The 51,403-nt window shown below is 47.0% G+C and overlaps 1 protein-coding gene across 2 annotated transcripts; it reads left to right on the top strand.

The window, feature by feature from the left end:
* Nucleotides 1-21,225: 21,225 nt before the first annotated feature.
* On the top strand, nucleotides 21,226-50,712 carry SLC14A1 (solute carrier family 14 member 1 (Kidd blood group)). Of its 2 annotated transcripts, none has more exons than XM_044243063.1 (10): nucleotides 21,226-21,511; nucleotides 22,167-22,230; nucleotides 34,571-34,727; nucleotides 35,449-35,638; nucleotides 37,071-37,199; nucleotides 39,213-39,405; nucleotides 41,375-41,522; nucleotides 41,713-41,847; nucleotides 47,524-47,573; nucleotides 48,645-50,712. In XM_044243063.1, exons 3-10 carry the CDS (start codon nucleotides 34,592-34,594, stop codon nucleotides 48,819-48,821), a joined length of 1,158 nt encoding a protein of 385 aa, XP_044098998.1. In that variant the 5' UTR covers nucleotides 21,226-21,511; nucleotides 22,167-22,230; nucleotides 34,571-34,591; the 3' UTR covers nucleotides 48,822-50,712. The 2 variants fall into 2 exon arrangements, with proteins under 2 accessions (XP_044098998.1, XP_044098997.1); XM_044243062.1 differs by lacking the exons at nucleotides 21,226-21,511; nucleotides 22,167-22,230 and adding exons at nucleotides 24,224-24,370; nucleotides 26,461-26,577.
* The last annotated feature ends 691 nt before the right edge of the window (nucleotides 50,713-51,403 follow it).

Here is a 51,403-nt window from a genome sequence, read left to right as displayed (position 1 = left end):
AAAAATAAATAAATGAATTTGTTAAAAAAAAAAAAAAAGCAGGTTCATAGAGACAGATAACAAATTGGTGGTTGCCAGAGGGGCAAGAGTACATACACGGGACAAGAGTCCATAATTATCACAAACACATACATTACATAAACAATCAGTCTCTAATACATCAAGCAACAGTTGGCTAACTTTGGGGAGAAATAAACAAATCAATAATTGTAGCTTTTACCAAAACCTCAGAAACTGATACATCAAGAGAACAAAAAGGGAACAGAGATATCAGAGATACAAACAATAGAATTAGTAAGTGTGAGCTATTATTTACACACAGGATTCCAAACCCTCCCACACAACATCCCCCCTCCTCAAAAACCAAGCAGGGAACACACACTTTTCTCAAGCACCCCTAGAATATCAATAACATAGACCATGTATCATCATCACACTACAAAGCAAGTTTGGGACCATCACAAAATGCTGGTTGGAAGTTGGCTGGGGCAGCCACTTGGAGAGCAGGTCCTCGGTATTCAGTCATGTTATGTGTACACACCCTCTGTGACCTAGAAATTCCCCTCCCAAGTGCGCCCGGTGCTCAGGGAAAGTATGTCTTGCTTCCATGGTGGGCCACCAGGAAGGCTCTTTGTCCCAGCATTCACCATGGCAGGAGAGCCTGAGAAGGCAGAGGCAAAGGGGGATGGGACGTGCCCTGCAGCCCCCGCAGCAAGTGGGTGCCCAGGACCACAGAGCAGTGTGGACAGATCTTGACAACCTAGTGCTGGGCTAAAAATCAGAATGTGACATTTACGATCAATATCATTTACTTTAAGAATGCATGCCCACCAAGGGGCGCCTGGGTGGCTCAGTGGGTTAAGCCGCTGCCTTCGGCTCAGGTCATGATCTCGGTGTCCTGGAATCGAGTCCCGCATCGGGCTCTCTGCTCAGCAGGGAGCCTGCTTCCCTCTCTCTCTGCCTGCCTCTCTGTCTACTGTGATCTCTCTCTGTCAAATAAATAAATAAAATCTTTTTTTAAAAAATGCATGCCCACCAAACAAAATGTGCAGTTTGCAATTAATCATACAAACGAAAAAGAGAAAAGACCATGGAGTATAAAAAGGAAAAGACACACACACGTTCATATTCACGTGAATATGCCTTTCCTGGGCCAATGAAGATGATGTGCAAAGACGAAGCCCCGCAGGTAACTCAGCTCTGCCAGAAAAAAATTCTTAAGCAGGTGGGGCTTAGTGTCTGTTCTGCTCAGCCGGTCAGAGCCTCTGGCTGACTGCGTCCCAGTGGCCCCAGACTTGGGGCGGGGTCCGACTGCAAAGCCCCCTAGTGCTCCATTCTGCCCAGGCCAACATTTAAAAGCATTCTGGCCACACCATAACATTTAAAATATGTATTTTTATGTATTAAATATGATTTGTATGTATTCAAATAGTCCTGTGCTTCACCTCCAGATTAGATGAACATTGCAATCCCCAGAGTAACCACAGTAATGTGCATGTTACATATTTCTGCTTTTCGAATGTTTTAGAATCTCAGATAAAATGTGGAAAGAAAGGGAAATTGTGTTGTAGAGAATGAAAGCAGCGGAGTTGAGACTATCAGCTGGATTCATGAAGAGTGGGGAGCTTAGAGATAATAAAGTCACACAACCCACGCACCCCCAGTCATCAAACCTAATTGCTGAGTCCACCAGGTTAGGTGTGGAAAGGTCCCAGCTCTGAAGTCATACAGACCCGCTTGAACGCAGCCCTTCTCTGCTCCTTACTGGCTGGGGTCGCTCCCTCACCGGCAGCTCATCACCCATCAAATGAGCACGATGCCTGCCTAAGTGCAGTGTTGATGATGCACGAAGAACCCCTGAAATGTAACTGGTCCATCGCAGGATCAGTGCGTGGCGCTGGCAGGGAGCAAGGGGCTCACACTCTTACCCCCAGATTCCAGGCAGTCCCAGTGTCCAGAAATGCCCGGGACAGCCTGGACATCATCTTGTAGGTTTTCTTTAAAATGTGAGTGTTCAGGCCAGAGGGGCCAGATCAGAACCTCTTCTTGTCATTAAGATGCTAAGGAGAAGACTGGCTGGACACAGGACATAGCTCAGGTGTGACCCAAGTGCAGGTGCACCAAGACATCCCCTCATTCCACCATGTGGACTGTCCTCCTTCCTTCCTCTCCTACCTCACGTGTTTTAGGAAAACTTCCTCAAGACGAACTGCCCAGAGGCCCCATTTCCTTAATCCCTTAAGGTCACTACTATGGAGTGTAGGACACAGTTGGCCTCCACCTCAATTATATGGGTCTTTTCTCCAGTTAGATTGCAAGTCCTACGAGGATAGTGGTTGTAATATACAGACCCACACATCTCTCTCTCTCACACACACACACACACTTATGCACATGCACACATACATGCACACACATATTCACACATAGATACCTGCACATACAGGCTCTCACCGGAGTACGTACACATATGCACGCACACAGAGATGAACCCCCCTGTGTATCCACACACATGTATGCATTCATACAGAAATCACACATACATATGTATCCACATATAAGCACACCTACACACATACACACAGTTGTTGTGTGTATCTTTTCTGAGAACTAGCCACTGATGGGCACCTAGAGGCCCCGGGGAAGTAATTGATTGAGGAAAGGCAACACCTCCTCTCCCCACTCAGTCTCTCTGCAAGCCCATTCACTCGTGCCGGCCGGATCTTGTGATCTGTTTCCGACATATAACCTCCTGCACATGTAATGAGCCCACAGAATCTCAGGCAGGCCTGCTGCCTGGATCTTGCCTCCAAAACTTCCCAACATAGACTTTCTGAATTGTGTTTGGGGAAGGAGCTCTTCAGAACAGACCCATCATCCAACCCTAAGCATGGCATCATTTGATGGGTTACAACTTCGAGCCTCTACAAATGTCCTTTGCCACCATCCTTTTCTTACAGAGCGTCCGTGGATTGGACCCAGATCGTGTAATGGTCTTAGGTCAGGCAGGTGGGTGGTAGACCAGCAGCCCTCCAACGTGGACACAGACACACACACACACACACACACACACAAAATCAGAATCACCTATACCATTCTATAAACAGAATGTTGCCATTCTGTAAACAGTATGTTGCTGGCCCCAACCCCCAGATTCTGATTCAGTAGGTCTAACGCCAGGCCTGAGAATTTGCATTTCTAACAAGTACCAGCATGATGGGGACCCGGGACCACACTTTGAAAACCGCTGGTATAAACTCAGAAATAGGATGCTGCCTCCAGTCACCCCTCCCCTTTGCTCTGCCGGTTTTAGTGCTCTGGTGTGCGAACTTGTGCATATAAGCATCATGGGCAGTACTTATTAAAACCCAGACTCCTGGCCCCCACCCCCAAATACTTTGATTTAGTAGATTTGGGTGGCACCAGGATCTGAACTTCTAGCAAACTCCCAGATCTCACGGATGCTGCTGGGTCAAGGTCCAGACTCTGAGGTCATTGCTGGATTAGAATCACATGACTCCCAATCACCTACGTCAGCAAAGGCCTGGGACCAGGTAGTTTTATTTATTTTTTATTTTTTTTCCGTTGTGCATTTTTTTTGAATCTGATATGCTTTTATTTTGTTTATAATTTTTTTAAATTAACATATAATGTATTATTAACCCCAAGGGTACAGGTGTGTGAATCGCCAGGTTTAAACACTTCACAGCACTCACCATAGCACTAAACAGGAAACATCTGGCCCAGGAGGCTGAGCAGACAAGCAAGGTTTCGCATTGGCCCCGGAAACCTGCAGGGCACCGAGCCTGGGGCCTAGAAAGGAAGACACGAGAGCAGCGGGGTCGGCGGCTGCACCTCCGCTCACACCGGGCCTCTTAGGCCGGGGTCTTCCTGGCCCGGTGGCAGGGGTCGCGCCCTCGCGCCCGCCGGCGGAGGGGCGTGGTGAGAAGCTGCAGGGGTGCTGTGAGAGCAGGTACGGATCCTCCGTGGGGATGGCAAGCACTGGGGGTGGGGAGGCGGGGGCAGCAGCCGCTGCAGCTGCAGGTGGACAGACGGGCCGGCAGGTGGTAGGGTAGGAAAGGCGCTCCATCGGCCAGATAGGTGTTGGACGGGAGAGCTGAAGACTGAGAAAAGCAGAACACAGAGAAACGTGCGAGAGCAGGTGCGGGAAGGCCAGGCGGTGTCATAACAGGAAGAGGGCCGACAACAGGCGGATTTCAGTGGTGGCATGAGGCTCCTCCCCTCTGTGAACTGCCTAGTGGGGCCAGGAAGGGACAGGGACAGGGACGGGGGTAGTGCTCACTCCTTGCCCCGCACTCGCTTCTTGCGGAGTCAGTGTGAGTCGGGAGGACCCACCAGAACGTTGCAAAGTGTCATGTCTAGTGTGGCCTGAGCAGATGCGACAAAGGAGCTTCGTGGGGGTGGGAGGTAAGCTGATCGGGCAGCGGAGCATTTCAGAATCCTGGTAGCCAGCCCCGCTCCCTGAGAATCCTGGGGTGGGGATTGGCAGGAGCCGTTTTCACAGCCCCCAAAGGATGCAGCCAAGGATGGATGTCCCCGCAGTGGAAGGCGTGGGAGGCCGCGGACCAGAGCCCTTGAAGCTAATAAGAATGAGGGAACTGCAGCAGAAGTTGCTGTAAGGAGGTATTAGGTGGGAAGCACCCCCAGGCAACATTATTTTGTCAAAGGAGGGTGTCCCGGTCCCCAGGGTCAGAGCTGGTCTGTTTCCATGCAATTCTTAACCTCTGGAGCTGGGCAAATTTCAGCTGTGCTCCCAGCCCCACGAAAGACTGTGAGACCATATTCAGCCCATCCAGTTGCTGAACAGAGAGAGACACTGGCAGAGCCCCGCAGAGAACCCAGGACCCATGACTGAGGTGAGGAATTGGGGGGCAGGAAGGGGAGCCTGGGGCCCGGCCCAGAGGACATAGCACCATTCCTGGCCACCAGCTTACCATTCTCCTGTGTCCCCACCTTGGCTCCTTGGTGTCAGCCCCAGGACCTCAACAGGAAGAGACTGAGCCCCTTGTGGAGAGGGGCAGGGGTCCCCAGCTCCTGCCCCCCCCCATCCCCACGCAGTGATAGAGTGACAGGCACAGGCAGTTACACTAGAGTAGATCCCCTAGCATGTCCAGAAAGGCGCCGGGCTCCCACCTCCACTGTCTTCTATCCTCCAGTTCTACCTCCTTCCCTCTTAGCACCGTACTTTCTCTTCCATCCCACGAGTATGGACATTCAGGACCTGTTAGGTGCCTAACACTGTGCTAAGTGACGTGGTTGGAGAACAGACCCTTAGAATTTAGGGGGGGAGCACCAGCTGCTGTGTATATAATGGAGGGAGGGGAGATGGAGGGGGAAGGGCTTATGGAAAATGCAGATTTCAGATTTCCTACCACAGGAGATTTTTTTCATCCCCAAGAGATTTTGACTTCTAAGTCTAGATTTTTCAAAAGGAGCCCCAGCTTTTTCTGACCCTTATACAGGGTAACCCAGGACCACACTCTGACAAAGAGACACCACAAAAACTCATGGGAAGGTAACCAGCTGCCCAGCTGTGTGCTCCAAAGAGCTTTTGGAAGGGGAAGAGCTTGCTGCCAGCGGGCGATCCAAGCAGACTAGCTCGGATCCGGATCCGAAACCGGCCGGAACGGACTCAGCCCGAAGCCCAGCCCTTTCGGCGACAGCCCAGTCACATCTCGCCAGCGCCACACGGTTGAACGTTCTCATTCCCATTTCACAGGTCAAAGGCCCAGGGATCTAGTAAGCTGAGCGGCATCCTCGCAGATACCCTGCGGGTCGAGCTCACAGCCGGAACGCACACCCAAACCCCCCGGGGCGGCCCTAGGAGCTTCCTGAGCAGGGGCGGGGCTCGAGGGCCGTGGTCGTTCGCTCATTCGCGGATGTTGGTTTGCTTGGGCGGGCCAGGCGGAGCGGAAGCCAATGAGAGCGACCCGCCCGGCGGGGGCTCTCAGGCCGAGGAAATTGAACAAAGGAGGCTCCGGGCTTTGACCACCGTGAAGCGGTGGGAGACCCGCAGGGGGCGCGGGCAATCGTGACAATGGAAGGAAGCCACAGTGGTGTAAACAGAGCTTCGGACGGACGTGCAAGGCCAGAGGTCTCAGTCCCTGTCCCTTTTCTTTCTAACTGTGACCCTGAGCCAGATATTTCGTGTCCTTGAGGCTGTGTTCTCCCCAGTAAAACAGAGACGATAATCCCTGGCTTGCCTGCCTCAGGGGTTGCTGTAAAGGTCACCCGGGTTTACGTGTTCTGGAAACTGTAAGGTGGGGCACCCTCAATACCCTCGATGTACTGGGCGTGTTAATAGACTGAGTCCAAGGAGAACAGTTTCCCTGTATTTTCTCCAGAAATATATTTGCAAAAACTGTATGTCCTTAGCACCATTTCAGCTCAGGCAGCTAACAACTCTTCTTTTAGAGTGAAGACTCAACTTAAAAATGAAGATTTCTTCTCATACACAATTTTTGCAATTCCCCCACGCCGCCTACCCCGGTCTCTATGGAGGAAGGAATCTATAGACATTTTTCTATGAACACCTGTACAGAAAGAACATTCCCAAACTCTACAGTTCACCCACTTGAAGGAAACAGTGCCAGACAATTGGCAAACACCACCACCATCAATTTGAGAACATTGGCGTTGTCCCCTAAAGAAACCTTGCACCCATTAGCATCACTTTGCATTTCCCCCAACCCCTCCAGCCCTAGGTAAACATTCATCTACGTCTAATATTAATATTAAACTGGGATTTTTTGGAAGTGTGATGCATGAACCACCTGCATCAGAATCACCTGGATGGGGGTTAAAAATGCAGATTACCGGGGCCCCTTCCGACCTCTGGGTAAGAAACTCTGCCTCTGAAGTCCAGAAGCTGCGCTCCCAGCCCTGGGGTGAATCTTGGGCACACCAAAGCATCCTGAGAACGCGGCTTGTCCTTGGATTGAAGGACAGAGCCAAGCTGTGTGTGGAGAGATAGGGGCAGAGGCTGACAGGTACTTGGGACCGAGATGGCTGTTCCTGTCCCTTCTTCCTTTCTCGTTCCTATCTTCACTGCCCACCTCCGTGCCCTTCAACACGTAGACACATCTCCGGAATGGGATCACAGAACTTAAGCTCGCCGTGCTCCCTGGCCTGTGATACCTCCAGGTTGTCACCAGAGGGCGCCAGAACATCTCCAAAGCCAAGCCGATCTCCCCTTCCTTGGCAGGCTCTCCACTGAGGGCAGTTTCCCAATCTCAGGCCTGTCTCCCCCCACCCCCACCCCGCCAGGGCCCCTCACAGATTCTCAGAAAAATGTTGAGGGATCAGGGTTGCTAAAAAGCAAAAAGCACTTTTTACATGTGAGCTCTGGGGAGTTTGTCTAATGCCCCTGAGCCCAAGCTTCTCACCCCAACAAGGAAAAATACGAACTTTTCATTGTCCTGCTTTTAACAATTAAAGGGGATCCTAGAGGTAACGCTCCTGTTATTCTGCCAGAGACGGTGATTTGCACTGCTAGGAAACCAGAGAGCTTGAATGGCAATATATGTATTTAAGTTTCGTATGCATCAGAAGCATTAACTTAATAGAGCCGCACAAGGAACAGGTGTGGCCTGTCCTCTCCCGGCCCATGTGAGCACCCGGACTTGATGTTCGGGTCCACACACCCCCCTTCAGAGGCCCTGGTGAGCTAGGACTCCTCAGAAGGATGGATGCAGGAGCTTTACCTCAGAATTAGGTACACTCTGATTGTGTTTTACAAAAACTGTTATTTGTAAAACCAGGTTAAGTTGTTGTAGATGTGTAAGTGACCCCAAAAAGGAACTTTATAAAATGTGGGTGAACGTATGTATTTTATTATTATTTGTAGTTAATTTCATTATGAACAAATCTAAGTTCAGCTTTGACGGCACTGGTGGGCAGTGAAGATGGGGACGAGAAAGGAAGAAGGGGCAGGAACAGACATCTTGGTCCGAGGCACCTGTCAGCCTCTGTCCCCATCTCTCCAGACAGTCAAGACAAAGGGCTTCACGGGCCGTGGAGGGAAACTTTACTTCTGTAGCTGCACATACACACTCCCTAAACTCTCTCACATTAGGAAGCCTTCTGAGCTTCAGACACAACGTGGCTTATTTTGCTCTGTCTCTGTTCATCCTACTGTGGTCATCCTTTCCTTCCCTGTTCCACCAGAAACACTCCCGTTCGGTCTTCGATACCCAGTCCGAACGCCAGTAGCATCTGTTGTGGAGTTCTTTGATTCTTAAGGCAAAGCTAAGTATCCTTCCTCAACAGTTCGATGCTGCTCTGTGCACACCTCAACTCCAACATTTTCGATTTATCCTATAACAGGCTGATGGAGTCTCCTTGCCCCCCCCAGAGGTGGCCTTAAAATTGACCCCTCCAAGGATCTTGGGCTCTGACCCAATGACCTCCTGCCAAACCAGCAGTCACTCCACTCCAGGCTGCAATGCCTACTGTGAGCTTGAGTGGCAAAGCTCTGGCAGCCTACAATAAATCCGTTTTTTAACATAGATCCAGAAAAGTGAAAAATCACAAGTGAATACATCATGAATGAATGTCGTGTGATCAAGAAAAAGAATATTAGCAACATCCAGAAGGCCCTCCATGACTGTATCTAAAAATGCATTTCTAACTACTTAAATTAATCATTTTAAAAGTGAGCTATCCAGTCCCAAACATGTGAGTAGTTGCTAGCTTTTCAAAGACATCTGTAGAAGGTACAGAAGACAAATGCCCCTCAGGAAGCCACTCCAAGGATCTGGAGACATTGTGTTCCTTTCCAGAGCAAGCATGGGGTGCTCAGCTAACCTGAACCCCACAGTAGGCACTCCTGAGCCTTGGAGATGAGCCAGGATCCCGGGAGGCTGGTTCACCATCCATTGGAGTGAAACCACTAGTGACGTTTGAAGAACAAGGTCACGCCAACGATAAAGACATTCCAGGTATAGGTTAATGGAAGTGGGAAGTGGCTCTCTGCCAACTCTATACTGGTCTCTGCTAGGGACTTTCCATATACTACCCCAGTAATACCATTAAGAGGCCTAGGCCTGTCCCCATCTGAAAGAAGAGGGAGCTGAAGAGAACAGGACTTGTAACACATCTTCAACTTATCATACCTAGAAGCCCCAGAACCGCAAATTCAATCCGTCTGAAAAGTACTGGCTCTGTGATTGACCTGTCGCTTCGGCCCCCAACATCACAGAGGTTTGGGACAGCTCCCCGACCTGCTGACCTGACATGCTTACGGGAAAAGCACAGGCCCAGCTGCCCACGAGAGGCAGTGGGACAACATGTCTGTGTGACTGTGCTGTATGTGCACAGATTCCAGAACATTCCTCTGATGTTGAGAGGTCCCTGTATTCTAGGGAGGAGTGCTGGATGGCAGGTTGCCCACCACCCCCTCAGGCTGACCCTCAAAGCTCTTCTGTGGGGCTTCTCCACCTGCCCGGTGGCTGGATGCCCTCGCTCATGGCAGCGACAGTGTCAAAGGCATCACGTGCCCTCTAGGGGGGACGGCCTGGCTGGTGCCTGGCTCTGCCCCTCACCAGCCCTGAGCAGCTCACCTCACCATCCCTCTGTTTCTTTAGCGTTTAGTCTTCTGATGAAGGGCTCTGCTCCCTCCTCATTCTCCTTCTGCCTTCTCACAGGGCCGGATGCTCGCTGTCACTGCCCCGGCTGTCTCAGAAGAAAACCCAGGCTCTCACCTTCCCCATCACTCCTGGGTTAATAGTCCCCACATTGTACCTCTCCAGCCCTAAACTCCTGCCCAGACCAGAGTATTGCGTGTCCCATGGCCTGCTGGGTGTTTCCACCTGCCCATCTAGACATCTCAAACTCCATGTCACACAATGGGCCTTAACTGCCTTTCCTCTGCCTCATTCTGTCACTTCAAAGCTGTTATTAGAGAGGAACAGTCTTTTTTTTTTTTTTTAAGATTTTATTTATTTATTTGACAGACAGAGATCACAAGTAGGCAGAGAGGCAGGCAGAGAGAGAGGGGAGAAAGCAGGCTCCCTGCTGAGCAGAGAGCCTGATGCAGGGCTCCATCCCAGAACCCTGGGATCATGACCTGAGCCGAAGGCAGAGGCTTTAACCACTGAGCCACCCAGGCGCCCCTAGAGAGGAACAGTCTTACATCAAAGTGCACGCATCAGACATACATACACAGCTCGATGAATGTTCACCAACACAGCCCAGTAACCAGCGCCCAAATCAAGACCCAGATCACTCTCAGCACCCCAGAAGTCTTCCTCGGGCCCCCTTGCAGCCGAGGTTGGCCTGCACACTGCTCTCAAGTTAGCCTGGTCTTTGACCCTCGTGAATGTGGGATGAATGATACGACGTGCGCTCCTCTGGACGCGGCTTCTTTGGCTCAACGTTGCGAGATGCATCGAGCCACTGCCTGGAGCTGTAGGCGCCCGTTTTCGTGCTGTGCAGACAAGTCGTTATTTGTCCACTGTGCTGCTGGTGAGCAACTGGGTTGCTCCCCTCTTGGGGCTGTTATGAGTCGTGCCAAGTTGAACTTGGTGGCGTGTGTCTTGTGGTGTGAAGGACGCACGTATTTCGTCTGTGCATCTTGCCGGGAAGGATTGCTGGGCTGTAGGGTGTGAAGCTACTCGCTCTGGGAGAGCGCCAGGCAGTTCTCTAAAGTGGTTCTAGGTCCCTCTGCCAGCAGTGGATGTGAGTTCCGGTGGCTCCGCTCCCTCACCAACACTTAATGCCATTTTTTATGCACTCAACCTTCTCCGTGCCTATCCTGGCCCCTTCCTTCTCCCAAACTTTCTCATATGTTCAGCCCTCTCCTTTTGGCCCTGCCTGCTACAGGCACTGTGGTCTGCTGCCGGCCTTCAGGCTCCGTGAACCACTCCCAGCAAATCTCCCCAAATGCTGCTTTAATCATCACACTGTTCCAGCCGCAGAACCTTCCGTGGCTCCTGCCCTCCTCTTACTTAGAAAGCTACACCTGTTCATCTGTCTGGCTTGTGACACCACCTGCAAACGCAGTCAATGATCAGGCAGACCCCCGTCTTTCCCTCAGGCCTCAGTGTTGCCTTCATAAATGCCCCCGCCGAGGGGTGACTTCCACTTCAGTCGCTCTCCCTGTAAGTCTGGGACATCCGTTGGTCTGGCAGGAAAACTGTCTTCTTTGTTAGCGGTATTGTAAGAAACCCCCAAGCAGAAGGGGGTTTGTGCTGGCAAAGCCTTAGAGAGCCTGTTCCAACACCCCATTTCCAGAGAAGGTCCAAGTTGCAAAGAATTTTTTTTTTAATCCTAATAACCTGGCAGGTGTTTCTGAGACCTTCTTAAAGGGACAGCTATCACTTCTCATTTGCTGGTAGCTTTGATTTGATCTGAAAGCAGGCAGAGCTTGGGATATGAGCTGGATGGGGAGAAGAGGGGCAGCAGACAGAAATTCCAAGTCAGGGGGTGCCTGGGTGGCTAAGTGGGTTAAGGCCTCTGCCCTCTGCTCAGGTCATGGTCCCAGGGTCCTGGGATAGAGCCCAACATCGGGCTCTCTGCTCAGCAGGGAGCCTGCTTCCTCCTCTCTCTCTCTCTCTGCCTGCCTCTCTGCCTACTTGTGATCTCTATCAAATAAATAAATAAAATCTTAAAAAAAAAAAAAAGAAATCCCAAGTCAGCTCTGCTTTTAAAACCACTTCTCAGCGAGAGAAACAACCTCACGGGGGATAGTTCTCAAGCAGACACCACATTTAAGGAGGCTTCTGATGGATAGAAAACTTTTGAAACCTTCTATCATTACAGAGAATCGTAGATAAATGCAGGGGAAACAGGAAGAGGCAGATTTTTCTCCTACATTTTAAAACTCCTTCCACATTTTAAAAAGGCAAATCCAACTGTGTGTTTTTGTTTGCTTACAGTTTCTTGTAGTTATTACTTGTATTCTTTGCACAAGGGATCCCTCATATACACTAGTTTGAATTGTCAGTATTAGAGCTTAGAGCATAATTTTGCTATTTTAAATGGCCAGAGAGGTTCATAAGCCCATCTTTTCTTTGATAATGTAGTATTTTTCTCACATGTAGTTCCTCTGATGCAGAGTCCGTGGACATCCTTTGGATAGACTAACTCAATGGCTGGTTAGTACAGTCCATCACAGGGATGCAAAGGTCAGAGGGCACGGCTAGCCCTGATGCCTTGCGTGAGCATGAGGGAGCTCTGCCTTCCTTGTGCATCCAAGTGGGGGCTGACCTCACGGGCTGGGACCCACAGCACACACCCCCCCATGGCACTGTGAGGCTTCTCGCAGCCCACAAACGTGCCATGTTCCTCATGGTGGATGCTCAGCTTTCTTCCTGAAAGGCTGCTCTGTCTTTTCTTTTCTTTCTTTTTCTTTTTCTTTTTTTTAAAAGATTTTATTTATCTATTTGACAGACAGAGATCACAAGTAGACAGAGAAGCAGGCAGAGAGAGGAAGGGAAGCAGGCTACGTGGGGCTCGATCCGAGGACCCTGGGACCATGACCTGAGCTGAAGGCAGAGGCCTTAACCCACTGAGCGACCCAGGCGCCCCTGCTCTGTCTTTTCTTACCTTCACGAAAGTGCTACTCTGAAGTCAGGGGCCTTACAAGGTCTGTGTCTTCAGTGACGCCCCCTCTGCCTGCTCCTGATACGGCCGGTAGTATCCAGACTCTTCTAGCCCCAAACTGTGTCTGCTTACAACTTAGCAGCCCACTGCACACCATCTTGGTTGATGTAAGAGGGCCCTGAAATCTGCCGGTTCTTGGTTAAACCTGACAGGCGTCCTGTCCCTCCCCGGACGACCGCATGACGGGGTTCCTTGTGGGCCAGTGATTTTACACATCCTTTCTGTGCTGAGGAAAGAGCGCCTTTCTGCCCGTAGCAGGACCTGTGATCACATACAGCCTAGAATCCGACACTAATGTTCCCATGTGTCTTACGGCTGCACCAGATCCGAGAACCGTCTTGGATTTTGTGCCACCCGCTAGGGTCCGGAGCACTTACACGCCTCCACACTGAGGCGGGGAGCTGGGGGGAGTGAATGGCCGGCAGCTGACCGCCCCAGAGCATGGCGGAGAGCCCGGGAGATGATGCCGAGTCTCCGGTCAGCAGGAAGGGGTCATGAGTTTACAGCCTAAGGTCTGGGGTGTAGAGAAGGGAGGAGTCGGCCCTACCCACCCCCCCAACCCAGCCCCAGTGTTTGAAAAGCCCAGGCCTCCCAGGTTTGTGCTGAGCCCCGATTGAGCGCTAGGGTGGGCGTGTCCAGTATCCGCTGAGCTGTAAGCTTTTTTTTTTTTTTTAAGATTTATTTATTTATTTATTTGACAGACAGAGATCACAAGTAGGCAGAGAGGCAGGCGGGGGTGGGTGGGTGGGAGGAAGCAGGCTCCCTGCTGAGCAGAGAGCCCGATGTGGGCCTCGATCCCAGGACCTGGGATCATGACCAGAGCTGAAGGCAGAGGCTTTAACCCACTGAGCCACCCAGGTATGCTTCTTCCTGCTCACCCACCCTCAGGAAGACCCCGAACCCCCAGGGACTGGCCAGCCTGCACGCCCAGCCTGCACGCCTCAGCCCTCCCCAGGTGTAGGACCGACCACTTCAGAGGCAAGCCAGAGCTCCTGACCCCAAAGGCTGGCCCGTAAGCTCGAGTGCTGGCTGCTTGGAGACTGTGATTGATTGACCCGGGACAGGAGCAGACGAACAAGGGCCGACCCTGTGTGTCCAGATGAAGCCCTGCCCACCCTGGACCACAGGTCCCAGTCACAGTGTTGCGCCCTGCTCTGAGGGCTGTATTTGGTGGGAATCCACCCCCCAGCCCCTTCACACCAAAGACTCACACGCGTACCCTGCGAGAAGTCACCCAAAGCCTCCCAGTCCCCATAGTGACGGAGCCTTTCCCCATTTATCTAACCACGTGCTCCACGAAGAGCTACTGAGGATCCCCGTGAGCCAGACACTGAACCTGGACCTGGGGCTAACAGCAAACAAGCTCTGCGCAGGCCGTGCCCCCTGCCCTGCAGCTCACAGTCCCAGGGGCAGACTCAGTGAACCCAGTGCTCACTCCCGATGTAATGACAAATAGTGCTCAAGGCGTGAGTGAGCAGAGAAGCACACTCAGGGACGTGGGCCAACGCTTGCAGTCAGGGCCTACAGACTTGCCTTCTGGCAAAAACGGGCTTCACGGGGGGGGGGGGGGGGCAGTTTAGCCACCTTGCCCCAGGGTAGGAAGGACAGCGGAAGGGAAGGCAAGTGTAGCTTGTAACGTGCAGTCAGCCGTCCACTGTATTCTACAAAGCACAGTCCAACACAGGTGCTTTTGCCTTTTAGCCAAAGGATCTGTATGGCAAGGTGGGGTGAGGGGTTTACTGCAGGGGCCTCATGGATAAAAAGGCCAAGGAACCCCAGAGGGAGAACCAAGTGCAGGGAACCCCCAAGGAAGAGGCTCAGGGAAGATCCCAAGCCCCAGGGAGTAGGGGGTACACCTGCACCATGGGGGCGTTTGTCCTGTGGGCAGGCAGAATGCAGAGGCTTCTGGTGGGACCCCAGGTGCCACTGCGGGGTTCCCGCCCCTGTGCGTGCAAACACCTCCTTCTCGTGACCAGGGATCCTCTGTCGTGGTGACTGAGGGCTGGAGGGCGCTCGGCAAGCCTATGTGATGTCATCAGCTCCAGGCACAGGGTGGGACCGGCGGCGGGAGTGCTGCCGGAGTCTAATGGGATGATGAGGCTTCCTTCCTCCGGCTGGTCCAGCATGTGACAGCACGCCCCAGGCCGCCGGCCGGAACGCCCCAATGACTCACTTGGGCTCTCCATGGAGTCTCCAACCAACACATTGGAATTTGTAGACTGTTGCTGCTCCGGGGCTTGGAATCCATCCCTTCTTACCCAGGACAGGGATGCTAGGGAGGGTGCTGCCAAAACTTTACTAGGCAGGCAAGTTTCCCAGGGGTCGGGTTAAAACGCAGATTTGGATTCCCGAAGTCCGAGCAGGCTTCATTTCCAAAAAGCTCCCGCGGATGTCAAGGTCGCTGGTTTGCGGACACCTTAAAGACCTGACAACACACACAAGAGTGAATGGAATGAAACCCTCCCCTATCCTTCCTAAGTGTGCAGGGTCAGCTTTGCAACCCATTCCCCACTGGGCAAGCGTCAGCTGAGCTTCAGAGCCGAGGTGAAGACTGGCAGAAAGAAGGAAGCTGGATGTAGGAACTAATGACAAAGATCACCTTTGTCTGAAAGCCTATCACGTGCTATGATGTCTGATCTTTGGATTTGGCAAGGGAGGTGTTATTAATCTCCATTCACTTCCTAATGGACCTAGGGTTTGGGAAAGCATCTTCTCCAGGCAGAGATCGCTGCTGGACTTTGAATCCTTGTCAAAATCCAGCTGATCTCACTAGGACCCACGTCCTTGTTTTGGAGGGTAAGGAAGTAGAATTAGATTTAGCCCAGTGGTTTTCAACCTCGCCGGCATGTTAGAATCAGCAAGAGGAAAGGCGGCCGGTTAGCTCAGTTGGTTAGAGCGTGGTGCTGATAGAATCAGCAAGAGGAGTTTTATTTTCTTTTAAAGATTTTATTTATTTATTTGAGAGAGAGAGAGAGCATGAGAAGGGGGAGGGTCAGAGGGAAAAGCAGACTCCCTGCCGAGCAGGGAGCCCAAAGCGGGACTCGATCCCAGGACTCCAGGATCATGACCTGAGCTGAAGGCAGTTGCTTAACTAACTGAGTGCCCAGCAAGAGGAGTTTTAAAGCTCCCACACCCCAAGCCAATTACCTCAGACTCTCCACTATCAGTATTTTGTAAACCGCCCTCCCCCCCAATCCCCGCCCAGTAATTCCAACATGCAGTCAAGACTGGGAGTCCCAGAGTCAGGCCAGCTCCCCTCCTAATGCACTGGGGCGATTGAGTAGCTGATGGATGAAGTCTAATGTGTCTAATCTCATCACAATGAGTACCTCGCAGTTCCTGTTCCAGGACTCCATCCAAGAAACCAGCTAAACAAAAATCTGTGTAGTCAGGTGAAGCAGGATGGGACAGGGCATGGGATGGAGGTGTTTGCCAGGGAAAATATGTAAGAAAAGAGCAGAAAATGTCAGGTAATGCTAGAGGCACCACACATTTAGGAGCTGAGGGGAGATTTAGAAAGAAAAAAACTTACGACACTGAAGTCCTTAAAATGAGAACATCTTATTCAACTCTGAGTCAGCCCAGCGTATGTTAGATGATGGATAGATGAGTGAATGGACGGATCAAGGAAGATGGGGTGGGTCCCCTGGACAAGGAAATCTGGAAAGCAAGTTGAAGAGAAAAATGAGACTCATACTGGGGTTGAGGGTAGAGATAATGATAGGAGAAAGGAGTACAAAACTACCAGTTCTAAAAGAGTGGTCCATTAGGAAACCATGTTTTGGGACTTTGTTTTTAGAATTGGGTTTTTTTTTTTTAAAGATTTTATTTATTGATTGATTTGAGAGAAAGAGAGGGAGAACATAGAGGGAGAGGGAGAAGCAGGTTCCCAGCTGAGCAGAGAGCCCAATATGGGGCTCAATCCCAGGACTCTGAGATCGTGACCTGAGCCAAAGGCAGATGCTTAACCAACTGAGCCACCCAGGTGCCCTGGGGTTATTTTTTATAACAGGATAGAACACCCCAAATGGAAAAATAGATGGAACAATCTGTTTGAAGCAAAGAAAAAGCTTGAACTGCTTCTAGACACACGGTGCATCCTGTCTTGCCACAATCAAGATGAAAGACTTAGGCTGCCCACCAGCCCTGCCAAAAGAAATCAGATTCTCAACCAAGCAAAGCTCTTGGTCCTCAGCCGTAAATCCCAGATCCTGCAAAAACATGAGTTGGGAGGAGCCGAAACTCTGGGTCATGTGGGACAGTATGAGTCCCCAGGGGGATGTTGTTCTGCTCAACATGGGTCAGGGTGTTATCTGAAATTTCTTACTGGATTTTTTTCTCTCACTCAACAGTGTTGAATTCATTCATCATCGGTATCTTGCGTGGGTTTAACGATGAACCCGCAGACCCTCATCTTCGAAGATAACATTGCCTAAGCCATGTCTTAGGTGTTCCTCTGCAAGCAGGAAGGACTTTTCTACAACTATCTACGCTCTCCTGGTCCACTTTGTGACCTTGGCTACCCTGGGTACAGCTGGCCAGGGTCCAGTCGGTCATGCATTTGGGAGCTAGACAGCGAACCAACCTATTCAGGAATCAGCTCAATGACTTCACTCATATCTGCACATCCCAGCCAGCAAAAGCTGCACGATACAATCAAATACTAGTCCTCTAATCAAAGATGCCCCTTGACCCAGGTATTGGGAGAAAATAAACAATATGACTGAGAGGGGCAAGGTAGACAAAGTGGATAAGGCAACAAAAATCTAACCTTCCCTGTCTATGCTCTACCTCTTCCCATGTTTTAATCCTGAAGAAACAAAACATCAGCAGGACCATTGTTAGCCAGTATGGCCCCTTTCCTCAGGATAGTTTAGTGCCATCTGCAAGAGTTTTGTTGCCATAAACATGTAAATGTCTAGGAGGCTAAGGTATCACTTTAGGCATAGTGCATTTGTGCAGTGCACAACCTGCACATCCTTAGGCACTGCCTGTGGAGACCAGAGACTTACATGATGGACCTTCACCTGGCCTGAGTTTAACTTAAAAAAATGGAAAGAAGGGGGGCACCTGGGTGGCACAGTCTGTTAAGCAACTGACTCGGTTTCAGCTCAGGTCATGATCTCAGGTTCATGAGACTGAGTACCCTCCCCCCAACACACACACACTCAGGCTCTGCCCTGAGTGCCAAATCTGCTTCAGATTCTTTCTTCATCTCCCTCTGCTCTTCGCTCTGCTTGTGCATGCACTCTTGCTCTAAAATAAACAAATATTTTTTTAAAAATAATTTATTATGTAATGTTAGTCACTATATAGTACATCATTAGTTTTTGATATAGTGTTCCATGATTCATTGTTTGCCTGTAACACCCAGTGCCCCATGCAATACATGCCCTCCTTAATACCCATCACAGACCTCACCGGTCTCCCCACCCCTCTCCCCTCTGAAACTCTCAGTTTGTTTCCCAGAGTCCATAGTCACTTGTGGTTCATCTCCCACTCTAATTCCCTCTTTCATTTTCCCTTCCTTCTCCTAATGTCCTCCAGGCTATTCCTTACGTTCTACAAATAAGGGAAATCATATGATAATTGACTCTCTCTGCTTGACTTATTTCACCAGGATAATCTCCTTCAGTCCCATCCATGTTGATGCAAAAGTTGGGTATTCATCCTTTCTGATGGCTGCATAATATTCCATTGTGTATACAAACCACATCTTCATCCATACATCTGTTGAAGGGCATCTCAGTTCCTTCCATAGTTTGGCTATTATGGACATTGCTGCTATGAGCATTAGTGTGCTAATGTGCCCCTTCTTCTCCTTACATCTGTATCTTTGGGATAAATGTCCAGTAGTGCAATTGCTGGGTCATAGGGTAGCTCTATTAAATAAACAAATAAATCTTTGCGGAAAAAAAGTTGGCAGTAAGGTGATGCATGGAAAGGAGAATCTGATAGAATTCATAGCTGGGGATGGAGGCTCTCTCATTCTTCTGCTGTGTGCAGGAGGAACAACCAGCTAGTAAATGGAGCTGAAGAATTGCATGAGTGCCCTGGAGATCTAGAAATGTAGGCGCCTCATAGGCTCCAGCCACCATCCAGCCCCCAGCTCCCCTGGCAAGGGCAGAGGCACTTTGCTGGGTGCCAGCCAGCTTCTTGGCTCTACATCCAGGGACAGTCTACCGCAAAGGGTGCCCCCAAGAGGCTCTGGGGTCACTGGGAGTTTGGGCTCTCATTGGGGCCTTTTGTCTGACTATTTACCAAACAAAAACGCTGTGGGCTCAGAGCACAGCGCCGAGGGACGTTGTGTCCCCGACTTGCCATCTTTGCTTCTCTCTTTGTGGGGGGGTCAGGAGGAGAGGAAGGAAAGAATGAGAACAACTTTCTTCCCCGTGCTCTCTTCCACTTAGAAAACCTCAGCTCAGGATGCAGGAGACAATCAGGGCAGTCCTCGCCTGCACACTTACTGACACCTGCTGAGTGTGGGCACTCTGTTCGCCTGGATGCATGTTGTGTGTAAAGCTAAGCTGCCTGTAGACAAGCGGAGAGCAAGCAGCCGTCCAAATGAAATAGTGCTGGAAGAATTTCTGAGTCAAATAACACATACTTAGAAACACCTACGAATGCAGTCGTAGGAAAAAAAATACTGAAATTCTGACATGACACATCACTTTGTTCTCTTCTTCACCATGACCTTCAGCTAGCTCATATCTCTAGCCTTTCAGGAAAGAGATCTGTTGTGAATAAAGACAACCGTTAGATCCTAACCTTATTGTCTAGTATCTCCCAGCCCACGTGGGATGGTGCGGCATAAAATACGTTTTTAATAAAAGCCGCTACCAAGCTGTGGGAGAGCCGGGGTGGACGGTTTCCTGTCTAGGGAGGAACAGGGACCTAAGTTGCTGTCAGTTCCCCGGAGTGCGGCCTGGACAGCAGTCTGCTGGGAAAGTGGAGGAACAAAAGCCCAGTGTGAGCATGTGGCCAGAGTGGGTAGAGAGGGGGAGAGAGAACTTTCCCGGGGCCAAGATTCTATGGAGAAACGCAGAGGAGGGAAAATTCTGCACACGTTCCGTTGTGATGGAGCCAGATGGAGGGTTGAAGAAGTTCAGAGAGCCAGCCGGGGACAGGGGCCCTGGGCGCTGGGGGGCACTCTAACAACGTGTGGATGGCCGAGTTGATTAAATTAATCAGTGAATTGATGAAAGGCAAACAAGGATCAGACGCTGGAAATATTGAACAGTGCTGAAGGACATCAAAGTACAAACTTTGGTGTTAGACTTTGGACAAGTTATTTAAACTCTGTGAGCCTCAGTTTCCTTATCTGCAAAATGGGGATAATGGCATTTACCCTCATAGGACTTTTGCAATGGTTGAATGACCACCGGGAATAACTTGGTTTGCACAGTGCTCAGCACATACAGTAAGCCCTCAACCGCTCTTGCCATTCTTATCATGATCATCCCTATTGCTATGACGGATGGTGGCCCATTTGCATAAGGAACTCCTGGAAGCTGGTGTGCTTCCTTTCATTCCCATACCAGGCCCTATGTCCTCCTGGGATTCATTTTCTTTCAGGGTGAACTAGGAGCTTACTTTAGGCTTATTTTACCAGGACAAAATGTTGGAGGGAGATTTCCCTGAAGTTCAGAACTGTAATTATGAACCCCAACCTCTGGTCTCCCTCCTAGGTCCCTGACATGCACAGCCTGAGCGGCAGGAAGCAGGAGCAGGGGCTCCCCAGGCTTGGGAACTCTGTGGTTTGGCGGATGTCCAGTAGGGGGAGCCAGCGAGTCGTGGTTGCCTTGGGGACCTCTGACCAGGGCCATCAGCAATTCCAGGACAGGGGAGGTCCAGGTGAAAGACCAGAACATCAGCACAGCTCTCTGGGTTGTTTGGTTTTTGCTTTAGTTTTAGATTTAGTTTTTGTTTTAGTTTTAATTGTGCGCTCCAGGAAGTGCACCTGAGTTAGAGTCCCACCATCACAGAGCAAGCCACAAATACTGAATTTTAAGAAGAATGAGAGAAGAAATGGACTTTTCACTTGAATTTTAGATTCCTCTGCTATGGAATGTTTGCCTCCTGTCCAGTAAAAGGCAGCAGGCTTTGTCCTGGGATCCTCGCCTGGAAAGAAGGACATTTCAGGGAAGCATTTATATGTTTGTTTCCTCCTCACTAGGAAAAAGGGCAGGTCGGTTTCCAGAAAATGAACTGCATACCCCTTGCCCTCCCCACCCTCACACCACACCCCTCAGGGCTTTGCTGGATTCTTACACTGGTGCAGAAGCTGTGTGGAGTCTAAGAGAAGGAGAAAATTCCACCCTGGAAGCAGTCCCTTTGCTCTCTGAGTCTACAGTGTAGCAACTTCACCGTCAGTTTTTAGTTTTAAGTGGTACCATGTTGGTCTTTTTTAGTTAGAAATATTCACCAAAGTATTTCAGGGTGAGGGTGGGAGCTAGAACAGGAGGGGAAGAAAAAGACGAACTTGCAGGATTGTCCCTGGGTACAGACCTTGGAACGCCGCAGGAAAATGGCAAAGCTGCTGGCACCAAATCAAGAACAGAGTGGGGTGGGGGGGAGAGGGAGAAGGAGAGGAGAGAAACATCAGCAGAGAGAGACAGAGAGAGAGAGACTGATCGAGGAAGAGAAAGAGACAGACAGACAGATACCAGGTGTAGGACAGGGGACTGGTCCTTGGTAATGCTTTGGCCGGGGCTCCTGAAGTGGGAGGAGAAAGCAGAGGGCACGGATATGCCGAGCGGGGTTCTGAGTATGAAACTGCCAGGTGCCTCCTCCCAGCACTATCTGCTCCCGAGCACCCTCCCTCTGACTAGAGCCTAACCGCCCTTTATCAGCCAGAGCCTTCTGCCCCCGGGAAGCCAGCCGGCGCGTGAGTACCCTCCTCATTTCTCTTCATTTCCAACTGTCCCATTACCAGCTTGTCTGCTTACTCCTAACTGTTGCTCCTGCACCCTTTTCTTTTTTTAATGGAGAAATATGCCACAGATGGTTGCAATTGAGTGGAAGCAGCACAGTCAGAATCCTGGAAGGCTGGAGAGCAATTTACCAAAGCCACGGGCTTCTTGCTAAAGCCTGCAAGCCATGTCCTTTGCTCATGATTTCTAAAACAGGGTGCAAGCCCCACCTGAGCTCCGTGTGCAAGAGGGGTTCGAGCAAGGGGTCCACTTTACGTGCCAAATGACTCTGGGTTCACCCAGGCTGGACAGGAGTTTCAAACCGTGTTCGTGAAATAGGTGAGTGAAGTTAGAGACGTATCAACATGACTCCAAAAAAAAAATGGGGTACAGGGAATGGCCCTTTCCGAATGTGGCTCTGCGCCCCTCCCTGAGTGTGCCGCTGAAGGGCGCGTGCTTGCTACCCACCGGGACAACCTGGGGTCCAGCCCCGGCAGCTTCTTTGCAGCTGCATTTTCTGGTGTGGAATTCAGACCCCAGGGCTTCTGGGAGTGGTGCCTTCTGAGGACAGAAGCGTTTTCAGCAGGAGACAGGAGTACCTGACAGCATTGTCTTTGTTTCTGCTTACAGCTTTAAAGAAAACTGAGCACCTCCCACCACTTCGAACCCAAAACTACCTACAATAAAGACTATTGTAAGTACCAAATAAATGTCAATACTGAAATTCTCTTTATGAGAGAGCAGGAACATTTAAATGTTTTCTTCTATGTTTATATCCAAAACTTTGTTTTATTTTCTAAAGTGATGCTTGAGCCACAGAAAATTGTAGACTTTCAGGTCTCTCCAATTGCACAGATTTCTAATGTATGCTGTTTCATTGCATGTAAGCAAATAGGAAATGTTGGTTGAATTGAAATCCTGATATTGACTCGCATTAGAATAAGTACTGCTTTGTTTCACTAATGACTTGGGTTATGAAAGGTGATTTGTGACTCCTGCTGGAAAGCTCAGCAGGTGCTGCTTCCAGAACATTCCTGGGATGTTCACTTCAGCACCTATGGGCTTGTTGTGGATATGTCAGTGGCACAAAAGAATGAGGCTCACTTTGAGGTACATGTCTGTTTGTCAGAAGAGTTCCTGCTTCCAGCAAGGGCATAGGGTGAAAGTAGGGGTGGCAGGGTCCTTGGCTATTGTTCGCCTCCACCCCAGAGTTATTTCAAGGCAGCCATGAAGACAAGCCTGTGAGCATTATATCACAAAGCCCTGGAGCGCACTGCAGACCCCGTCACTCGGGAGCTGCTCCTTCACTGTTTACTTGAATAGAATCTTGGGAGGCAGTAATGTGCCTGGCGCCAAGAAGACAAGGATTCCCTGTTGCATAAAGCTGACTCTGCCCAGGAGACTTGGATAGTCTCCACTCTGAACCTCAGTTTCCTCTTCTATAAAGTGAAGGCTTGAGCTATGTACTCTTTACAAGCTCACCTGGATTCCAAATATTTCTCTCTGGGCTCTAAGAAAATACGATGCTAAGGTCAAGGATATTGTCTTCCTAGATGTGTGTCATTTTGGTGATGGGGGGAAATGGGAGTTTGCAGAGACCAAAGGGGGTAAACACCTACATGGAGGGAACGTGACAGTCCTTGTTCGTCGCTTTCTTTTTTCCTTTTTTTAAAAAAACTGCATATAAAATGAGAGTCTTACCACTGGTTTTCCTTAATGCTCTTCTTTATCAAACAAACAAACAAAAATACGTAATGCAACCCACAGACATTTCTGTTGTACTTAACTAGCCAGCTAGTTTAACCATGAATAAACACATACACGCACCATTTTTTTCCCCTAAGACATGTCAATAATATTTTCCACAGTTGTGGATTTTTCAAGGCAAGCCAGTAAAAGAAAGTAAAAATTAAATAAAGGAGGGACAAAAAAGAAAAAAAACAAAAACAAAAAAACACCACGCACACACAACTTTTCCGGAACTTGTGAAGGAAGAATGATATCTTCGAATGCAAGGGAGGATTTTTGTTTTTTGCTGTTTTTTTTTCTTTTTTAATAAAACTTACAAAAAGTTGCCACACTTGTTGACTTCAACTAAGAATTGTTTATCATTAACAAGGTGATATCCAGTATTTAACAATTCTTGTTCTGATACAAGAAAAAATGTCACTTAGCAGCCTTTCAGACTGGGCTCCTGCTGTGCATGAAGACAGTGGCTTGTATCTTACTACAGAAAATAGAGCCCACCCCACGCCTTTATAAAGAACAAGGCTGCGGGAAATTGTTGCATTGGTGTTGGCCCCTTAACAGTCTGCCTGCAGCAGGTCAGAGCCTGAAGCCCACCCCTCCCCGCGGCCAGGCTTCAGCTCTGCTAGCCTCCCTCTGGTAGAGAAACACGGCAGAGCGAAATCTATGCATTGGTTTCTGTGCGCAAGGTTTACTATCTTTCTTCTTTTTTCTTAATTTAAGTAAAGTAAAATGCACATCCCATGTCTGTAGTGAACTCACTGTCCCTCCTTGTTGCTGGAGAAGGCTGCCTTGTCCGTTGGCCATCTCCATCTGGGGTCACGGCTGGGCTCCCAGGACCCCTTGGGGGCACTCCTGCCTCCCTCCATCCTGCATTTCCCAGGCTCATCCTGCTAATTCACGTCTTTTTGCCCTTTGTCAAGTATGGAGAGAAAGGAAGGATGAATGGACAGTCTTTGATTGGCGCCGCTGGGGACGCCCCTCGTGGTCCTCTTTGGAAGGACCCTTGTGGAGATGAGGCTGGTGAGGCCGGGCTCCGAGGCTTCGCTTGGCTCGGCGTGGTCCGGGCACACGGGCCCCCGGATCAGGTAGGCTCTGTCCGTGCGGCCTTTGTCTCGGGGATGGCGGGCGCCTGCGCTCCAAGCTCTGGTGTGGCTTTTCCGAACGGAGCCTGGGAAGTGGGGTCCTCGTGCTCTGCTGAGGGGCGCGGCTGGGGAGCACGCTGGGGAGTCTTGGTCCCGAAAGTCACGCAGCACTCAACTGGGGTTAGACGGGAGACCATTGACCTACTGCGTTTTGGTAACAGTGGAAAGGCTAGGAAAAGGTCGTCTGGAGTTTTCCTCTTACCCTGCTGCTACTTATTTAGAGCTTCTTCCCCTTATTTTCTTCTTTTTAGTTAAATTTAATGGCCTAGATTTGAGAAATCAGAGCATCCGTAGAAGTCCCCCGGCTGCATTGTCCTCCTGATCAGAATCCTTTTATTTTTTTTTTTAAGATTTTATTTATTTATTTGACACAGAGAGAGAGATAGCGAGAGAGGGAACAGAAGCAAGGGCAGTGGGTAGAGGGAGAAGCAGGCTTCCTGCTGAGTAGTGAGCCCCATGCAGGGTTTGATCCCAGAACTGTGGGATCATGATCTGAGCCAAAGGCAGACGCTTAATGGCTGAGCCATCCAGGCATCCCTTGATCAGAATTTCCAAAGTTCTCCAAAGAACTGCAAAAGTCACGCGTGTTAAAATTCTAGGGTGAACTACAACCTTGAAGTTACTGGTTTCTTGTAACCACTTCTCGTGCCTGAGTTCTGGAGCAAGTCTTCAGGATCTGAAGGGCTCCGGAAGCTTCAGTAATTCAGAATAAATGGTTGGTGGGTGGGGTCTGCCACAGCACCAACAGTCTGCTTAACCTGGGAGAGGAGCCCTCTCTCTGGGCCATGATACCCCAACAAACCATCCCAACGTGTGGGTGCTAGAGAGACAAATCACAATAAGCCTTCTATATGCTGGACTGTGGAATCAGACAAAAATAACTCAGTCTTTCACTTTGGGAGGCTCCCCGAGGAGCTCAGGCCATGCAGGTTCAGAATCACGTCTGACCAGTTACAGTATCAGGTTTGGCATCTGTATCTCCAAAATCTCTGAGCTGATGGTGTATTTAAAACCCTCTAAAATCAATAAATATATGCCGGAAATTTTGAGAACATGAGTTCATTCACCCTGAAATAACCTATATACCTTATTGTTTCTGTGGTTGATGGAAAAATGGGAGTGTTTTAGTTCGATGCTGCCTCTGTAGGAAGGGATCCACTTAGTTGTAGAAAAACCCAAAGCAATTGTGTCTGAGCTTCTATCCTGGGAAGAAACCTGATGCCTCTCAGGAATGGGTCCTGCTTTGCCAATGAGTCAGTCACTGGAGCTGAGGAAGGAGCTTCCTGAGCAATGTTGTCAGTTATGAGATTTAAGAGGAAGATATATGAAAATAAATGATAGCCATCACTTGGATTATGAAATAAAAGGTAGTTTTTCATAATTATTAAAATTCAGATCGTTTGCCATGTTTCACTATAGGGCCAGCTGAGTTCTCCATAGACTTTTTGGCTCCTGACCTCCAGCAGTTTTCAATTGAAGAATTTCTTAATGCCAGACCACCTGGGTGGCTCAGCTAGTTAAGCGTCTGCCTTCGGTTCAGGTTATGATCCTAGAGTCCTGGGATTGAGCCCTGCGTTGGGATCCCAGCTCAGCCAAGAATCTGCTTGTCCCTCTGCCCCTCCCCCAGCTCAAGTTCACACTTGCGCTCCCTGTCTCCCCATCCCCGCCAAATAATAAACTAGAAATGAAATCTTAAAAAAAAATAAATAAAAATTTCTTTATGCCAAGGTTCATGGACAATCTCACAAGTGCTAGAGTCTAACACCACTTTGCCAAGACGAAAGGAGCGTGGTCTAGAATTCATTGCATAAATAGCTTCTGCTTTGTGTAATGATTAGTGGTTGGCCATTGTTTAAAAGCAGGACCCTTAGTCGGGTAGTGAAATAATGCAATTGAAGTGTGTGGCTACTCAATAAAAAAAAAATCAGTTACTCACACTGATTTTTTACTGGGATTAATAGAAACCCAAACTAGAGTCAGGATTGCAAAAACTAAAGATTTTGAAAAAGCATAACTTTATTATCTTTTAATAGGTGCTTGTTGGCTATGATAAATGCAACAAGGATGGGGCCAAAACTAGCCATGAGAACCCCTTATTCACAGCCTGGCCACAGGGAGAAGATGAGCTGGTTTATCTGGATAGATTTGGGGTATTACCTTGGTCGTGTCTCCAATGCATGCCTGTGGCTTCAACTCTCTATTGGTGCCTTCTGGAGTCTGATAGTTCTGATGTTTCCCTACTCCACACTTACCTGGCTGTGCTCTCAGACTTTCTTGCACGCTCAAGGTGGTTTGCCAACATCTTTCTCCCTTTTCCTCCCTCTGGGATTACGTCATTGATATTCTTCTTTGGTGTCTACCATCGGCACTGTGAAAACATCTTTGTTGTCTAGAGGGTCCCATTCTGGTGATGTTGGTGCTTTCCTATCACACAGTTATCATGAGAAGTAAAGAGTCTTGTAGTGAATGCAAGTCACGGTTATATCAGTATTTTCCTGAGGCAAGCTTGCTGTAATCATGCCTTGTATATTCTTATCTTGTCCAATTCTTGGATTACAATTTTTTTGTTTTTCAATAGCTTGGTTCACTTTTACCTTTTCCAGTTTCTATACCTTGTTGAATATTATACTTGACTGTTTTTAAACATTTAAATAATAAATTCCAAAAATAAAGAACATCTGGGGCAGTTGCCCGATGTGGGGACATAGTCAAGCAATCTTTGACTTGGAAAGTGTCTATGAGGGGCTTTACTTAGGCTGTGTCAACACACAGAGACTGTTTTGTAAGTAATTCTGCCTTGTCAAACCCTTACAAACAAAACCTTTTTTGTAAGATAGAAACTTAATTTTAAAAGGCTTCTAGAGACTTCTGGGGAAGATGGCGGAGTAGTAGGAGGACCCTAAGCTCAACTCCTCCCATGGATGTGACTAGATAACACTCGCGTACATGTAAATAACCCAGAAAAGGATCCAGGGGGCAGTAGAACAAACTCCACAACTAAATGTAGAGAAGAGGCCACACTGACGAGGGTAGAAAGGGCGAAGACGTGGTCAGGAACCAGCAGACCCACAGGTTGGTCCCCATCAGGAGGGAGCCTTTCACATGGAGACAGAAGGAAAACAGACCCCCACACCAGGGAACCCACACTGGGAGGCTGAATCCCCATACTACTTGGCTTTGAAAAACCAGAGGGGCTGAATTTCATGAGTTCTCACAACCAGGAGGGCTTAAAACCTGAAATTTTAAAAATCAGTGGGCTTGGCCCTAGGAGAGCAGAGCGGGAGAGAGGACACTGACAGCCCCAGGCTCACTTAAAGAGATAGCACAACAAACAGCCCCATGGAGACCTAGCATAAAAGCAGCAGTTTGAAAAATGCCTGGGGCATACAGGAGGGAGAGTTATTTACTCATCTCAGAGCATGTCCTGGAGGGACAAAGATCACTGGGGGCCTCCTCCAGGAAGAAAGGAGTGGCAGGCACCATTTCTCTCCCATGCCCCCTCCCAGCATAAACACACAGCCACCTTCAGAAACCAGCCCAATGCTGACACTCTCTATGGAACTTGCTAATTCTGCGTTGCCACTGCTCCACACCCTCCAGACCAACCTGCCTCTGTCCCAGCACTGCAGGACCCCTTTTGGTCAGAGCCCATTCAGGGCAGGGCCACAGGCTTGGCAGGGTTCAAGCAGCCCCAGTTGGGAGGAGCACCACTCCAAAGTGACTCCTGCCCCGGGGGAGACAACCACACACAGCAGTCAGACTGCAGCCCCAGCAGTGGGCTTGGGGAAGAGATCTTGGGCCTGACTGCAGGCCCTGCCCACCAACAAAAGCTTCTCAGAAGACAACACAGGGAGAGCAGGCTGCCGTTCTGTGCTACTGCCTCTCTGGGAAATGCCTGGCTTGACTCAACTCAAACCCAAGGCATCAAAGACTGGCCCACTGTTAATACAAAGAGCAAACCCTGCCCACCACAGGCAAAGAAAGTCACTGCAGACAACTGGACTGAAGGAAAAGGCAGCTCAGTCCCCACAGCTGAGTGTGCACAACACACATAGAGGACAGCCCTGGAGCACCAGGTTCTGGGGAACACTGCAGGGCTCTGCAAAAACTCTTCTTCATAAGGCCATTACTTTCCAGTGCAGGAGACAGAGCTGACGTTCCTGACACAGAGAAACAGATTTAGAGACAGAATGAGGAGACAGAGGAATATGTCCCGAATGAAAGAACAGGACAGATCACAGCAAGAGATATAAATGAAATGGAGATAAATAATGTGCCTGACAGAGAATTTAAAAGAAATGATCATAAAGATACTCGCTGAGGAAAGAATGGAGGACATTGATGAGACCCTTAATGATGAGACAAAAAAAAAAAAAAGAACTAATCAGAATTATGAGAACATAATAAATGAAATTTAAAATACACTAGATGGGGTAAATAGCAAACTAGAGGAAGTAGAAGAATGAATCAGTGACCTAGAGGACAGAGTAAAGGAAAGCAATCAAGCTAAGCAGGTTGAAGGGGAAAACAACATGCAAAATTAGAACAGACTTAGAGAACTCAGTAATACCAGCAAGCATAATAACATTCACATTATGGGATCCAGAAGAAGAAGAGAAAGAAAGGGGGGCAGAAATGTCTTTTGAAGAAATAAAGCTGAAAATTTCCCATATCTAGAGAAGCAAACAGAAATCCAGATCCAGGAGGACAGAGAGCCCCAACAAAATCAAACCAAGGAAGTGTCCACCATGGCATATAGTAATTAAAATGGCCAAAAGCAGTGATGAAGAGAGAATTTTAAAAGGAGCAGGGGAAAAGAAACCACTTATGTACAAGGGAAGCTTCATAAGGCTATCAGCTGATTTTTTCCAACAGAAACTTTGTGGGCCAGAAGAGAGTGGTATGATGTATTCAAAGTGCTGAAAGGGCCCTGAAGCAAATAATACATTATATGTTAATTTTTTTAAAAGTTCTGAAAGGGAAAAAAAATCTGCAAGCAAGAATACTCTATCCAGCAAGGCTATCATGCAGAAAAGAAGAGATAAAGACCTTCTGAGACAAACAAAAGATAAGAAGTTCATGACCACTGAACCAGCCCTAAAAGAAATATTAAAGGAGACTCTTCAAGTGAAAAGGAAGGACCATAAGCAAGAGGAAGGAATGTAGGAAGCACAAAAGCAGTAAAAATAAGAATGTCTGTAAAAATCAGCCAAAGGACTCACAAAATGAAAGGATATAACATATAACACCATATACTTAAAATATGGGGGCAAGTAGAGTAAAGAAGGGTTCAAATTTAAGTGACCATGAAATCAATACATACAGACTGCTATATACAGATGTTATATACAAACTGAATGGTCACCACAAATCCCAGTAATAGACATGCAAAAATTAAAGAGAAAGAATTCCAAATATATCACTAAAGAAAACCAACTAATCATAAGAGAAGAAAATAACGGAGGAGAACTACAACAACAACCATAAAACAAGGAACAAAATGGCAATAAATACTTACCTATCAATAATTACTTTGAATGTAAATGGACTAAATGCTCCAATCAAAAGACATAGGGTGGCAGAATGGAGAAGAAGAAGAAGAAGAAGAAGAAGGAGAAGGAGAAGGAGGGGAAGGGGAAGGGGAAGGGGAAAGAGAAGGAGAAGGAGAAGAAGAAGAAGGAGGAGGAGGAGGAGAAGGAGAAAAAGAAGAGAAGGAGGAAGAGGAGGAAGATGAGAAGGGGGGAGGTATGAGAGAGGGGAGGGGGAGGAGAAGACACATCCGTACGCAGCCTATAAGGGACTCACCTCAGAACTAAACACATTTATAGATTGAAAGTGAAGGGATGGAGAAGCATTTATCATGCAAACGGATGTGAAAAGAAAGCTGGAGTAGCAATACTTAATATCAGACAAAATAAACTTTAAAACAAAGATGATAACAAGAGACAAAAAAAAGAACACTATATAGTAATAAAGGGAAGAATCTAGCAAGAAGGTATAACAATTGTAAATATTTATGCATCCAAATTGGAGCACCCAAATACTTTAAACAGTTAGTAACAAACATAAAGGAAATAATTGATTGTAATACGGTAAGAGTAGGGCACGTTAACACCCCACTTAGCATCAATGGAGAGATCATCCAAAGAGAAAACCAACAAGGAAACAGTGGCTTTGAATGTCACATTGGATCGGATGGATTTTAATAGAATGAGTCAGAACATTCCATCCTAAAACAACAGAATACACATTCTTTTAAAGTGCACATGGAACATTCTCCAGTATAGATTACATATTATGCCACAAAACAAGTCTCAACAAATTCAAAAAGACTGAAATCATACCATGCATTTTTTTTCTGACCACAACACTATGAAACTAGAAATCAGTTACAAGAAAAAATCTGGGAAGAGCACAAATACATGGAGGTTAAATAACATGCTATTAAGCAATGAAGAAATCAAAGAGTAAATTCAAAAATACACGGAGACAAATGAAAATGAAAACACAAGGGTCCAAAATCTTTGGGATGCAAAAGCATTTCTAAGAAGGAAGTTCTTGGCAACACAGGTCAACTCAAGAAGCAAGAAAAATCTCAAATAAGGAACCTAATGTTACACCTAAAGGTGGTAGAAAAAGAACAAACAAAATCCTAATCAATAGAAGGAAGGAAATAATAAAGATCAGAGTAAAAATAAATGATATAGAGATTTTAAAAGCAATAGAACAGATTGATGAAACCAGGAGCTGGTTCTTTGAAAAGATAAAAAAAAATTGATAAACCTTTAGCCAGAGTCATCAAGAAAAAAGAGAGGATTCAAATAAACAAAATCAAAAACAACCGACACCACAGAGATTTAAAAAATTGTAAGAGAATATTGTGAAAAACTAGAGGCCAACAAAATGGACAAACTAGAAGAAACAGATAAATTCCTAGAAACATATAACCTCCAAAAACTGTATCAGGAAGAAATAGAAAATACGAACAAGCTGATCATTAGAAATTGAATCAATGATGAAAAACTCCCAACAAACAAAAGTTCAGGACCGGATGGCTTCACAGGTGAATTCTGACAAACATTTAAAGAAGAGTTAATACTTATTCTTCTCAAACTCTTCCAAAAAATAGAAGAGGAAGGAAAACTTGCAAATTCATTCTAGGAGGCCCATATTACCCTGATACCAAAACCAGAGATACCAAAAAAAGAGAACTATAGGCCAATATCTCTGATGAATATAGATGCAAAAGTCCTCAACAAAATATTAGCAAAACAAATCCAACAACATGTTAAAAAAATCATTTACCACAATCAAGTGGGATTTATTCCTGCAATGCAAGTGTGGTTCAATAGTCAAAAATAAATCAACATGATACCTCACATCAATAAGAGAAAGGTTAAAAATATATATGATCATTTCAATAGACGCAGAAAAAAATTTGACAAAGGGCAACATCCATTCATGATAAAAACTCAACAAAGTAGGTTTAGAGAGAACATACCTCAATATAATAAAGGCCACATATGAAAAACCCACAGCTAACATCTTCTTGATGGTGAAAAATTGAGAGCTTTCCCCCTAAGATCAGAAATAAGACATGGATGTCCACCCTCATCACTTTCCACAACATAGTAGTGGAAGTCCTAGCCACAACAATCAGTCAACAAAAATAAATAAAAACCATCCAAATTCGTAAGGAAGAAGTAAAACTTTCACTATATGCAGATGATATGATGCTATATATAGAAAACCTGGAAGATCCCACCAAAAAACTGCTAAAACTGATAAGTGAATTTAGTGAGATCCCAGGATACAAAATCAATATACAGAAATCTGTTGCATTTCTATACACCAATAATGAAGCAAGAGAAGTAGAAATTAAGAAAGTAATCCCATTTACAATTGCACCAAAATAATAAAATACCTAGAAATAAGCTTAACCAAGAAGGTGGAAAGCCTACACTGAAAACTATAAAATATTGATGAAAGAAATGAAAGATGATACAAACAAATGGAAAGATATTCCATGCTCATGGATTGGAAGAACAAATATTGTTAAAATGTCCATACTGCCCAAAGTAATCTACAGATTTAATGCAATCAATAACAAAATACCAAGAGCATTTTTTACAGAAATAGAACAAATAATATTAAAATTTGTGTGGAACCACCGAAGACCCAGAATAGCCAGAAAAATCTTGAAAAAGAAAAACAAAACTGAAGGTGTCACAATTTCAGATTTCAAATTATACTACAAAGCTGTAGTAATCAAAATAGTATGGTACTGGCACAAAAACAGACACATTAATCAATGGAACAGGATAGAAAGCCTAGAAACAAACCCACAATTATATGGTCAGTTAATCTTCAACGAAAGAGGCAAGAACATGTCATGGGAAAAAAGAGTCTCTTCAACAAATGGTATTGGGAAAACTGGTCAGCTACATGCAAAAGAATGAAACTGAAACACTTGCTTACACTGTAACAAAAATAAACTCGAAATGGATTAAAGACCTGGATGTGAGACTTGTAACCATAAATATCCTAGAAGAGGCAGGAATTTCTCTGACATTGGCATTTCTAGATCTGTTTCCTGAGGTAAGGGAAATAAGAGCAAAAATAAGCTATTGGGACTACATCCAAAAAAAAGTTACTGCCCAGTGAAGGAATCAACAAAACTAAAAGACAACCTACTGAATAGAAGATATTTGCAAATGATATAATGGGTAAAGGTTAGTATCCAAAATGTATAGAGAACTTCTATGATTCAACACCCATCCCCAAATAATCCAATTAAAAATTATGGACAGAAGATGTGAACAAACATTTCTCCAAAGAAGACATCCAGATGGCCAACAGACACATGAAAAGAGGATCCACATCACTCATCATCAGGGAAATGCAAATCAAAACCACCTCACACCTTTCAGAATGGCCACAACCAAAAACAGAAAAAACAGCAAGTGTTGGTGAGGATGTGGAGGAAAAGGAACCCTCATGCACTATTGGTGGGAAGGCAAACGGATGCAACCACTGTGGAAAACAGTATGGAGGTTCCTCAACAAGTTAAAAATAGAACTTCTCTATAATCCAGTAATTGCACTACTTGGTATTTACCCAAAGAATACAAAAACACCAATTTGAAAGAACATATGACCCCCCCTAGGTTTATTGCAGCATTATTTACAATAACCAAATTATGGAAGGAGCCCAAGTGTCCACGAATGAATGGATAAAGAAGATATGGGGCACATACAATGGAATATTGTTCAGCCTTAAAAAGGAATGAAATCTTGCTATTTGCAACAACATAGAGCTAGAGAATATAACACTGAGTGAAATAAGTCAGTCAGAGAAAGACAAATACCGTATGATTTCACTCACATGTAGAATTTAAGAAACAAAACAAACAAACAAAGGAAAGAAAAAGACACAAACCAAAAGCAGACTCTTAACTGTAGAGAACAAAGTGATGGTTGCCAAAGGGCAGGTGGGTGGAGGATGGGTGACACAGGTGAAGGGGATTAAGGGTTCACTTATCATGATGAGCAGTGAGTAAGGTATAGATTTGTTGAATCACTATATTGTGTACCTAAAACTAACATAACACTATATGCTAGTTATATTGGAATTACAGTTAAAAACTTAATTAAAAAAAAAAAGTCTACTTGTCTTGGGAAGTAGCTGTTTGGTCTGCATGAGTGAGCGCCATTTTGTAACCTAACATCCGGCTCCTTTAACTTGGTCTTAGCTCTTCCTGTATTATTATTTCAGTCAGTATGTTGAAATTGAATATTCTTCACTCTTTTTCACTAGACTGGGCTCTCTGAGTGCATGATGTAGGTGCTCAGTGGGTATTTGTTGAACTAGAAACTGGACCTCATGACACTCAAGGCCAGAACCTTCTCATGGTAGCATTAAAGACAATAATAACAAAAGTAGAATGGGATTTGGGTTTGGGGTGATAATCTCCATTACAATGTTTCAAGAGGAAACTGGTCCTTTCTTAGTCCTCTGGGATGTCATGATACAAATAAATTGCTTTTAAACTCATCCTCTATGGCTAACCGTGACCAGGTGCTGGGCTGGCCAGTCTGCAGTGCTCTGAAGTAGGGTGTTTATGAGCTCTGTCCTTTCCTCAAGGAGCCAGAGGAAGAGGTAACCATGGAGGACAGCCCCACTATGGTTAAAATGGACCAGGGTGAAAATCAGGTTTTACCAAGTCCAAGAAGAAGGTGTCTCCCCAAGGCACTTGGCTACATCACTGGTGATATGAAAGAATTCGCCAGCTGGCTTAAAGGTATTTATGTTTCCCTCCGTTGGGGAGATGGCGGAAGTAGCTTCGGGGGAAATAGCTTGCTGGTTCTTCTACTCTTATCTTTCTTTATAGTCCCCTGCCTTCTATTGACCTCTCTCCTCTCCAGTTTTTAACTTTTTTTTTTTTAAGATTTTTATTTTTTTAAAGATTTATTTATTTATCTGAGAGAGATAAAGAGAGAGAGCATGAGCAGAAGGAGAAGGGGAGAGCAGACTCCCCGCTGAGCCTGAAGGCTGACACAGGGCTGGATCCCACAACTCTGAGATCAGGAGCTGCAGTCAAGAACTGGATGCTTAACTGACTCAGTTACCCAGGTTGTCCAAGATTTTATTCTTAAGTAATCTCCATACGAAACATGAGGCTCAAACTTAAAATCCCATAATCAAGAGTAGCACTGAGTCAGCCTGATGCCCCTAACTTTTTATCTTCTAACCTAAAAGCCTCTTCAGATATTTTTTTGTGTGGAGATCGTGCTTAGAGTCAGAGCCCTACTCATATTAAAGGAATGCACCTGGCTCCATCCCATAATTTTAGCACTTAAAAACTGAAGTTTTACTATTGGTAATTCATTTCTTTAGCTTCAGAGTCTGTACCTCTGAGCATGGAGAATAAGGGCATTCAGTGCTTTCAGGGTGGGCACTGGTGTGGAAAGGAACCCTTTGACTTGTCACTTCCTCAGCTCTGCCCGTCTCATCTCTTCCAGACAAACCACAGGTGCTCCAGTTCGTTGACTGGGTCCTTCGGGGTATATCCCAAGTGGTGTTCGTCAGCAACCCCATCAGTGGAATCTTGATTCTGGTGGGACTCCTGGTCCAGAATCCCTGGTGGGCACTTAACGGCTGTGTGGGAACGGTGGTCTCCACCCTGACGGCCCTATTACTTGCTCAGGACAGGTAGGTCCCTCCACCCAAGCCTGCTCTTCTTGCTTCTGAGAACGCAGGAGCCAATCCCTGACTCTGGGCATCAGTGATAAGGCCCCACCCGTCCCAGAAATACCCACCTTCATTTTACAGAACCTGTATTTGTCTTGAATCAGAGGTCAGGGGATTATTTATATATTTTATTCTTTCTCTTTAATCATTCACTAAATCATTCTTCTTTAATGATTAATCAATTATTTGTCATGAGCATTTTATTTGGGCAAGAACCTATATGAGTTCTTTTTTTTTTTTTTAGATTTTATTTATTTATTTGAGAGAGAGAGAGAGAGAGTACAAGCACGGGGAGGAGTAGAGGGAAAGAGAAAAGCAGGGGGAGGAGTAGAGGGAAAGAGAAAGGTAGACGCCCCACTGAGCAGGGAGCCCAAAGTGCGGTTTGATCCCAGGATCCCAAGATAATGACCTGAGCCAAAGGCGTGAGTTTAATGGACTGAGCCACCCCGGCACCCCATGCGTATGAGTTCTTGAAAATTCTTGGTGAATGCGCATCTTCTGTTGTTCTAACTATGGCGTTCCACAACTTGCTGACATGGCCATTAAAACAATGTCGGTCAAGAATTCAGTCTGCAAGTCCCTTGTTGAGAAGGCAAGTCTTTGCCTAGCTGTCTACTGTCCTCAAGTATATTCCCAAATTCTAGAAGAAAAGATCACTTTTAGGGTTAAACCAGCAAAAATCCCATCACTTCCCTACATGTCCCAAAAGATTAGTTAAGGAAGACAATAGGTCAACCTTCAGTGAGGTTAAATGCCCAGCAACAAAAAGGAACCCGAGAATGAATTCGGTGCTGAGTATGCGTATAAATGCAATACTCCGCCCAGTGAAAGTAATTGTTTTTCTTTGCAATAACTTGGAAATGTGTGTTTGGAGACCACAAAATGGAAACACAGGAAGATGAAAAATGTATGCTAAGTTGGAAGACTGATGTTTTTAAGGTCACAAACACTATGAAAATGAATTTACAGTTGGACAATCTTACACCTTTCACCAAGAATGTGAGACTTAGCAGTTTCACGGACCAGCTCTGTTCAGATCAAAGGCTCTTAATGACGCAAAAGAAATAGCAACTTTCTGAAGGAAAGGCTAAAGGAAGCAAAACAATCTGCCTCGCTCATTTCCCTTTCTGCACCTGGATGCTGGAGTCCTGTCTGGCTAAGACACCTCTGTAGGGGTGTCTAAGGCACATTTGCATTTTATCCTCATCTATACAAATTTCATTTTTTCCCCACAATTTTAATAGTGTTTGGCTTTTACAGACTTTGAAATCAATTTCTAAATATAATCTCGTTTTCTAATGTGAACATGATCTGAAAGTTACAAGTGTCATTTATGGGCGAGTCCTGCCAGCGTCCACGCAGGATGTGTCCACGCTGTACCTCTCGCCCACAGGTCGGCAATAGCCACAGGACTCCAAGGCTACAATGCCACGCTGCTGGGAATCCTCATGGCTGTCTTTTCAGACAAGGGCAACTATTTCTGGTGGCTATTACTCCCAGTGTCGGCTATGTCCATGACTTGGTAAGCAGTCCCTGGTTTTCAAAAATGCTCTAAAAAAAAAAAAGTATGGGTGGAGGAGGTATTGGAGAGTTACTGTTGAATGGATACAAAGTTTCAGTTTTGCAAGATGAAAAATGTTCTAGGAATGGACAGCAGGGATGGTTATACAACAGTGTGAATGAACTGAATGCTAGTCAAATAGAGATCTTCATATGGTTAAAATGGTCAGTTACATGGTGCATATGTCTAACAATTTTTATAAAAATGATTTTTTAAGATTCATAGTCAGGTTATGTCTATTGGAAACAGGAAGCATCACATACACCGATGCGTGCATGTGACCCTCCCCACATATCTCATCCCCTTACCCCCCAAGATTCTGATGTAATTGATCTGGGGTGTTGCCTGGCCATTGGGAAGGGGTTTTTTCCCTTTTTAAAAAAAAAAATATTTTATTTATTTATTTGACACAGAGAGAGAGATTATAAGTAGAGAGAGAGGCAGGCAGAGGGGTTGGGGTGGGGGGGAAGCAGGATCCCCGCCAAGCAGAGAGCCTGATGCAGGACTCGATCCCTGGACCCTGAGATCATGAGCTGAGCCAAAGGCAGAGGCTTAACCCACTGAGCCACCCAGGCACCCTGGCCATTGGGAGTTTAAAGGCTCCCAGGGGTTTCTAACACAACCAAATTTGAGAACCACACCCTACATCAGTGGTCCATCATGCACACTACAGAATGACAGAGGGCTTGTAGAAACACAGCCTGCTGCTCCCCTCCCCCAGAACTTTGGATTCAGTCCATCTTGGGTAAAGCCTAAGAATCCGCATTTCTAACTAGTTCCGAGGTGGTGTGGCTGATCCAGGGACTACACTTTGAGAACCACTGTGTATGCCTATACGAACACTCCTTACCCAGGTGCCCCTGTCGCCTTCAAAGAACTGCTTTCCTGAATTCAATCCCTTTTAACCCTAAGTCCTTCCAATTTGTTTCTTAAGTCCTTTTTTGTTTGTTTTTTGGAAACACACATTTCCTTCCTACTATGGCACGTTTAGAATATAAAATATGAATATCCACACGCATGAGTAGTACATCCCACTCTGGACAGTGTCTGCAGGGCACCCCCCCCCACCCCACACTTGGCTGCACCCACAGGCATGTGGGAGAGTCTGCCGGCAGAGCCAATCTGAACAGGAAATAATTTCCAAAGAACAGGCTCAAGGACAGGAGGTGGATCACCTGGAGGGACTCACCACCAACCCCCCCATGATCTGGAGTTCTGACCTTAGTTGATGGGCCAATAAGTGAGAGCCCAAGACCGGCCCAGAGACGAATCTAATCTAATCCAGTCCCCCAGGCTACAGACAAGGAAATGGATGAGTAGTTCCTTGCCAAAGGTCACACAGGTCACCAACTGCTTCAGATTTACAGCTGTTCCTCCCCGTCCTGCCCCCCTCCCACCCCAAGTTTAAGATCTTTTTCCTCCAGCCCACACCACCTTTCATCCTCCCTTGGGTAATTGTTTCTTTTTTTCAAAAATAGATATACTAAAGACTCATGAAGATGACACAGAAATTCAAGATGGTGGTAGCCTCTGGTGGGGAGGCAGCGGCTCATGATCATGTACCATGATCGTCGTTACACAGGGGGCTCTAACTGGGGGGATAGTATTTTACCTCATACCTAAAATACTTCCAAAAATATTTCTACAGCCTAGATTTCACAAGTCACTGTGAGCAATCCCAGAGTATAATTTTTCAAAAGTCAAACAAGCTAAGAGTTGATTATTGACTTTATATAAGCATTATTCTCTGACAGGATTTATTCCGCGTGTGTTTGGTTTTCTGTTCCAGTCTGGGGTTTTTGTTGCATTTTGTTTTGTTTTGTTTCTTTTCCCCCTGTGAAAAGTTTGCTAAAACACCACGTTAGCGTATTGCCCATGAAACAAAGCCTCTCCACCATGTAGAGATTTGGTTTGTCCACTGAGTTGTCATGAGCATGAACTTCCCTTCTGTTCTGTGGTTGTTGTTGTTATTAGTCCAATTTTCTCAAGCGCGTTGAACTCCTTGTTCTGCAAATGGGATCTCCCCGTCTTCACTCTGCCCTTCAACATGGCGTTGTCAATGTACCTATCGGCCACAGGACATTACAATCCATTCTTCCCAGGCAAATTGTTCAAACCTGTAACCGCGGTTCCCAATGTCACCTGGCCTGAGCTCAATGCCGTGCAGGTAAGATACACTATCTTCTCTCATTCCTCCTGACTCTGGAAGACACCCAGTGTCCTCCTGCTTGAGTGTTCTTGGGCATCAGAGCCTGATGGAGACTCTTGTCCCATAAACTGTTTGTTTTACTCCAAAGCTTTGGGCTCTAAGGGTTTGTTTGTCATTATTATTATTGAAGTATAGTTAATATACAGTGTTGTATTAGTTTCAGGTGTACAGTAGAGCAATTCAACAATTCTATATGTTACTGAGCGCTCCTCGAAATACATGCCCTCTTCATCCCCTTCACCGATTCACCCATCCCCCCACTCGTCTCCCTCTGGTAACCACCAGTGTGTTCTCTGTAGTTAAGGGTCTGTTTTTTTTAATCTCTTTTTTTCTTTGTTCTAAAGGGTTTTTTAAATGATTGCTCAAAGCTAAGTTTCCACCTCTCTTCCTAAAAGCCAGTGCAGAGTATAGTGCCATTGGACATCAAAGATTCTGTTTCAGACTTGCCCCTTCTTTGGGTGGGTGGGATGGGGGCCAGCCCTTGATGAAGGGCCTCCAGCCTGGAGTTAAGGCCTCTGTGGCAGCCTACTCTGATCAAAAGAACTGACAGCTTATGTAGATTTAAAAGTGGAATTCATTACAATGAAATAAAATTAAAAATGCAGTTTTTTAGCCTGACCAGCCACACCTCAGGCACTAAGTAGTCACCTATGGAATATTCCAGCACCACGGAAGTCCTGTCAGACGGTGCTGGTCTTCTTCTCCTCACTCTGAGCTATCACCCCAACGTCAGCACCCTTCCTTCCCATTCCGCCTGACTCCCCACCTCCTGGCTCCCTGAGGGCTAGTTCTGAGGGAAACTTCCATCAGTTCTGAGGGAAAGCCTATGCAGTCTTTGCCCGTGTTGAGGTCCCTGGTCTAGACAAATAGGAAACGATCTTGTGTAGACATGACAATCCACTGTGAGCTGGAAAATTCAGGGTCCATCCTAGGATAGAATCAAACTCTCAGTACCGTCCTGGGCTCTGTGTTTAGAAGGCAGTGTTAGATCCTGCCTAACATCTGAGGGGAGGCGGCAGTTCCTCCTGCCAAAGCAGGATCCCCTGTAGCAATCACGGCCTCCCCAAGGTCGCTCAAGGGGTATATATGTGACCAGGGCGAGTAAATGGACTTGGTGACAAAGGAACCTGATGTGGCTAATTATGCCTCTCCTGGCCGGAGCAGAAGTACCGTTATAAAGAATTACTATTTGTTAGCTTAAACTGAACCCTATACCTTCCCCAAACTGCCATATTCCGTCAACACTTAGCTGAAGTCGGGCCTCAGCCAGAACAGAGAATTGTGACATTCACGTGTAGTTGTGTGTTTTGAGGACTAACAGGAATCTGTTGATAACTGGAAGAAGCCAAGGATATTCTAGTTTAAATTAATACATGTTCTCATTAAGTATAAATAGGGTCCTCGTTCATGAACTTGCTAATGATTGCTTCTAAATTGTGGGTAAGATAACCCGGCTCTGGATCTCTGGCCTCAACAACCCGATTGCTCAGGAGTAATAATACTTCTCTTGACCCTGGTGTGCACTCCTGTGTTAGCCTGAGAATGACAGACAGTTAAGAGCGGCGGAGATGTCAGCTGTGGTCCCTGCCATCCTTGTTGGGAAGTGTGGCAGGTCCTGGCCATGAGACCAGCTAAAACCTCCCAGCAACCAAAGCCAAGTGGGTGTGCAGGCCTGGGAGACCCTGAGTAAAGGGAAATTCGAAGAAGGCAGGCTTAGCATGTGCGAGCAAAGGGCTGTTCTATTTCTCGGGATAAAGCTGAAGAACAAGATTTCACTGTCAAGAGGAAGAGACTTTTAGAAATTAGTACCACTGGCCTCAGAAGACCAGATATGCTAACTCTACCGTTACATTGTCTGTGCCTGCGGGTGTCCTGCGGCTTTCTGCTCAGTGGTGTTAATGAGCAACTTTTCCAACCCGCTTTGCAGTTATTGAAATCGCTGCCCGTGGGTGTGGGCCAGATCTATGGCTGTGATAACCCGTGGACGGGGGGCATTTTCCTGTTCGCCCTTCTGCTCTCCTCCCCACTCATGTGCCTGCACGCAGCCATCGGATCGCTGCTGGGGATAGCGGCAGGTAAGCAAATACAGCACCGCGTACCTCCCCCCACCGTCACCCCTCGCCCTGGGCATCTTCCATACTCCAGACTTCCTTGAGGGCTCCACTTCCAAGGGACTGATGGGCGTAGCTTCCCCCACCCCTGGCCTCCTTCCAGAGCGCCCTGCCTTCGGTCCACAGCCCTGAGCCCACCTGTCTTCTCTACTAGGACTCAGTGTTTCGGAGCCGTTTGAGAACATCTACCTTGGACTCTGCGGTTTCAACAGCTCTCTGGCCTGCATTGCAATTGGAGGAATGTTCTTGGCTCTCACCTGGCAAACCCACATCCTAGCTCTTGCTTGCGGTGAGTGTACCCTGCATGGGAGGGAGGGTAGCTCCTAACTCTGGAATCAGTCCCACAGTACAAAGGGACCATGTGAGACACGGGGGCTGCGGTTCCAGGGTGGACTCTCCGCTAACTGCATGTGGGAGCAGGACGGGGGTGGGGCGTCCCCTCCCTAGGAGGGTTAAGCTCTACTGCGCCCTCCTCATTGGCTGTTGTGAGGGCAGGAGAGCCTGTTGAGTCGTGATCACCATTTGTCCTCTCCATATGAGGGGGGTAGAAACTCGACTCATTCTATTTCAGCACACTCATGATCTGACACAAGAAACTAGAATGGAATGACTCGGGCTAGATACAGAGCCATTCCTCCTGCTGAGCCAGGTAGGACTACATGTGGCCGTCCAGCTGTCTCACGCTTCAGGGAGCCTCGGAATCACCTGGAAGGCTTGTGAAAACATGGATGGCTGCCCACCCACCCCCCAGTCCCTGATTCCTCCTATGAGGAGGAGTTGACATTCCTAACCAGGGCCCGACAGCACTGCTGCTGTTGATCTGGGGACGACCAGATCGTCCGAACCACTGTGTTCATCCCTTCTGACCCTGGTACTGGAGCAACTCAGCCAGTCAGAGCTAGGAGAAGGTCTGGAGCTCTCCTACTCTGTCCCCCTCATTTTACTATTGGGGTTCCGAGGCCAGAGAGGTGAAGTGGTGTGCTGAAGGGCATCCAGTCAATTAGGATAAATGCAAGCCCAGAACTCACACTTGCTAACAACCTCTGGAATTACACCCCACACACACTACTCTGCTTCCCAGTGGCAGCGTTCAGGCCTTGAGGTAAAAACAGAGCTCAAGTGACTGAGATTTGAAAAGCTGATGAGTTTCTCAGGCCCTTGTAAACGGGAGGCTTATTTACCCAGAGGCTCTGGCATCCCTAATCCAATACAAAGTAAAAGTATTTAAGATAATCGGTTAGCATGTAGGGAATGACCATTCCTGGGGAATATGCGGGGGTGGGGGGGATGGACTGTGCAGAAATTATTCCTAACCTAATAGAAATATTTGTCTAGAGTCAGTTTATCACCAGATGAATCGATCCAAGTTATCTAAGCCCCTACTAAAATGGCAGATCACATCTAGACATCCACAATGGAATACTACTCAGCCATAAAAAAGAATGAAATCTTGCAACTTGCACCAACAACGGGTGGACCTTGAGGGTATTGTGTAAGTAAGATAAGTCCAACAGAGAAAGACAAATACCACATGATTTCACTTACATGTGGGATCTAAAAAAAACAGAACAAAGAAAAACCCAGACTCATAAATGTGGGGAACAGATCAGTAGTTGCCAGAGGGGAGGAGGGAAGGGGGTGTGAAGGGGTAAAGGGAAGTATAAATTCCCAGTCATAAAATAAATAAGCCACAGGGGTGTCATATACCGCATGAGGAACAGAGTCAGTAACATTGTCTTAATTTTGTGTGAGGGGGCAGACGGTGACGAGACTTTACTGAGTGGAGCATTTCACAGCGTATACAAGGGAGAATCACTGTGCTGTACACCTGAAACTAATATAATATTGTATGTCAATTATATCTCAATTTAAATACAAAAATAGAAGAGTAGACCACATGTGAGGCAGGTCTCAGAATGGATTCCTGCACTGGGCAGGAGGCAGGACCAAGGATCTCGAACGCCTCACTGAGGTGTGATTGTCCGAGGCTGTAGCTAGGTGAATACACCTCAGGTTGCTGTGGCAGGATCATGTACGTGTCATTTTGACCCTTTCTTTGTAGCACACAGCTGTTCCAGCGACTAAGCCTGTAAGAACTCTTGGCTCACTTTCTCACATTTGTTCACAAGCTTAGGGCAAAGGAGAAGATAGATTATGTGCCACCCGAGCTAGGCCAGGTCAGAAGCTTTATTGTGAGATGGTTTGGGGTTTCAAATCTTTATTTGAGGCACATACCTTAATGTGTCTGTGTTGGCAGGAGCAGCAAATACGTATTAAACACTCATGAAGCAGCCCAAATAGTTCTAGGAAGAGCTAGGAGCTTAGCAGGGTTAGATCCCAGAAGCTGCTGTGCCCAGTGTTCTGGCCCAGGGCTGAAGCCAGGTAGATGGGAGAAGCCCACTGGAGACCACAGGAATATCTGTAGCAGAACAAGGACACATCTGCAGTACCAGCATCTCTGGGAGGTGCAGAACAGCTCAGAATCATCAAGAAGCACCTCCTAGAGAAGGTGGCTTTTCTGTACGTCCTAAAACCCTGGAGGAGAAAGTCTGGTTGGTTGAAGGGGAGGTCCCGGCCAGTGTGCGGACAGCCGGAGCCCATCCTCCAAGATCAAGCAGACGCTGTTTTGAACACAAGAGTTGTTGATGAGATCTTGGCAGGGTTTGGAAAGCAAGGAAGCCAAAGCTGTTTGCAGATGGGTTTCCTCAAATCAGGAGTATCTTCATTATTTTCTTCACTATAAGAGTAGTATGGGCTTATTACACAAGACAAAACACCAAAATTCAATCAATACAGAAGAATATAAGGCAGAAGGTAAAAACATTCCAACCTACTCCCTCAATGCAACTTTTTTGCCTCCTTCTTAGGAGGACCCTGTGGTTACATTGGGTCCACTTAGATAATTCCGCTAATCTCCCCACTTCAAGATCATTTACGTAATCCCAGCTGCTAAGTCCCTTCTACCCTGTAAACTAACATGTTCACAGGTTCTGGGGATTCATCTGCCTATCACGCCGACCTTCCTCTGGACAGGTCAGACTTTCTTCACTGGCCATAGCATAATGGTTAGGGCAGTATCCAGAATTTGTGGAGAGCCCAGACCCTGGGGCCAAAATCGTTGAATTTCCGTCGATGTCGCATTCGCCCCCACAAAGGCCATAGGATTTCCCCAGCTGCAGACAGTGTGTGAGAGTGGCTCTCATCCACACGGGGTACGGCCTGTCGCCTCCGTCTTTGCACAGAAAGCGTGGAGGCAGACTTCAAGCCCCTTTGGTACAGCAAGCCTCCCATGGAAAATGTCACAGCAAGCTCCAGCTTGCCGCAGCCCCCTGACCCTGCCAAGCGAGAGACCAACTCTGCCAGCCAGGGTAAATCAGTAACAGCCATTTATTACAGAGTTGCTCCTCCGCTGGTTCCGATGGCCTTATCAGGAAGGGGAGCGGGGGACGCTGATAGGGCCCGGCAGCGCCGCCTACTCGGCCTCCACATCGGAAACTGCCCACCCGGGAAGTCCTCAGCTTTGTTATTTTTGTCAGGGCAAATGGGAGAAACATTTTGTTTCTTTTTGTTCATTTTTTTTTTTTTAGTTTAGAGTTGGGGAGGGGCAGAAGGAGAGAAAGAATCTTAAGCAGGCTCTATGCCCAGCACCAGCCCACAGTGGGGCTCGATCTCACGACCCTGACATCAGGACAGGTGTGGAAATCCAAAGAAGGGGGTTAACTGACGGAGTCACCCAGGCACCCCAATGTTTTGTCCCTTTTTAGTGCTTGGCTTATCCCCACGGGACCGGCCCACGGTGGCCTGCTGAGATGGACACTGTCTGCTCAGCCCTCAGGGCCTTTCTGTCCCTCGGTTGCCCAGAGCGCCGTCATTCACAGTCATCACCTGCACCTTGCGGTGTGTGAACTTGCCCCTCTAATGGGAGGCTTTCCCGGTCCCACTCAGCAAGCCTTAACCGATGGGCAGCCACTGTTAGACAGTCTGACGCTCTTACTGTGGAGAGAAAAGCAACTTGTAATCGGAGACCACTTGGAAACAGCAGAGCAGGAAGAGAGCAGAGCGGGAACTGTGCCTTCCAAGTGCAACCGGTGTGAAAAGGACAGGAAAGGCAGCAAGGTCTCGTGCGCTCTGGGGAGGTCTCGGGGGAGAGGCGAACCCGAGAGAGCAGGGCAAGTGTTCTTTTCTGGTGATTACCCGAGAGTGAGCCGGTGAATATGTGTTGAATGAGCGAGGGAGGGAAGGAAGGAAGGAAAGAAAGAAGGGGAGGGAGGAAGGAAGGAAATGGAAAATGAAATGACCAAAACCAAACAAAGCTCTTCCAGCCCAAGCGGCTGCCCACTTCCGCTCAGGGCAGCGTCCTGGTCCGCCCGCTCCGGGGACCTGGCTCAGTGAGCAGCTGCCGTTTGTGGAAACGGAGGAGTGCATTTGAGATGCCTCTCCCCGCAAAGTGCATCTTCAGGTTGCCCTTTACAGATGGCAACACTAGATTCCAAAGTTCAGTGATTGGTTGTACAATAAAATGGCAGAGCTGGGGTTTGAAGCCCCTGCTGCTTCCAAGATAAGCCTTTCCTGCTAGCCTGAGGCGATTCAGATATAGAAGAATTAGTTATACTGTTGAACAACAAAAAACAACAGGAAAAAAAAAGACCAAAGATTGATGAAAGGATGGAAGTCTACGGTGACTAAGCAGGATCAGAGTCCCTCCCCACCACTTCCAGCCCTGCCCCCCATGGGACTCACTTCTCCCTGCCCTGGAGGTCTGGGTGGTGGGCGTGTCTAACAGAGCCAGGTGGCCCAGGGGCTGCGTGCCCAACCCAGGGAGGTTATCCTGCAGCCTGCCTTTGTGAAACCTGGGCTTCCCTGAGCCTCCCTGAGCCCCCTCTTCAATGGGTGATTAGCCACTGGATATCGGTTTTTGTGTTGTTTTGTATTGAAGGTCACATGTAGACTCAAATTACCTGCTTTAAGATTTTGCTCAGAGTAAATAAAAACACAGCATATGAATTCACTACCCTTATGCCAATCTTCATGATATTTGGGACAATGTTATTATGGGGAGAAATTCCGAGTTTGTGGTCAGTTTCTGCTATCTTTTTAATTTTTTATACCATGATTTTTTGTAGCTGTGAATCCTAACCATGAATGTGAGACTCCTAGACGCATATATTGTGATTGAACAGAAACCGTGCTATCTCAAGAAACATTCATATGTTTCATTTTTAATTTTTTATACCATGATTTTTTGTAACTGTGAATCCTAACCATTAATCTGAGACTCCTAGACGCATATATTGTGATTGAACAGAAACCGTGCTATCTCAAGAAACATTCATATGTTTCATTTTTTCAAAGACTTATTTTAGAGAGAGAGCGAGAGCGAGCACGAGTGGGGGAGGGACAAAGGGAGAGGGAGAGAAAGCTCAAGCCAACTCCATACTGGGTGTGGAGCCCGACATGGGGCTCGATCTCACAAGCCTGCAATCATGACCTGAGCCGAAATCCGGTGTCAGGCGTTTAACCAGCTGAGCCACCCCGGGGGCCCCCAACATTTTAATTCAACTATGCTCAGAAAAAATAACAGGGAAGTTTATTTGCCATGGAAGGGCTTTTCCTTAGGGATCAGCGATAATAGCAACAGAATAGTGACCACAGAAAAGCTCCCTTTGCCGAGTACCTCTTACTGTGTGCCAAACCCAAGTAGCGTCTCCTTTCATGATGGCACCAACCCCCTGAGAAATTCTGTGACCTCTATTGTGCAGGTGAGGACGTGGACACTTAGAATGGAGACACCAAGCTTCAAGTGATAAGGTCTGGATTTGAACCCAGAGCGTCTGTGAGCTCGCGCTTGTAGCCAGGGTGCTGAGCTAGCTGTTAAAACATGGGTTTCCAGATTTATACCAGAACACAGTCTTCCCTACAATGAAAAGTGCACCTACGAAGTCTTGTTGTTTCCCCTTTTTTGTAGCTCTGTTCACTGCCTACCTCGGAGTCAGCCTGTCCCACATGATGGCTGTGGTGAGTTGGCTTTAATCTTGCTCTATCATCCGCGTGATTGATCTGTTTATAGTGATGTGGAAACCTTCCTGAGGTCTCACTGGGTGGTGTCCTGAACAGGAAGGAGTCAGGGCTGTGGTCACCATGACTTTCCCATCTCCTGGGCCTTCCTGTTTCACACACCTTCTAACATCATAATAAATTTTAGTCTAAGCTGCCATCACTGGGCTTGCTAAAAAATATCAGAGTGCATAATTTTAAAAAGTGAAAGTTAGCCTGTATAACGTGTTTCTCAAGTTCACGCCATAATTCTGAGTGTTAGGGAATTGACTTTAGAATATCTTCTACTTGAACAGAAAGCCAGAACCATGTAGTGGTTGAGAAATCAAGAAAAGAAGGAAAAGAATAATTGGCTATAGACCCAAATGGTTTGGGTTTTGGTTTTAATTGAGCCATTCATTTTTCATACCCCTTATCTTTTTTTAAAGCCCCCATCAGTCGTCAGTAAGACCTACTCAGACCCGTGTCCTAGCTGAATTATTTCATAGGCAGAATCACTGCCCGTTCAGTGCCTCCTGCCATTTTCTCCCTCCTTTTCGGCACTGACTTGCCCTTGACCTTCTCCTTCAGAGCTGCATGAGTTGTCGGGAACAGCCCAGAGGAAGGACCTCCCCTCCAAGAGCTCAGAGTCTGTTTGGGAACTGGAATGGAAGGAAGGAAGGCCAGAGAGTCCAAGACTGGTCTGGGTGGAAAGTAGGAGAGAGGTCACCATGGCCCAAACTAATCAAAGAGGGCCCTGGGAGTGTGATGAGGGGTCTTCTTCCACATGTGGCGCAGGAAGCCTGACTAGAAGAGAGGGAGGGAAAGATGTGCAAGGTGCACATGCAACTGACCCCCTGAGGAACGGACGGCCACGTTTCCCCTGCTAAATGCAGTCCGCCTGGGATCTCGGACTCCGTCTCTGTGGGCAGAAGCAGCGTCCAGACCAGGGGCCCAGGGACACATCCCCCTGGGCTGAATGAGACTAGGAGGAAGGGTGGTGCTCGGAGACAGGATCTCACAGGAGCCTGTGACTTGTCGCTTCCTCCTCAGGTGGGGCTGCCGGCTTGCACCTGGCCCTTCTGTTTGGCCACACTCCTCTTCCTCTTGCTGACCACGAAAAATGCCAACATCTACAGGATGCCCCTCAGCAAAGTCACTTATCCTGAAGAAAACCGCATCTTCTACCTCCAGGCCAAGAAGAAAAGGATGGTTGAAAGCCCTTTGTGAGCGCAACCCCCACCCACAGCCAAGGTCCCAAGGGGGGACTGACATGGCTGACTGCCCCCACGTGACTCCCAGGGTCTTGGCAAACTGCTGTTTTTCACTAGCAACAACATTCACACTAACCCATTGGCAATCTGCTCTTAGGCTCATTTTTGTGGCTTTCTTTTAGACTCCAGGAACATCCCCAGACGTGTGAGAGACACGTCCAGATGGTCTGCCCTGGTTGGGGCGCAGGTGCTAGACATACACTCTACTTCTAAAGTCAAATGCTCCAACAGAAAGAAGACCTGAGACCAGAGCTCACACTTTCTCGATATTCTTGGTGTTTGGTTGGCTGCATGATACTGACAGTATTAAAAATTAAGCTCTACAAACCAACGAAGCCTTCAAAGAATGGAACTGGTGGTCACAAATCAAAGTCAGCCCAGAATTCTCCGATAAGCAGTTTGACTTGTTTAAAATCAACACAAGTTCCGTGGGACAGCTGTGGCGCCCACAGCTGGTTCTCCAGCTCCTGGGCAGAAGGGCCTGGATGCGGCCCTATGTGTGTGAGGCCTTCTACAGGAGATGGTTGATTCTTTCCAGGCTGACACCTTCTGTGGGAGGGAGAAAGGGATTTTATCAGTCAGAATGACTCTGTAGTGTTATTTTTCTTAGACATCGCAAAAGACATTTTAGATCAAGTATATGATCTTTTTCTTAGGAGAATGGATTTGTTTTTTCAATGAGGTAAAATAGGAGAAGTTCTTGGTTTCACCAGCCCCTGTTTATTAAAGAAAAGTTACATTTTTTTATAAAATACTCAGCATAGCTCTTTTTACTTTAATCCCCAAGTTGATTCTGTAAATGCCAGGAATGCCTAGAACCAAGTCATCAACCTCCAGGGCCCTTTAAAACCACATTTGGAATTCATCTGAGGATGTCTTCTACCTTACAAAAACTGAAAATGAAGGTCAGATTGTTTCTGGGTGCTCGGAAGTTGTTGAGTTTCTTCCTTTAAAAAACAAATTCATTATTTTCTGCATGCTCACAATATTCTCACTCAGAAACCTGACAAGACATACCAGTAAGGGGTTCTCCTATTTTTCTTTGCTTTAATTATAAAGTTATCAGTCCTATAAACATTCTATACCTGAACATGTTGAGGATGCCATGGAAAGTTTGATCACTACCTTCTAGTTCAGTCTGTATCAATTCAGTATTTTGGGGGATTCAAAAAGAGAAACCGTAGAAGCCTAAAGGATTTTTCTCCTTGGAGTTTGCCAGGCTCAATGCAAAACACACAGTTTGATGCATGAAAAAACAGAAGGGAAGGAAACCTACAAATATTTTGGGAAGAAGTCCACATCTTCCTTTTCTCGGGGAACACAAGCATTGCTCCACTTCAACAACCCTGTAACCAAGGAGCCCTTTGAAGCCCTGGATTTGCAACTCTCACAGAGTCATGTGCATGCCTGTAGAAAAACTAAATTTTTAATTGTTCAGATGGACATCTCCCTTGTTAGGGAATTTGTGAAATAAGACTCAGGGGAGAGAGGGACACAAAAAAGCAAGCAGAACCAAAGATAACCATGAGTGAAGAATCTGGGCCATGGTTGAGCGACCCAGAGCCACTAACGTGTGTTCAGGCCCATCTTTGTGAGGAGATCAGGAGTGTTCTCTGTGCCTTCTCCTGGTGTGCTCACACAGCCGTGTAAATGGGAACATTCTAAAGCCTTGTACATTGTCTAATTTAAATGGTATTAATTTTCTCAGGCTATTTTTGTTACTAAGTATTATCCTGAAATAAAGTGAGTATTTTGTTAGTTTTCTTAGGGATCACTTGTGTTCTTTCCTATCGTCTGTATAACCAATTTCCGATTAAGAATATGAATAAAATTATACTCACAGCTCAGTTTTGTGTAAATTTTAAAAGTCCCATACGCCTTTTACAGCTATCGTGAACATTCACAATCACATGCCTATGTGTGTATTGCTTAGGATTGCTTATATTTTGATGTGCTGTATCTTTATTCCTTTCTTATACATGGTACAGGACCAGATGTGTTGCTGGGCAAACCCTGTTCAACTCAGAGTTATGGACCCATCCCTGTGGGCCTTCTCTCAAACCTGCATTGTTCTTCTTGCTCAGGGATGAGAACAGATTCCTTAGGGCAGTCACTGATGCTCAGCACACATTCCAAATACTTTGACATGAATATGCAGGCAGCTTCCATGTGTGTCGTACAGGCCCCGGGCACCCCCTGGCCCCAGGACTGAGGCTGGGCACACCTAAGCGGTGAGTGTCCTGGGAGGAGCTACTTCTCAGGTTGTTACCCTTGAAGGCGAAGCCACACTCCCCTCCGCTACCTGAAGCACTTCCCTCCCACCTCCCTTCATCCATGGTTAGTGGGCTTGAAGGAAAACATGGTAGGAATGGAAAGTCCCTCCAAGTTTCAAAAGCAGCCCGAACAAGGTTGGGTTAAGAAATAAGAAGGCCACAATGGATTAGCCCCATTGGAGTGCCCCCTATCAAAACAAAACCTCTCCAAGGGGCGCCTGGGTGGCTCAGTCAGTTGTGCAATGGACTCTTAATTTGGGCTCAA

The sequence above is a fragment of the Neovison vison genome, chromosome 3 (genome assembly GCF_020171115.1).
Source record: "Neovison vison isolate M4711 chromosome 3, ASM_NN_V1, whole genome shotgun sequence".
Taxonomy (NCBI): domain Eukaryota; kingdom Metazoa; phylum Chordata; class Mammalia; order Carnivora; family Mustelidae; genus Neogale; species Neogale vison.
Note: the sequence above shows the minus strand (reverse complement) of the source record. Positions and strands in the feature narration are given on the sequence as shown.

Excerpts from the sequence above, each read along its gene's own strand:
- SLC14A1 (XM_044243062.1), top strand. The coding sequence starts at position 24,224 with ATGAATGGACAGTCTTTGATTGGCGCCGCTGGGGACGCCCCTCGTGGT. Across the intron at positions 37,200-39,212 it reads TCGGCTATGTCCATGACTTG|TCCAATTTTCTCAAGCGCGT; the intron begins GTAAGCAGTCCC and ends TGTTGTTATTAG. Across the intron at positions 39,406-41,374 it reads CTGAGCTCAATGCCGTGCAG|TTATTGAAATCGCTGCCCGT; the intron begins GTAAGATACACT and ends CCCGCTTTGCAG.